We start from the raw sequence: 72,089 nt of genomic DNA on the forward strand, positions 1-72,089 counted from the left end.
AACATTTGGAAACTGTACTATAGCGGGGCTTGCACATTTTTTGCTAATGTAGACATTTTCCAGTTTGAAGTTGGCAAAATTCACAACAACATTCATAGGAGTTGGAATGTTGAGTGGGAAAGTTGTTCGCTTCTCATCAACCCTGACCTCAAATTCCAACATGGCCCCCTTGCACATAAAACTTGTGATAGCTGGAGTGACAGTTTTGTTTATTCTTCAAATCTGTATCTTTGTGAGTGTTTAATACAAGCCACTACACTGGGCAAGGCAAGTTTATTTGTACAGCACACTTCAGTGACAAGACAATGCAAAGTGCTGCACATGAAGAGAACGTTAGAAAAGAGGAAAATACATTGCAGTGAAATAGTAGCAGCAGGTCAAGAGAAGATGGAATACAAACTTAATATAATTATGTTTCAGTTAACTACAACAGTGTGAACTGAACATTAACAATTAAAGCCAACTCTAAACAAATAGAATTTTAACCTTGATTTAATAGAATTTAGGTTTTCATCACTTTGACGGTCTGTTTAAACCCCGTTGCAGTAATCAATTCAACTAAAGATAAACGTGTGGATTCGTTTTTCAAAATCCTGCTGAGGCATTAGTCCTTTATTCCTGGAAATGTTCTTCAGGTGATAGAAGAACGACCTTTTAAATGTCTTTATGTGACTCTGAAGGTTTAGGTCTGAATCTATCACTACACCTGTACTATACTACTTCCTTCAGTGAACATGTTGCTCTTGTTCTTAGTTATAATCAGCATGTAAAACTGACGGTAGGCAGGAGTGGCCGGCATCCGAAAATGAGAACAAATCTGCATTGATGACTTATCCTACAAGTCATTAAAAACCTAGAAAATTATCTCCAATTTATACAGGATGGATTTTATAAAGTCACAAAAGTTACATACAGAGCCGCAGTGCAAGTACATATTAAAATGCAGAGTCAAAATGTTTTAGATTATAAATACAAAGCCATGGTTGAGAACAAAAGCAAGAGTCGACTGTGTTTTTAGCCACTTATTGAATATTCCCAGAAAAAATCAGATCAGAGTCTCAGTTCGTTTTGGAGATGATTCCATTACTCTTCAATAATGTTGAAGAGTAAGAGAAGTCTGACTTCCCTAATTCTCTACAGTCAGAGGAAACACAGAGGCAAGGCAAGTTTATTTAGAAAGCACTTTCAAGTAGCAAGATGATTCAATGGGCTGGACATGAGAAAACAAACAAGAAAAGAAAACCTTACAAAGGAAAGAATGAAATACAGAGACAGAGCGAAAACAGACAGAGGAAAGCACATTGCAGTGGAATTGTTACATATACTAACAAATATCCAAAAGTTAACAGATATCAGCAGAAATCCTTCAAGCTGCATAGCATCCAATACCTGAGAGAATAATCACCCCAAAAAGCAAAAAAAAGTTATGTTCCTGTTTTATCCTGGTTATTTTAAAGCGTATGAGCTGACAAAATCTTTCACCATGTGAATTAAATTCATCTCTGTAACTTTTTCTGTTGCTGGCCTGCAGGACGGTCGTAGACAGTTTAAACCCACGAGTCTTCAGTCTGTGTCCGTTTATAGAGAGCAAACCCAAAGACGGCCTTTGATGTGTTCTGCACAACGTTGGTTACACTGGTTAACACAGTAGCTGGTGGAGTGGAATAAGAATGGAAACTTTCAAATGCCACGTAGGAGGATACCTGAAACGTCACTGTGGTTTATCACCTGAGAGTTGTAATACCAGAGTAAACTTAACTGACGTTTTACTTTTAGGCCACCCCTCCATGAGAAGTGACTGAACCAGAAAGGTATTTAATCTTCTCTAAAGATGGGATGTTTGTGTGTACGTGCTGTCTTTAACTCAAGGCTATTGATAACTTGAATGCTATAATTAACTTCCCTTTTACTCAGATGGGGATGTTCATGCTACAGAACAACACAGGGGTATCAAACTTATTTCTATATCTACTGATAGTTTGACACCTATGTTCCAAAGCATTGATGAAAACTGTACTGTTGTGCTTTGATGCCAAGACAATGGTTTTGACAAAACAAGCGTTGTGGAATGTAATCACACAATTAAGATCATAAAGCTTTAATTCCAATTTAAGTTAAACAAAACCACAGCTCTCTAACGGTTTAGCTTTCTTGGATGGAAAATAAAAATCTTTGAAGCTGACCTCTAGTTTCTGAAGAAGAAATAAAAGCAACAAACTCAATTAAACAAGTGAATGTTTTCTTATTTAGAGAGATTCATCTTCGAGAGGACTTCAGCTGGACCAGGTCAGTTCAGCAGAGGAGAAGAGCATCCTTGCACTGTGATGGACAGCCAGAAGAGAAGCCTGGTTCTGGTCCAAAGCAACTTGGAGCTCCTGGCAGTGATGCTGCAGGGAGGCAGCGACAACCGCAAAGGTAAACCAGGGCAAAGAAAACCTTACAAAGGAAAGAAAGAAATACAGAGACAGAGCGAAAACAGACAGAGGAAAGCACATTGCAGTGGAATAGTTACATATACTAACAAATATCCAAAAGTTAACAGATATCAGCAGAAATCCTTCAAGCTGCATAGCATCCAATACCTGAGAGAATAATCACCCCAAAAAGCAAAAAAAAGTTATGTTCCTGTTTTATCCTGGTTCTTTTAAAGCGTATGAGCTGACAAAATCTTTCACCATGTGAATTAAATTCATCTCTGTAACTTTTTCTGTTGCTGGCCTGCAGAACGGTCGTAGACAGTTTAAACCCACGAGTCTTCAGTCTGTGTCCGTTTATAGAGAGCAAACCCAAAGGCGGCATCTCAGGTTTAAAACAAAAGGGATTTGTGTAGACCTAAATGGTCAATTCAGGCCAATAAAAATGTGATTTTGTTCTCTGCTGCGCATGGGCACATAGACACTCAGCACGTACCTTGAGGAGGGAAAATGCTGTGGCCTTTTCTCCATGTAATATACAAAATCTGCCCTTTTAAACATTACGTGAATCTTTTGTTTACCTGCAAAAAATAAAATAAAATGGCAGAAGATCATGTCAAGATTTGTTGTATTCATTTGAGGTTCTACACTTAAAAATTCTTCCCTTCAAAGTTCTTAAAAATTTGAGGTCAATTGTGAACGTGTGCCTTTGAATGCCTTCTGCACAACATTGGTTACAGTTGCTAAAACAGTAGCTGGTGGAGTGGAAAGACAGGAAACTTACAAATGCCACGTAGGAGGATACCTGAAACATCACTGCGGTTTATCAGTTGGGAGTTTTAATGCCAGAGGCAACTTAATCAACGTTTTACTTTCAGGCCATCCCTCCATGAGAAGTGACTGAACCAGAAGGTTATGTAATCTTCTCTAAAGATGGGATGTTTGTGTGTACGTGCTGTCTTTAACTCAAGGCTATTGATAACTTGAATGCTACAGTTAAAGTACCTTTTACTCAGATGGAGATTTTCAGACAAAACAACATTCCAAAGCAGTGATGAAAACTGTTGTGCTTTGATACCAAGACAACGGTTTTGACAATACAATAGCTTAATAATCATTATCCAAATATAGCAGTCTCAAAGATGATTGGAATGAAGTACGTGCTGAAAGATAAATAACTTGTGTAGAACTTTTAAAGTAAATAAAGATCCACCTGACAAATTCGACACAGCAGTTGCAGGGCTGTTTCAACAGGACAAACTGGGATGTTTTTGAACATCAGGACCTGGGGGGGTTTACAGACAGTGTACTGTGCTACATCATGAACTGTATCGACACTGTAGCTGTGGATAAACGTATCCGGGTATTCCCAAACCAGAAGCCCTGGATGACTCAGAAGGTCCAGCGTCTGCTAAAGACCAGGAATACCGCCTTCAGGTCTGGGGACAGGACTGTCTACAGTACAGCCCGAGCTAACTTGAAGAAGTCTGACTACAGGAGGGGGATAGAGGGCTATCTTGACAGTAACAACAGCAGGCAGGTGTGGCAGGGAATCCAGCATCTCACCAACCACAGGACCAACCTCGCAGCTGCGGAAGGCGACGCCACGCTGGCAGAGGAGCTGAACCTCTTCTTTGCCCGCTTTGAGGTGAAGCCAACAGAAGCAGCCACACTACACCAAGCGACCCACAACACCAGACCCTTCGTTGTAGAGGAGGACGAGGTGAGGTGCACACTGCGGGCCGTCAACCCAAAGAAGGCTGCTGGACCTGATGGCGTCCCTGGACGTGTCCTGAAAGACTGCACCGATCAGCTGGCTGGAGTCTTTACCAGGATCTTCAACCTGTCCCTAGCCCTGTCTACAGTCCCATCCTGCCTGAAGTCTTCCACCATCGTCCCCATACCCAAGAAACCTCATATCTCTTCCCTCAACGACTACCGGCCAGTGGCACTAACCCCTGTGGTGATGAAGCGTTTTCAAAAACTGGTCCGGGGTCACATCACAGCACTTCTCCCTCCTGGCTTTGACCCTCACCAGTTTGCCTACAGAGCCAACAGATCCACAGAGGATGCTGTGATCACAGCCCTCCATGCTGCTCTGTCACATCTGGAGCAGAAGGGAAGCTATGTGCAGATGCTCTTTGTGGACTATAGCTCTGCTTTTAATACCATCCTCCTCACAGACTGGTGGACAAATTGGAGGACCTGGGTCTCCCTCACTCCACCTGCAAGTGGATTATGAGCTTCTTGACCAACCGACAGCACAGAGTTAGGGTGGGGAAACATTTATCCAGTGCCCTCAGCCTTAGCACTGGCTCTCCACAGGGCTGTGTGCTTAGTCCCCTGCTCTATTGTCTATACACACATGACTGCACCTCTACCCACCACAGCAACACCATCATCAAGTTTGCTGATGACACCACAAGGCAAGGCAAGGCAAGGCAAATTTATTTATATAGCACAATTCAGTACAAAGACAATGCAAAGTGCTTTACATGATTAAAACATAGCAAAATAAAACAGAATAAGAGCAAGTAGGAATAAAATATAGATAGAAAATAGAACAAAAAAGTGGTGATTCAGTTAACTAGGACAGTTGAAGGCAATTTTAAACAAATGTGTTTTTAATCTTGATTTAAAAGAACTCAGGCTTTCCGCACTTTTACAGTTTTCTGGAAGTTTGTTCCAGATAATTGGAGCATAGGAACTAAATGCTGCTTCTCCTTGTTTAGTTCTGGTTCTAGGTATGCAGAGTAGACTGGAGCCAGAAGACCTTAGTGGTCTGGATGGTTGATACACTGATAACAAGTCTGTAATGTATTTAGGTGCTAAGCCATTTAGGGATTTATAGACTAACAGAAGTATTTTAAAGTCTATTCTCTGAGATACAGGGAGCCAGTGTAAGGACTTTAGAACTGGGGTTATGTGCTCTACTTTCTTAGTCTTAGTGAGGACGCGGGCAGCAGCGTTCTGGATCAGCTGCAGCTGTCTGATCCACTTTTTAGGCAGACCTGTGAAAACACCGTTGCAGTAATCAATTCGACTAAAAATAAACGCATGGATTAGTTTTTCTAGATCCTGCTGAGACATCAGTCCTTTAATCCTAGAAATGTTCTTCAAGTGATAGAAAGCCGACCTTGTAATTGTCTTTAGATGCTTTTGAAGGTTCAGGTCTGAGTCCATCACTACACCCAGGTTGCGGGCCTGATTTGTGGTTTTTAGCTGAAGCGACTGAAGCTGTGTGCTAACTTTTGATCTCTCCTCTATTGGTCCAAATGTTATTACTTCAGTTTTGTTTTTATTCAATTGGAGAAAATTTTGGCACATCCACGTATTGATTTCTTCTAGGCATTTACTCAGTGCTTGAACTGGTTCATAGTCACCTGGTGACATGGTGATGTAGAGCTGTGTGTCGTCTGCATAGTTATGGTAGCTGATGTTGTTATTTTTTATTATCTGGGCTAGAGGGAGCATGTAGATATTGAAAAGGAGGGGACCCAGAATAGACCCTTGGGGAACCCCAAATGGGATTTTTGTCATCTCTGATGTAAAGTTACCTACTGATACAAAAAAGTCCTTTAAGTAGGATTTAAACCAGTGGAGAGCTGTACCAGAGAGGCCGACCCAGTTCTCCAGGCGTTCTAACAGGATGGAGTGATCAACAGTATCAAATGCTGCACTAAGGTCCATCAGAACCAGCACGGTGGTTCTTCCACAGTCTGTATTTATATGGATGTCATTGAACACCTTGATAAGGGCGGTCTCTGTACTGTGGTGAGCGCGGAAACCTGACTGGAAACCATCAAAGCGGCTGGTCGTTGTTAAGAAGGTGTTTAATTGTTGAAATACAGCTTTTTCAATAATCTTACTGATAAAGGGGAGGTTTGAGATGGGCCTGTAGTTCTGGAGTAGAAGTTTGTCTAAATTATTCTTTTTCAGCAGTGGTTTGATAATTGCTGTTTTTAGGGACTGGGGGAAAACACCTGACAGGAGGGACATGTTTATTATCTGAGTCAAATCAGACGCTATGACAGGTAAAACTTTTTTAAAGAACGCTGTGGGTAGAACATCAAGGCAGCAGGAGGAGGAACTTAGCTGCTGAATGATCTGCTCTAAGCTTTTGTGGTTTATTTCGCTGAAATGGGACATTTTGTCAGAAATAGTTCCAGCTGAATACGGCTTTGGTTCTAGAGTTGGTGTGGATGTACAAACTGATCCTCTAATTTTTAGGATTTTTTCAGTAAAGAAGTTTGCAAATTCATTGCAGGCCCTGGTGGAGTTCAGAAGCCACGGACACAGGAGGATTTGTTAACCTGTCGACTGTGGCAAATAAGACACGAGCATTATTAATGTTTTTCTTAATGATCTCAGAGAAGAAAGATTCTCTTGCATTTTTCAGTTGTAAGTTATATCTGTTAAGTCTCTCTTTATAGATGTCATAGTGAACCAGGAGTCTATTCTTTCTCCACCTGCGTTCAGCTTTCCGACATTCCCTTTTTTCACCTCTAACTGCTGGAGCATTTCTCCAAGGAGATTTTTTCTTCCCGTAAAAAACCTTCATTTTAACTGGAGCAATGCAGTCAATGATGTCTGAGACTTTAGAATGAAAGTTATCTACTAGCTCATCTACTGAGTTGCAGCCCAAGGTTGAAGTAGCAAAGTAAGCTTGAATAAAATTTTCTGTGGCATTGTCCTTAAAGGTGCGTTTTCTTACGATGTCCCTTTGGCTAAATGAGTCACTGGTAATTATGCTTTCAAAGGTAACAGAGAAGTGATCGGATAAGGCAACATCAGTTACATTGACCTGTGAAATCTTTAGACCTTTAGTGATGATTAAGTCTAAAATATGCCCCTGCTTGTGTGTTGGCTGTTTAACATTCTGAGTTAAACCAAAGTTTCTAAGTGTGTCACACAGTTCTTTTGCACTTCTGTCTTCAGGGTTGTCAACGTGAAAGTTGAAGTCTCCAACAATAATTAAAAAGTCATAATCAACACATATCACAGACAAGAGGTCACTGAAATCATTAAAAAAGTTTGATGTGGACTTAGGAGGCCTGTAAACATTCAGAAACATAGTTCGTACCGGGCTCTTTACCTGGAGAGCCAAATGTTCAAAAGAGTCAAATTTTCCCAAAAACACCTTTTTACACTTTAGTGAATCATTAAACAATGTTGCTACTCCTCCACCTTTCCTTTGCTGTCTGCTCTCACAAAGAAAATTGTAGTTTGGAGGTGTCGACTCCAGCAGAATGGCTGCTTCATTAGATTCATGTAACCATGTTTCTGTTAAAAACATAACATCAAGATTATTGTCAATAATGAAGTCATTAATTAAAAGGGATTTTCCTGACAGAGATCTAATGTTTAATAAACCCAGTTTATATGATCTGGTGGTTGATGGTGTCTTTGTGGCAGGTTGCATCTGACAGTTTATGACTTTTAAGTACGACTGATTATTCCTGTCTGTTTTCCTTTTGCTTTTCTTATTTCTGCCACGTATCATAACAGATATTCCATGTTCTCCGTCAGGAGGCCCAGGCTTATGCTGGAAGCGGTCTTGACTGATAAACGTACAGCCAGGGCCTGCTGAATATCACAAGGACGTTATGCGAAGGTCTTCAGGACAGGCATGTTCTGTGATATGTAGAGGAGGAGGAGGATCTGGACCTCTGCGTCCTTTGGAAGATGCTGATTTAGTCACAGAACTGTGGTTTTCAGAATTAATATGTGGAGAGGATGTCAACTGTAGACCAATCTTAAGGACTTTGTTCATGGTGTGAGAAAAATCCAGGAAAGGAACCTCTGGGCTTTGTGGAGAAGAAGGCGAGGCGGGTGTAGTCTGGATCGGTGTTCGTGACGATGGATTTTCTTGGTCCTCTCTTTGTCCTGCTGAGATCTGGGATGAATCGTCCTGTAGCTCTGATGTAGCCTCTTTCTGTGTCATCTTTCTGGCCATCTTTATCTTGGCTTGTTCGGGTTGCACTGGGCTTATCATTTGTTTAGGCACTGGATGTTCTTTGTTTTGGGACAAAGCTGATGCCGTATGGTTCACAGAATAGAAGATGTTTGAAATCAGTCGTTTTGCACCTGACCTATTTAGAGAGAAGCCATCTCTGTTGAACAGATGTCTTCTTTCCCAGAAGATGTTAAAGTTGTCTATGAAGGTTACAGTTGTTTCTTTGCATGTTTTTTCCAGCCATTTGTTTAGCATCAGAATTCGGGAAAAAATCTCGTCTCCACAAGCCACGGGCGGGAAAGGGCCGCTGAGAAGCACCTTGACATTTTTGCCATGAACTAAGTTCAACAGACGAATGTAATCCTCTTTCAATACTTCTGATTTTCTTATCCGGGTGACGTCGCCCAGGGCTTCAGCTTGTATTATGAGTTTTTCCAAGGTCGGGCGCTCTTTCAAGATCCTTGGAAGGATGTCTAATAAATCAGACACCAGGCCATAGTTCGAATTGTTATAAATTAACACCTCTGTGTTTTTCTTGTTACAGAAATGTTTAATCCCACATACAGACCCACTGCATAAAATCAGGGTCCCTGGCCCCGTGGCATGTCTTTTCTCTGATGTATTAGAGCGAAAGTCGTTGACGTACCTCTGAGTGTTGTCATGATTCTCCTGGGTCACATTTTGGAGCGGAGCGAATCTGTTTCGTAAAGGAATTCCAGCATTTCCAGCAGGTTTACTCCTATCATTTGTTGTGGGAGCAGCCCGCTGTTGTTTCACTTGTCCTGGGACATCTCTCTGTAGTCTCGGCCAGTTTTCTTTGTCTAGGCGTGGGGTTCGTTGATCCTTTGGTCTTGCACCCTGAGTGATCCAGGGATTCTCATTTTCCTCAGGGATCTGTTTGTTCAGAGAGTTGCTGGGCTGGTGGTCCCCGTTTGGAGTCGCAGGCAGGGTTGTTTCATTTCCATACGCGCCGTTTACATCATAATTCAGTTCGAGTCGGCATATCTTCTGTTCTATAACGGCGATCTTTTGTAGAAGCGTGTCAAGGTCCACTGTGGTGAAGGTAGGCATCTTTGCAAAATCAAAATCAAAAATAAATAAAAAGAAAATAAATAAAAATAACTAAATCCAACTTTCCGTGGTTTTGGCAAAGAGATAAAAAGGAGATAAAAAGTAAAACGCAGGAAAATGCAAGCAAGCAGGGAGCAGAGAAAAAAGCGTCCGAGCAGGCAGAGAGGCGGAGCAGAAGACCAAGCCCCACCACAATGGTGGGGCTTATCTCAGGAGGCGACGAGTCGGCCTACAGGAGTGAGGTGGAGCGGCTGTTGGTGTGGTGCAGGGAGAACAATCTGCTCCTCAACAACTCAAAGACAAAATAACTTATAATAGATTACAGGAGGAAAAAAACGGACATTACACAACTAACCATTGGGGGAAAATGTGTGGAGAGGGTAGCTGACTTCTGTTTCCTGGGGGTCCGCATTGAGCAGGGCCTCACATGGAACATCAACACCCTGGAGCTGACAAAAAAGGCCCAGCAAAGACTGTTCTTCCTGAGGGTTCTCAGGAAGAATAACATCAAGAAGAAACTGCTGGTGTCCTTCTACAGGTGCTGCATAGAGAGCATATTGACTTATTGTATCTGCTCATGGCATAACAGCAGCACTGCGGCTCGAAGGAAAGTTGTCCAAAGGGTTGTGAATACAGTCCAAAAAATCATTGGCTGCCCTCTCCCCTCACTGGAGGACTTGCACAGCGACCGCTGTCTAAAAAAGGCACAACCCATCACAAAGGACACTTCTCATCCCGGACATTCTCTGTTCATACTGTTGCCTTCAGGCAGACGATACAGAGAAATCAGAACAAGAACCAACCGTTTTAGAGACAGTTTTTACCCGACAGCAATAACAAAACTAAATGCAACCTAAAATAACCATTTATCATCATGGATGATGTGTGTGAGAATGTGCTATTCTTATTTATTAGTTGTTGTTTTTTTTATTAGTTATTTGTTATTTATTTCTTATATGTTGTGTAAATTGTGTGTGGAGGTTCCTCCATCTTCTCCTCAGTGTTAGTATTTATTTAAATGTTTTCACACAATATAGTTGTTTTCGCATTTGGTTGTTTACTATTATGGGTGTACACATTTAGTAAACACCTTTTTGTTTATTGCAACCATTAATTTCTGTTTTGCTGAGTTTGAAGGACTGGCTGGGGGAGAGGACTGGTTGAAAGGCAAACCAGGAAATGGAACAAACCATCAGGCTGCTGGAAGCAGGGGACTTGATGTTAAAGAATCTACCTCTCTCTCTACTAACAACATAACTGCTAAAACCTCTGTGGTGTTAGGTTGTCGTGTTTTGATAGTTGTGTTGTGGTCAAGATATGTTGGTTCAAATTAGTTATTTATGTTGATGCATTGTTGTCTTTGTCTCATCTCCCACCCCTCCTCGTTTGTGTAGGCTAGCCTTTGTGTATAAATTCCCCTGTGTGTTCATTGTAGTAGGTCAGTTTTTTCTTGAGATTTGATGTTAGAAGTCTTCTGTGAACAATTTTTGGAAAAATAAATAGAAAATACTTTTTATATATGCCTTTGTCCTTTTGCCTTACTGGGCGGACCACCACATTGTGGGACAGTGATTTTTTTTTTAAACATATGCATGGATTGATGGCTCTTTTTAAATTTTGTTGTTCTTGTGACAATGACAATAAAGATTCATTCAGATTCAGATGGCCGGGTTCAGAGGGTCAACTTTGGTATCTCAGCTCTGTCAGGATCCTCCAGAAGAAGAGAATTTATTGTCCCTCTTAAGTAAACACGATGAGTAGAAAAGTGAAAAGTACCCTAGCTGAAATTTGATGAGAAGCCTGTGCTTACAAGAACAAGAAGAGGCGTCAAAGAGGCCAGTAGTAAATCTGAATTGGCTGCACTTGAACTGTGGATCGCTGCAGAAAGCCATTTTTTTTTAAAGACAACAAAGATAAGCTTCCTCTGTTGTTAGCCAGGGATATAGGGGAGTCCCTGAACATATTTAAGAGGATGGTCTGGTCAGAAGAGACCAAAACTGAATATTTGACCTACATAAAATATGTTAACGTATTATTGCAGCAACTTTAGGAAACAAACAAAGCTCCTGAGAGGCTGAGGTCGGGCCGTTCCTCGTCTGACGCGCTCATTGAAAAACGTATCCGCTGAGATGCAATGGTGCTGATGTGTTTATTAACGGAAAAAAATAAACAATGTAGAATACGTATCCAAAATATAACTTGACAAACGTTAATCACCGCGATCTGTGTGGCGTGGTCAACAAAAAATACAGCGGCCCACTCTCTCCCCGTGACACTCCAACAAGTGGGTATTATGGCCAATTACCAATCTCCGCCCACATCTTGTTGACCCATACCTCCACAAAATAAACAACCAAACTTCTGTTCCTTGGAGCAGGCAGAGTTTGGTTATTGGACGATCCAATATGCTGTTCATTGTTTTAATACGCACTTGACGTACAAATGTTTACAGAACTCTTCCTATCAGCCAAGAATTGCGAGGTGCTGTCCCGTCCATAATAAGCCCGATGTCACCAGGGACAAGATTGCGCTTAGCCGCCAGCCATTTCTGACGCTCCTGTAGCTGAGGCAAGTATTCGTTAACCCACCTCTTCCAGAACAAGTCAGACATATACTGAGCTTGCCTCCATCGTCTTCATGCATAGATATCTGCTTGCTGGAAATTTCCAGGTGGTAAAGATGGTTGAGTCTTCAGCAGTAACAGATGATTTGGTGTCAAAGCTTCAAGATCATCAGGATCTGTGGATTGGACGGCTATTAAGTCACAAAGAACCGTGTGAAGGCCTTCCTCAGCTAGATGTTGCACATTTAAGGTGGAATTGAGGACCTTCCGTATGGATCTAATCAGTCGCTCCAGATCCTCCATGATGTGAACCAGCAGGAGGATTAATCTCTGAAAGATGAATGTGCTTCAGATGTGGCCAGCCTTGTAGATCCTGTTGTGTAGGGATATTTCCTCTGTATTGTTGTGCCATATTACAGCCATGATCATGAAAATAATTGAGGTCAGATAGAATTCTGACCACACAGCAATAAAGGGGAGAGAGTCAGCGGGGACGGCCCTTCTCCCAGCAGGGGTCCCCTGCTGCTATAAAACTTTCCTCCCACAGAAGCAGCCCCTCTCTCTTCAGAGACTTCACTTCAGACTCCAAGCTGCTCAGACCACCTCTCCCTGAAGCAGACCAGGAAAGAGCTACTTTGGACCATGGGCCCTGGCAGGGCCTGACCGACACACAAACTAACACCTGGGAGAAACATCTCGTCGCCCGGAGGACATGTCCGGGCAAATCAGAGTTAAAGTCTAACTGTTGGACTGAAAAAAAATCCTGAAAACCATTGAATAACTTCCAGAACAAGGTAAACTTTGAATATTCATGTATCAAAAGTGTTCAAAAAAGTTTAAATATGAAATATTGCGCATTTTTTACACCGATTATGGTATTCCGCGTTTGAGTGCTGCCTTCGTTTACGATCGTCCATTTCCGACGTGTGACGTCAGTTCAAGAACACCGAGAATGCACGCAGCGAACTTGCATAGAAACACACATTGTTTACATTGTACAACCGGTACGGCGAACAAGGATATATGGACGTTTTTCAGTATCTTCTTTCACACACCAAATCTGCTGATCCACGTCTACTTTGAGCAAGCGCTTTTAAAAAAAATCGACCGTCAACAAATCTGATTTGATTTTTGTTTCTCAAGACGCTCCGCTGACTCCGTGGAGCTTGAATGTCCAATGTCAAACTAACTTCACCGCGGTCTAGTGCAGGCCAGAAAGTAGCGCTACATACTTGGCCGAAGGATCAAAAGGTCCGAAAGAAATGTGATAAATTCGTAAAAGAAACGCGAAAGAGATGGATTGCCGGCAGTGACAAAAGTGTTTTATGCAATTCACACTTCACAAGCGAGAATTTTGAGGGGTACCTACAATGGAGCATGGGCTCTGTGTGTTGGGCAGCGTTAGCTATAGTCTCCTCAGGTTCACCTTGTTCAAACTCCGTTTCTTCGTATATATATTTGGTATCGGAGTCGCCGATGCTTGAGGTGGAGTTTGTAGATGTATAAGAAATGGTTTTATTAATTTTTTGTACGTAGAGTAAGCATTGTTAATTAAATTTAATAAATTGGTAGCGAAAGTTGTAGTGTTAGCAGCCGGATGCACGGTACTCGTTCTGTTTGTGACGTCACATTCCGGAGAAGCCCGACTGAAGAATGTTCGGGCTCTTTTGCTTATACAGCAAGTTTTATTGAAATTACTTCCAAACGGCGCACATAATTCACATATAATATACATTTCTTTACTCTGGTGACTATTTGAATGCATCTGTGTAAAAATAAATTCAGTCCAAGAGTTAGACTTTAAGTCCGCTGTCTTAACCTCATCATCAGTAGCAGGGGGAAGGAGTCCTGCCTGCCAAATACAGCTTAGTTTATTTTGTCAGCCTTTAGAGGGAAGCAAAACCCAGACGAAGCTGAAAAGCCGGCAGAAGGACCCGCTGGCGAATGCTGAGGAGAACCTGCTTAAATCGGACTGCAACCAGGTCAGGGAACGTGGCAGAGACCAGGCCTCCGATCCCGCCTCCACCTGCTGCTGCAGAGCTAAACGCTAGCCTGCCAAGAGCAAACCAACCATTCTCCCTGCTTTTCAGTGCTCCTTCCTCGGATGGACAGAACTCACACGAGGCAAAAGACAGGTTTGGCAAGGAAACCTGTGGGAGAAGTTAAGAGGTTTATTGGGAAATGTGTGTAAATCCTTGTGCACATAGTGCCTTTAAGGCAAAGGGCTAACGGCATAGCTCATTGCTAGCATTTGGTACCATGTCATTGTCGAGTGTGTTTTTTATGGTTATAACAAAGGTTATCTCCACAAGGGTTTCATACATTGATGGGACATTAATGTTTGCGTTATCCAGCCCACTCATTATGACTAAAATAAAACCGAAGCTTTATTTGTTAGCGCCGAAGGTCCGCTAGCCAAAATGCTATTAGCTCCTGTTAACATCCGTTTCCGGACATTCACAAGGAGCTTGTTTTAGAGCTTAAAGCTTAATCGTTCGGCTCCGCCGCAGGCTGATAGAGCTATGAGCCTTGTTCCCGCATTAAAGGTATACTATGCAACTGGGGTTGATTTTCCAGCGAGGCTCCCCCCAGAGGGCGAAAGTAAAAGTTCACTGTCGTAAAGATGCTCAGCTGTTCTGGTTTCTCCGTGAAGCCAGGCGCGGTTGTTTTGAGCTTAGCAGACAGGCGAACGCAACGAAAAGTGGAAAAAACGGCAGTACAAACAATGACTAACACAGTGAAGGTATGGACATCAAGCTTCCCGCAGCGCTAACGGCGGCCGCCTCGCCAGTTTTATTATTATTATATTATTATTATAATTTTTTTTTTTTTTTTTTTTTATGTTGGCGAGACGCTACCGCCACCGCCTCGCCAAGCCGCAGCCGCGTCTCGCCAACATAGAAAAAAAATAAAATAAAATAAAATAATAATAATAATAATACTCGATATGCTTGCATGTTTATTTGACGTTAACACGCGGTTCTTTGTTGTTGCTTTCACGCGTGCATATAGTGAATGGCAGGGCAAAAACACATGGAGTTCTCGCCGTAAAGCGAGACTTCTCTGTGTGCGGGCCGTGAGCTCTTGCAATTGCAAGTGCAGTATTTCCCCCACAGACCCCCAGGGCGGCCGAGAAAACCTTTGTTCGACCTGAAATTACTCATTTAATCATCCAAAACGGTATGGAACACATTAATTAACTGAAAAATGTTGCATAGTATGCCTTTAATATTGAAAATCAATGTCGGTTTAAAGGCAATTTTGATAACTTTAGACTTTACCCGCATGTTCTCCCTGTGCATGCGTGGGTTCTCTCCGGGTACTCCGGCTTCCTCCCACAGTCCAAAAACATGACTGTTAGGTTAATTGGGTTCTCTAAATTCTCCTTAGGTGTGAGTGTGTATGTGAAAGGTTGTTTGTCCTGTCTGTCTCTGTGTTGCCCTGCGACAAACTGGGTACATGTCCAGGTGAACCCCGCCTCTCGCCCAGTGAACGCTGGAGATAGAACCAGCACCCCCCGACCCCATGAGGGATTAAGCGGGTCAGAAAATGGATGGATGGATAGACTTTACCCGATTTAGCGACCGACAGCTACAGCGACCCCGGGTGCCCGTAGGGAGAATTGCATTAATAAGATCAGCCATACTGTTTAAATGATTTTACTGAGCAAATCAGTCTTTAGAATATTATTTACTCAAAATAATGTTCTGGTTAACTTGGGCTTTGCATTGGGAATGGATTGAAACACATACCATTTTTTTATCTCCATTCCAGTGAACAAGGATTCACTGAAGTATTCTGATCATGATCAACCACTTTTGTTTTGTCTTTTGGTTGTTTTTGCATGTAAATAGTTCCTTAGTTTAGCTTCTGTTTAATCTTCATTTTGCTTAGTAGTTTAGTTAAGTTTCACTAGTCTAGTAGAGAGGATTTACTGATTGAAATATAGTGTTATTTCAGATAAACAGCATTATATAGTGATGTTCTCTGGATATTCATTCTCTTTCTGTTATTAAATTCTTGAACTTGAAAAGAAGCTGTCACTCCTTTATTCTATGTGTGTGCAGGTTTTGCTGTTAAAAGATCGCTAGTGCTCGAATTCATCCCTTTCAACCATTGTCTTGATATCAGCTTAAGAGCTGATCATCACCAAACAATACTTAACAGACAGAGAGTTATTTATGAAACATTAAATAACTTTAAACAGTGTATAATTGCACAACAGTATACAGGCATGCATTCTTGAGTATATGTTTTTGGAAGCTCACAGAAGTTCTCCTCTGTAAGTCCAGCCACTTCCTAATCCACAACAACGTGGCTACTCATAATTTGTTCTTAAAAGTATCTGAGTTTTCATTCCAGTGGACCAAGTTTCTTAACCAAGTTCTCTGTGCAAGAAACTGCTGTACTCCCTTGATCCAAAAAATGCGTAAGTTGAAAGTATCTGACTGCCTTTCTTTGCTTTAACTTGCACTGGAACAATAGGAAGTTTGCATTTTAAACTTGACACAAGTGTGTTGTCCACTGCACCCTTTGGCTCTTTATCCATGATGTCAGAAGCGTCTTTGTTTTTCTTTGGATAAATGTGTAAAACAGTTGGATGCTTAAGCCCACACCTTTTACAGACAATCCGTATTTTATAATTCTTACTGATGTGTCCAATACACAAACAGCCAAAACAGACGCCATTTTCCTTTAAGAAGCCAATCTTCTCTCTGTGAGTCTTTCGTTCCAACTGTATGCATGATGCTAGAGCATGTCCACCTCCACAACAAAGACACTTTCTCTCTTCTGGCACACTAGGGTCATGTACTTTTACCTTTTCGATCTTTTCCAGTGGAGCAGCAGCTGTAGCAAAACTACTCCCCTTTAATTTGAAATGAGGCTGTTGATCGCTGTAGCTGTGTGTTTCTTTTAACTCCATTTTCAAAGGCCTTCACAAACGCATGATATTTCAGAGGGTCTCCATTGAAAACTGGAATTTCCCTATTAGGTAAAGAGGAAAAGCATTGCTGTTGAATCAATAAAGTTATTTCATTTTGTTTCCTCATTATGTCCAATATGTTATGGTCCCAATTTCCAGAACTGTAATTAACATTTGATTGCTTTCTTTTTGATGTCTGTCTGGATCACCAAATGGAAATAACAGCACACCAAGTTTTCTAGATGCAGGCACACCCTGTGAATGTTGAGATGATAAAAGTTCTTTGGGCCCTGTTGCTGGATCACAACATTTCGTTTCCATGTCTTGCAGCAGTATTGCCACTTTTGGAACAAAAGCCTTTACATCAATTATGAGAGACGATGCCTTGACTGTTCCTTTGCCTAGATAAGAGTTCTTTCCATCTAAAGTCTTCTTTGTCCGGGATTTATTTCCACTTTTGGAGCTTTGTAATTATAGTACCCTTAGTTTGAGCTGCAATCTCCTCATCCAGGCTTAGTTGTTCTTTCCGTTTCTTTAATTTTTGTTCCTCTTCTTCTAATAGATGTCTTTCCTTTAGAAGGTTTTGTCTCACCATTAAAGCTGCCAAATCAGCTTCAGCTTTAAGACGAGCAGAAGATGATGACGAAGCAGATGATTTGGCAAGTGAATTTCTCCAATGTGAGATCAATAAGATAAAGCCAATGTAATGTTTATTCAACATGTTCAAGTTATATGTGTGCTGTAAATTTGGTGGCACTACAATGATCTATAGCATAATTATTGGCTATTATATGTTTGTAATAACAATAAAAAAAATAGCAAAAATAAAGTTAAGCACATTTTCCTAAAGTCAGAGTTGTAAGAGTAAGAGAGTATGAACTAGATGAGGTTATCTATGTGTATGATGAGTTTGGTGGCATTACAATGATCTATGGTGTATTTATTGGTGATTATATGCTTGTAATAACGATGGAAAAATAAAAAAAAATAAAGTTTGGCCTATCATCCCAAAGTAAGAGTTGTAGTATGAACTACATAAAGTTATCTACACTACAAGTTTGGTGGCACTACAATGATCTATAGTGTAGTCATTGCTCATTTTATAGTTATTCTAATAATAAAATAGAGGTGTCATTTAGGCTTTGGAATATTTCTCAAAAAATGTATTCTTTTCAAATTCATTAAATGTGGTATGATATACATGAGATCAGATACACATTAAATAATAATCCACCTCTCCTTGGTGACGCTTTTGAATATATCTCTCTGATTATTTTTCTGGTGTAGCAACTTGCAGACGGTCCCTAAGCATTTGCGAAGGAGCGAGATCTGCATAGGGTCCAATATAATTCTCCCAGCGCGATAGGAGTAACGTTTTGAGGAAACTACGGTTGTAGCTCACTGTCTGCCTTGCTGTGGTCACAGAGAGGTGTCTGTTTTGTAGAATAAATCATCCGCAGATGAGTTATTGATCCAAAAAAGCTGAATCTGTGAATATCGTTCTAACTTGACTGAAGTTTAAAATCACAGGAGCAGTTTCACAGAAGACATCAAAAATAATAGCAGGATTTTCAGAATTCTTGCAAGCTCATTTTTCACGTCCATTCTCAGCAGATAATCAAACTTCACAGACAAGCAGCCAGCATTGCGCAATCCACCTCCTTTGTTATTACGACTTTCATTTCATTACAGGTGCGTGACGTGATAATTTTTTGATAATTATTGTTATGGATCAATATGATTACTATTTTATCGATATGCTTTTTTTTAATATATGAAATGAAATTTTTTTCATTAAAAAAAAATGAAAAATTTCATTTCATATATCGTCCAGCTGATACATATTTTGTATGAGCCCGGTCACACAACATATCCATGTGTTAGAAATGCAAATTCTACAAATGCAGATTCCCACCACACTTTTCAGACTATCAATTTAAGAAAATCGCTGAAAAATAATGTATAATTTTCCTTCCGCCTTGCAGTTATTTGCAACATTATTTTAGTCTATCAGCTTAAGGTTGAACTGTGACACAAATTGAAAATGTATAAAGTATGTAAGTACATTTTCATTGCACTGTATATTTAACAAATGCAAAATAAACAATAAAAAAACACAGTATATACATAAATGCATTTGAATATTAGAATCATCGTCAACCATTTTAAATGACCAGTGTTCCACATTATATTATACTGTATTGTATCATATTATGCTATATCATGTAAAATATTACACCTGCTATGAATAGCTTGGATCTCATTTTGGATGTGAAAAAACAGCGGGAAATGATTGTACATATCAGGAGAAACAGTAACAGGTCAAACACTTTTTTCATAATGAGAGATAAAGTTACAGTGGTGAAGGAATATAAATACCTCTGTGTTCTCCGGGACCACAGACTGGACTGGACATGCAACTGTGAAGCTATCAGCAACCATGGAAAGAACAGACAGTACTTCCTGAGGATACTTATGTCCTTCAGTGTTTGCAGCAAGATACTGCATATCTTGTGCATATTGTCTGTGGAGAGAGTGATCTCTTCTGCCTACATCTGTTGGCAGTCAGATGTATGCACTCAGCATTAGAGCCACTGACTTAAAAAGCTCAACAAGTCAAAAAGGAAGAGTGGTTCTGCTCTGGGAACTTCTTCCGATCCTCTTTAGATGACTGCGCAAACAGTCCTTATAACATGAAGAACAGTACTTGAGTCTTCAGTCAGAGGCTTCTTCAGAATTGCTGCAAAACAAACCGCTACAGAAGTTTCTTCTTGCCCACTACAATCTTCTCTTTGAAGAAACCTCTATAATATGAGTTCCAGCATTTAATTAGCTTTTGTCATCTGTTTTTACTCGAAGTCCTGCTACGAATGTTCGCTCAAATGTACATTGTCAACTTGCATTTGACTGACAATAAAGTTTGGCTAAGTCTATGTTTAAAAGTAATAAAGTATCTTTAAATTGAATTGCTGGGTGAAAATTGTAATTATAATATTTAAAATAGGCAACACATATTTAATTACATTTATTTGGCTGTATACTCTTGTTGAAATCTGTACACTATTCTTTAAATTTATTTAGAATCTTTTTTAAATCAGATACATAATTACAATCGCAACAAGGTAAATAAAGCCTTTATTTGTGATAAAACATGATATGGGATTACATATTTTTCCTTGTCACACATTAGCATGTTGCTGACAAAAATAAACAAACAAAATATTTCTAATAATAAATAATTTCAAAAGAAAGGGACACTGCTTTTTTCATGAGTTTGCGCTCATAGTTTGTTTACATTTTTCTTCCAATCAGCGTATGATTTGTGCGCAAGCGTATTGTTGTCAGCCTTTTTTTTAAATTCAAACTATCCAATCAGCGGGAAGCAGGGGAACGCTCGCGGTAGTTTCAAAAGCGGATGTGTGCGAGCTTGTTTACTCTGCTCTACTTCAGCGCTTCTTAAACTACATTCATTCATAACGTTTTGTTAAAGTTGAAAATAGAAAGTAAAGATCAATGAAATGGAGGAAGGTGCATCGGAACCATTGCTTTCCAGAAAAGGTTAGCAGGTTTAGTTTGTTTTAACGGCTAATCTGTTTGTCAGTTCTGGCTTGTTTTAGCTAGTAGGTGGCTAGCTAGTGGACGTAGCCGACACGTTACCTTATTGTTTTGGTTTGTGATCTTGTTTGGAAGCACTATAGGTTGAACAAAAATGTCTCTTTTGAGATTTAGCATTGAAATAACTCGTTTCTGTCATTAAAAAACTGTGATAAGCAGAGTTGGGCAGTTGAGTGTTCGCTTACGAGTGTGCACTTGATTAAAGGATGATTTAACGGTTTGTCGATCTATTCAGATCGTTTCCAGTTTAAAAAAACATATTGCTAAGACTTGACAAACCAGACCCAGATTATTTAGTAAGTAATACATTTCCACATAGCATGTTTATTTATTTACACATCTTCATTTGATACCCTGTACAATAAGCCTGTACTATAAGAGCCTTCACCTATTTCAGGTATCACTTATTTTATTTACTTATTTAACAAACCATATACCGCATTGTTTTTTCTTTTACCTGCCACCACTTGAATGTATATAAGTCACCTTAAATCTCTTCTTCATTTTATTTTGTTTCCCCATCCACTGTATATATCTGGATGCACTGTACATACTTAATGCACTTTTTCCTCCTACTTGAGCCGATGTCACAAGTAAATCTCTCCATTGTGAGATCAATAAAGTTCTATCTAATATCTTATCTTATCTTAACTATATTGTTGGTTTTGCGCCTAATCGCCGTCAGAATCAGTACCCTCTGAAATACACAGTAAAAAGAAGGTGAAACCCCGGTCTGGATTATTTTACACATTGTTTAACCACAGTTTGGTGACGTGTGGCAAAATTTATTCAGTTTGTGAAAGTTAAGAAAGCAAGAAAAACGTGTAATAATGCTTTTGACATTTAAATAATTCAGTTTTGGTCTGACCTAAATGTTAATTGAGTCCTGGACACATTCAGGTCCATCAGGTCAGGTCTGTCTCCAAAATGACAACATTGGGACTTATTTACTGTGATCGGACAAAAGAGCAGTGGAATATATCCGTCTTGAGACAAATGTAGTAAACCTTTAATACAGTCCATGTTTTAAAGAATTTTAAAAGACCAGTCTACACTTTGTAACAAATAGTTTTACCTGATCATTTTAATGAACAATGATCAGGTAAAATATTAATGTTTATAACATTCTTAAGAACCTTTGGATTATATTAGATCCAAACCAGTTACTTCTAAACAAGGTTCTGTGGGGACCTTTATCTGATCCACAGTTCTTTTCATTTACATTTTTACTTTCTCAGTTGCGAGTTAAGGTGTTTTTTTAACTTTGTGTTAAAGATTTACATTCTTATCAATTAATGTCCTAACAGTGGCCTAATTTAGATTGTTGTTTTCATTAGAACAACTGTACCTGTTGCTTCAACTTTTTTTCTCCTAATCTCTCTTGGCTCTTGAACAACTCCTTCAATTATTCTTTGGACTCTTGTGTCAGAAGCCTTTAAAGGGACACCTCGGTATGTAGAAGTTTAGAGATGCCGCTTTGTTGATAGATTGTTTTTAAATGTGAACTTCTCATGGTTTTTACCAGTTGAACCGTTAAATTTGGTTATGAGAAACCTATTTATATGACATCCATTAATGTTAAACAAGCTGATATTGATCTACATGAAGCAGCAGAAACGCTTTGTGAATCCTGACAGATGGCAGCTGGTTTCTTAGCTTGCAGTGACTTTTTGCAGATCCTTAATGTGTTCACTTCTCATCACGTGTAGGGCTGGGTGATATGGACCAAAACTACTATCTCTATTTTTAGGCTGAATGCATATATACAATGTTTATCCCAAATGTCTCACAGACATATTTTTTAGCAAACAGCTGTAGATAAATATGAAAAGTGACCTACTGGAATACATAATGCAATATAAACAACCTAAATATAAACAATATAATATTTTTATCTCTTTTTAAAAAAACTTTATATTTTTTCAATCATATTGCCCAGTTCTAGCCATCTTTCATTCTGTTTTTGTTACCCAAAACTTCCTTTGAGGAGCAAATCGTTCTAAGTTCCTTGTGGATTTATTACTTAAACTGTTACATATATCTGTTGTAAATGTTATGTCAATGGTCGCATTAGAAGAATTTTAACAGAGAAATGTTGTTTTTTTATAACGTATTTTACCTGCTGTGTTTATAAAAATTAAAGTCTAAAAATCTTTTTGTTTTGTCACTGGTTTCAGTAAAAAAAAAATCAAATTGTCAAAGTTGCATAAATGAGTAAGCCAGGCAGTCACCAAGTTTCTTCACAGCTTAAGACTGATGAGGAATGCCCCAAATTATGAGAAAATATTACCAGGCAGGAGGATTTACCAATTTGTGAGATAAATGTTAAATGTGCTGACCCAGCCCTTTAGGATCATTTGTTTATTTTGTTTCTGTCTGTCACAACTAGATGGTTCATCATGTGACTAGATGATGAGTCCAGTTATTTTAAGGCTGTCAGTAATGATGCATCAATATAAAGTTTACAGCTGTATTTTAGATTATGACGTAAACAATGAGGCTTTTTTTTACTTTGTGCTGCAGAGCTGCGTAAACAGAAACTGATGGAGTACTTGGCAGCCAAAGGAAAGCTGAAACCTCCAAATCCCACGTAAGAATAAAACTATATATAGCAGAAATGTTGCTGTTTTTTTGTTTTTTGCTTTTTTTAAATGCCAGAGGCAATTTAATGGACCTTTTACTCTTCAGACCATCGCTCCATGCTGACTGCCAGAATCAGAAGGCTACTAAAACGTCTCTGAAGGTAGGGCGTGTCTGTGCGTACGTGCTCTCACTTACTCAAGGCAATTTTTTTAGAATGATGAAATGAAAGTTACCCAGTCTATAAACAGCATTCTTAAGGACTGATGAATCTCAAGTGCTTTGTTGTAATATGTCATTACAAAACAAAGGTGCTTCGCCAAAGAATTGCATGTAGCAAGTGCTGAAACCTAATTTCTTAAGTGATTTCTTTCCCCAGGCTGTGACAGGGAAAGAAAACAAAGCTCCACCCGACAGATTCAGATGGCAGGCTTCAAAGAGTCGGACGGTGGTGCCTCAGTTCAGCCAGGATCCTCCCAGAAGAAGAGCGTTTGGTGTCTCTGACAAAGTAAATGTAAGAGACGGAAAGCAAAATGCTAAATGGTCATCATCAAGCAGAGTGTCGGCACAGACAAAAGTTAATCAAAAACCCCCGGTCAGAAGAACATACACTGCATTGTCTTCCAGGTCCAACTCGGCTCTAGTTAGCACCTTAAAAAAGCCGCCTAACACAGGAAGTCAAACTCTAAGCAAGGTGCAGTCCAATGGACGTTGTACAGACGGAGCCAAGTCAGATCCCAAATCAAGTTCAAATAGAGCTACATTATGCCCATTGGAAACGGGAAGTTCTCGGTTAAGTACTGGCCCACTTGTTAAAACCAAAACAGGGCTTGTGCCTGCAGTGATCCAACCAAGGAATGGGAACTCTATTAAGTCACATTTACCTGCTGCAAAACGTCAAACACTCACCACCACCTCTATTGCTAAGAAAGGGCAATCCAGCCGAGTGTCATCGGCCTCCGGTTCTCACAGGCCTGCTTTGGTGCTTCCATCAGATTCAAGAGCTGGGAGCAAAACGGAAGCTCAGATCAAGTCTAGACCTAACCCCCTTCCTGAAAAACGAACTCAGCCAACTGGTAGGAGCCAGGTATCAGGTGGTCTGCGGTTAACCGTGCCTTCCAGATCCAAAGCTGGAACTGTAAAGCCAGAGCAGAGAGTATTAACCAGCAGGACCGCTGCAGGACAGCCTGCCAGCAGGTCTGTGAAGATGAGATCTGAAGCTGAAGGAAGGAAAAACGCTCAGTCTCTAAAAGCTGGTGCTCCAACAGCCTCACAGACGTCAATCAAATGCACTTCAAGAACGGTCGAGACAAATAAGCGGACTGTCGCGTGTAAAGGTGTGGGAGCAACAAAGACCGGTAAAGAGACCCAAATCAACAAAGAGAAACCCACTAGGAATGTTCCTTCAGTTCATGCGGCTAGAAAATGTCCAGTCGCTCCAGCGGTTTCACAGACGGCACCACAGCCTTCCAGGTCCATCAGCATCATAGGTGGGGCCACGGCCATGAAGACACCAAAACCGACGGCCAAAGTTGTTCCCCAGACGGAGGGGAAGAAAATGACCACAGCCCAGGAGGAGAGAATGTAAGAATTTCCTTCTTTGCTTGGTATAAAATAACAGCGTTGGTTTGTTGCTTTGTGTGCATTTGTCTGGTGTTTGGGAAAAGGACAAAAAATGGAAGGAAGTAGTTATTTTGCTAGCGTTTGTTTTGCTGTGTGACACTCAGGAGAAAACTCCAAGAATGGCGAGACTCAAAGGGGATTTCCTACAAACGTCCTCCGATGCAAGTGGAAGCTGCAGCCCCACGTAGCGCGCCTGTTCCTCAGCCTTTCTGGGCTTCCATGCAGGTGGAAGATGAAGCCCATTCCCTCATCTTCGCAGTGGACAGGTCCCTTGCCGACTGCATTAAGTTGCTCGCCCAGGTAAACAGAGGAGTGTGGCGTGCACTTTGTTTATTCTGATATTCATTTTGGGCTGGTTTCCTATAAGTTACCTTAATTCTACCATTGAGCCATTTGATAAACCTTAAAAAAACAGTTGGAAATTTCTAATCACAGTTGTCTAGTGATGAACCCTAGTTCATAATATAAAGGGGCGGAAGTCTGCCCTTTGCAGCTCGCTTACATCTTTGTATTGGTTTGTTTAAAGGTACATAGCCACGATATTTGACTTTTTTTATTTATACGTCACTCTGGTTGCATAAAAAGTTTTTATGAAAGGTTATCTCGTCCTGCTGGTGTGTTAGTTGTTGTTATGGTGTTTTATGCTTTGTTTTTGCTCTGTTTGTTAGTGAATAAAGCCTTTTTTGTTTATTTACGATTTTTAACGGAAGTACGTACTTTGCATGCGCAGCAGGGGTTAAAACAAAGTAGCGGCTAACGGCTATTAGCATTTCCCAGCGAAACAATGAAGAATGGTCCAAGATTCAATGGAGAAAAAAACAAATAAATCTATGGCAAAAGACTGTAATGTCTCTGGGAATACAGTATGAATGTTGGTGTTGACTGAAGCGGACGCTAAACCTGCCGAAGCTCAGGTGTGACACAGAGTTGATTGACGTGAGTAAATGTTCTGACATCAGACTCTTCAAGTTGTTGTAGATCAGTTAATTTAATCAATAAAGGTTGGTCTTCGATCACGCCGAGCTGCCGCTTTACTGCGATGCATTGCAGAGGGTCAGGCTCTGCCCTGCAGTATTTACCATTGATTTAGAAATTAAGCAAACCTGCATTATGATAGTTCTGCGATGCTGCTGGTATCGGTATATAGTCACAATATAATGTGACTATATACCGATAAAGCCCCAATGTGTAAGATTTAGAATAAATAATAAATTAATAAGCATTATGAGATCTAGTAAAAGAAATTATTATAGCAAAATTCTGGAAGAAAATAAATCAAATATTTAAAAAAGGGTAGCAGTTTTATTTTTCCTAATTACTTTTTAACAAAAGAGAAGTGTAAAATCAGCCAATCTAATGACATTGCAAATTAATTCAATCAATTCTTTGCTGACATTGGGCCACACTTGGCAGAGGGGATGAATTCTAATTGTGATGACAATGATATTGTAGGTAATATAACAAATTTAGATAAAACTATATTTTTACAGGGTACAACTGAAAATGATATTGTTACAATTGTTAAAAAAATTAAAAGTAAAAAATCAGAAGACTGGAATGGATTAGATATGTCGGTGTTAAAATAAATCATTGAGTATATTGCCAAACCACTTGCACACATTAAACCAGTCCTTGCAGTCAGGCAGGTTTCCAAAAAATATGAAGATTGCTAAGGTTATTCCTATTTATAAGGCTGGGGACACGCACGATTTTTCTAATTACTGACCGATATCCCTTTGATCCCAATTTTCAAAAATATTGGGAAAAATATTTCATAAAAGATTATATAATTTTACTGTAAAACATAACATTCTCTGTGAACAGCAATATGGGTTTAGACCTGATAGGTCCACTGCTCTGGCGCTTGTTGATCTTGTAGAAAGAATATCTGATGCCATTGATAATAAACAATACACTGTAGGAGTGTTCCTAGACCTAACTAAAGCTTTTGATACTGTTAATCATGAATTATTGCTTAAAAAACTTTGTAGATATGGAATTAGGGGTGTGGCTCTTTCTTGGATTATAATATATTTGGAGAATAGATCACAATATGTTCACATTAAAAATACTGATTCACAGTTACTGACAATGACCACTGGTCTAACGCAGGGGTCAGTGTTGGGTCCTTTACTATTTATCCTTTATATTATTAATATACGTTTCGTCTCAAAAATATTAAATTTTATATTATTTGCAGATTATACTAATATCCTTAGTTCTGGTAAAGATTTAAAAACCTTATTGGAGACAATAGAAAAAGAATTAAATATATTAAAGTGTTGGTTTGATTCAAACAAATTAACCTTAAATCTAAAGAAAACTAAATTTATAATATTCACAAATCGTGCTATTAATGTGCACACAAAATTGAAAATAAATGACACAGATATCGAAAGAGTAAGTGAATTTCTTGGGGTAACAATACAAAATAGTTTAAGTTGGAAACCACATATTGACTATATCAGATCAAAGTTATCTAAAACATTGGCAGTGTTATATACATTTAAAGGCCTTTTAAATCAAAAAACATTATATCTCTTGTACTGTTCATTAGTTTTGCCTTACCAGATGTACTGTGTGGGGAAACACCAATAAAACTAATTTAAACCCATTGTTCATAATTCAAAAGAAAGCTATTCGAATTGTAAATAAAGCAGATTATAGAGAGTATACAAACCAATTTTTTGTACATTTAAAAACATTAAAATTTAAAAAATAATTTGTTGCCAGCACACATTCAGGGTCTGTTTTCGATCAGGGACAGTGCTTATGATCTCAGAGGGTATAAAATGTTCAGAAAACCAAAAGCAAGAACAAATGTAAAACAACATTGTATTTCTTTTGTTAGGGTTGATGTATGGAACAAACTTTTCCTAAAATCATACATTGGTATGTATTATAAACGGTAGCCATCTTTTATCTTTTTTCTTTTGCTTTCTAGTCCAATGTAAATGTTCTTTGCAGGGTGGGCATTATAAGCTTATTGCTTCTGCCAATACACCTTTTTTTGTTTTAATTCATGTTATATGAACATATACTGTCTGTATTATATACTTGTGTATCTGAAATTTACACAGCGGTGCGTTAAATGTATTACAACTGACCTCGCAGTTAAGCGCTTTAAGAACTACTACAGAAGCCATGGAGTGGTAAATGTGACAAAACTTAGACTTAAACAACTTTATTCGTTCTTCACTGTAGAAGCAAGTCGTACTAGAAACCGCTGAAAAAGTCTCCTGTCTGTGGATCTATGGACTCATTTTACTCAGACCCTAAAACACCTGCAGACAGACTGCAGCCAAAATTACCTTCAACAATATTTAACTTTACGAAATACATTAATAACATTTTGCTAATTAAACATTTTTTAATTACCAAATTATGTTTTTTTCTGATAAACTTTGAGCAATTTTATTAAACTTTTTAAAAATTGAACATCCCTTCATCGATTTTCTATACCGGCTTTTCCCTACAGGTGTGACGTCAAGCTGTATCTGATGGGGAAACGTAGCTCGACGTCACACGGGGGGGGGGGGGGGGGGGCCTTTCATCCTGGACTGGTCTCCGGTCACTGGGCTAGGATTTAACAGTTTTATTAAACTTCAAAAAAGTTAAATAAAGTCTTTTTATAAACTCATGAGTTGTGATAATTAATTGTTGAGCAATAACGGGCAAAGCAGAGAGTGATTATTGTAATGTGCGATCTGTGTTAAACTGAAATATATGACGTGATAGTGTTGGTTGTCTGTCCTGAATTGTCCAGGTTGTGGTTGGCCTTGTATGTTCACAGGATTAATTTATCCTGAATGTGACGGAGCCAGTGGAGTTAATGTTCAGATGTGAAGTAGATGATGTGATGATGAAGCTGCTGTCTTTGTACTAGCTGCAGTTTATGGAGGTTTTCTGGAGGACAGGGAGGGAAGGGAGCTCAAACTGTAAAGTGGACTGTGAACCAGTTTGGCTAAAGTGTGAAGAAAGAACTTGATGCTGCAGAGATGAAGGTTGACCAGGTGATGATGTGGAAAGTGAAGGAGAGGCTGTCCAGGATGACACTAAGGCTCTGAAGCTGAAAGGTGGGACAGATACAGGAACGGTCGTTGCATATTGTAAAACTACCAGATTTGGTTAAAGTTGACTTTGCACAATAAGCAAGTGAGGGAACTAATGTGGCATTATTTCCACGGTCCCCAAAACGGAGTTCTGTTTAGTGCCTCAAACCTCCCAAAGAAGTTATTTAGTCCATTGAGGAAGTCAGCATTCACCCACCGGGGGGGAGGGCGTTTTGTATTCAGTGATCGCCCGGATGCCTTTCCACATGCTCCTGGTGTTGCTGGCGTCATGGAAAAGCTCCTGGATTTTCTCAGTGGGGTTCCGCTTTGCTAACTTGATGGCACGGTTCAGGTTGACTCTCGCTGTCCTCAGTGCCTCCTTGTCTCCAGACTTGAAGGCTGAGTTCCGCTTTTAGCGCTTGACGGACCTCCTCAGTGATCCAGGGTCGTAGGTTGGCTCGGGTGATGATGGTCTTGGTGGTGCTGACGTCCTCAATGCATTTGTTGATGTAGGCTGACACAGTCATGGCGTACTCATCAATGTTGATCTTGTCCTCATAAGTTGCTGCAGCTTTGAACATGTTCCAGTCAGAGCACTCAAAACAGTCCTGGAGCGCCTCCATTGCTCCCTCAGTCCACACCCTCACCTGCCTCGCTGTAGGTTTTGCTCTGATCAGCAGGGGCCTGTATGCAGGAATTAGCATCACAGTGAGATGATCTGACGAGCCCAGGTGGGGGGGGGGGGGGGGGGGGGGGCTGCCCTGAATGCTCCTTTTATATTTGTGTTAACTAAGTCTAGAGTGTTTTCTCCCCGAGTTGCAAAAACCACATGTTGGTAGAAATGAGGGAGAACAGTTTTCATATTTGCCTGGTTAAAATCCCCAGCAATGATGAAAACCCTCTGTGTGCAGATTGCAGCTCAGAGATAGTCCGATAGAGAACACTCATGGCATCTTTTGTATTAGCGCTGGGAGGAACATAATCCGCTGTGATGATAACAACAGTGAACTCTCTGGGCAGATAAAACGGTCTGCAGCTAACCGTTAGCATCTCGATGTCCGGAGAGTAAAAACTTGTTATTATTCTAGCATTTTTACACCAGGAATTATTGATGTAAGCGCATAGTCTGCCTCCTCGGGTCTTCCGCTGAGTTCTGGATAAGGCAATAAACAAATTTTCTGGGAGAACAGTCCACCCTGTTTGAAGTTAAAAGCAGCAGAACATTCCTGCAAGACAACTGTTAAAACAGACCAAATGCCTGTAACTTAATGAAAATAAAAGTATGAAAAAGGACCTTTTAAAAAGCAGCGTTACAGTTTTTACTTCCGACTTTTTACCTCACTGCTGTTAATTTTGTGTTTTTGAAAAGGTTTGAAAATGAAGTTAAGAAGGACGGTTTTGTTAATCACGTTAAAAGATGGAGTTTACCACCTTCTGGGCAACATGACTAAATCATCTCTGAGTATGTTTTTGTATGTTTGATCCCTTTCCTAAGGGCTGCCCTGCAGACAAGGTGAAGAATATCCTCTCATCACTGCCAGCGATTTCTCGGAAGTTTGCCAAATACTGGATTTGTCAAGCTCGCCTGATGGAGCAAGAGGGAAACTTGGACGTATTGCCAATGTTTGAGGAGGCCGTCCGAGTTACACTGGAGGTACACTGTGAGAGTTTTAAAAGCTTTTCACGCTTTTTTACATTTGGTTTCACTAAGACGAAACGCTAACAATGTAGAGCTAATTTCATATGTTTTAACAGATAAGAGAGCGCAGCATACGGTATAATCAGACATTCCTATAGATGGTGATTTTGAAAGAGACGGTCGTTGTTACACTCCCATGTTTCAACCGTGCGTGGAGCCCGTCACCGCACACATCTCTGCCGGATGCACGGTGTTGTTTTAGTAATAAAAGAATCCATAACGTTTGCAACTAGCGATAGTTACTAAATAGTTTTTAATGGATCATCAAAATGGTACAAGGCGTTACATTGATCTGGGTGTTGAAGCACTAGTTCATCTTTATTTGTGCTTTTTGTTTTTTCCACTTTTTACTTTCTCAGCCAGTGGACGAGCTGCGATCTGTGGTGTTTGACATTCTGAAGAAGAAGAAAGATGCAATCCGAGGTAATGGAGTCTCCGTGAATACAACGGTGAAACTGACAGAAAAAGTCCTTTCCCCTGAGAAGACTTGACCGTTCACAACAGCGCACACAGCAAATCAAGCTCTCACCAGCACAGACTGAACTGAGCAGTTCTTCAACAGTACCACAGATTTACACGGGTAAAAGACGATGCGTCATCTTCAACAAAGCAAATCGAGGGTTTGACTGACTCAGGTTTCAAAAACACCCTTTTGCAGAGAAACATGACAGCATCCCAGAGGGTTAATAAACCTGTCATGCAAACTTTGTAGTTCTTAACTCTTGCCAATTAATTTCAAAGTATAGTTGGCAGAGTGCAAAGTTTTAGTGACAGGAGCCCATCTTCTGCTGTAAGGTTTTGTCCATACAAGAATTACTTTGGTTAAACAGTGAGTCGTGGCAAAACGAAGAAGAAACATGCTAACATTTGCCCAACATGTTATCAGCAGAAGAAAAGGTGAGTTTATAAGGCAGCCCTGGACTGCAGCTCCATGTGCAATGTAAGATTAATCATTTTTTTAAACAAATAATTTAGCAATTCAGTATCTTTCTCTTATTTACTTCTTCACAAAAGTAGACCATCACTGCTTCCACATCTAGACGGCTGGAAATGAGGCGACCACAACTGGATTGGCTCTTCCTGCTGAATGGGCGTGTCCGACACGGGGGGGGGGGGTCCAAGTTCTGTTGGAATTAGCTGTTAGATCGGCTCTAATGCGCGACAATCTATGTTGACCCGACAGAACAGACTCCACCGACGTCACAGCAGTGCTCAGTACTCTTGACTGACTTGGAGCTTTTATTGCTGCCATCTGAAAAAATTGGATGCGTTTTAAAAAAACGTGGATATTATTGCGTGCTTAGCAAAGGGGAAGAAAACTTTTCGCATTTTAAAGACGGCTTGCCGTTTTAATTGTGCCACCAATTATAACGGCATAAAAGAATGACAACGCTAAGGCACAAATAGCTCAGGGTGTGATCTGCCGCCGGTTAGAAAGTAATTAATTTGAATACAATTATTCACATACATACAGACTATTAAAAATTTACTACATGCCATGACTGCCTTGGGGGGGGGGGGGGCAATACCCAGCTTGGTAAATGGTACGGAGGACTCTGATCCTAATTGGAGAGTTTTTTTTAAAGAAAAATTGAGGTTTTCATGGTAATAGTGGCTTGTTTTTTGTACAGTGGGCTGACAGGAGGGGGGGGGGGGGGGGGGGGGGGGGGACATGCAGCAAAGGACCACAGGCGGAGTTGAACCTGCGTCGGCCACATGGAGGACTTAAGGTCCATTCATACCCTACGTGTGGCCTACACATCCGTAGTTCTGTCCGTACCTTCTATCCGTTGACTCCTTCATACCTCCGTCCGTCTTTTATGTTGAGGTGCGCAGTAACCAATATTTCCTCTAGGTGGCAGTGCTAAAATTGGAGGGCCTGCTGCAGACATCCCGTTTGCTCTATTGCCGCTTTTTTTATTATTTATTTTGCTATGAGCGCGCACATAGCGCTCCCTAATTGCAGTCCACTTGGATTTTATGACATTAAATTATTATCAAAGTATTGATCCGTTTCGTCCGTAATCGTAAGATCCCAATTTTCGTGTCAAAATACGGACCAAATCGACGGTTAGAACGTATGAAACACTCCACAGGTATCCGTCTTTTACGGGAGGTGTGAATGGGCCTTTAGGCCTCCAGTCATGGGTTGAGCTGCTAACCACTGCGCCACCAAAGCACGCCCAGTTGGAGCTTTTCTAACTTGTTCTTTTGTAACTTGTGTTCTTGTTACTTCCTCCAGCAAATGAAACACAGAAAGATGACCTTCCACCAACGGAAACGTCTCCAGACAAGGGCGACAACCCACTGATGACACCTAAACCCGTCAAAGTTCTTATTAATGGAGAGAGGGGGAACTCATCCGTAGTCAAGTACAAGATCACTGCCACTCCCGGGTATGTTTACGGGTTCATTACTTTTACTTATGACTGCTTACGGAAGTTGAGGGACAGAGGAGGGTGAGAGCAGGACCAAAACTGGCCAATCACTGCCCTTCGGACCGAGCGGCAGGGATTGGTCAGTTTTTACAGGCGTGCAGCTCTTACAGAGATCCCAAAAAAAAAAAGTACTTACTTTTTCTGAATACATAATGTATTTACTAGTTTCAGGATGGAAGGATGATTTTACCCAGTATAACAAAGTGATTACCAGCTATAGCTTTAATCAGAATTAGCCAAAAGGCAAACAAGTTTTAGTTTTCCTGCCTTTGTTGTAGCGATGCTCGCCAGCAAATCTTTTCCCGTTATTTCTAGTGAGATTATACGCAAATTGATTTGTGTCTTCAGCAGCACTTAATTATGTGGGTGGCCTTAATGAAAACTTGCCAAAGCTAAATGATTTAACGTCAGCGCTGAAAACATTTAATCTAATGAGGTGGAGGCATTTAAATATTTGTGATTTCTTTTTATCAAATAGCAATATTTCAATCAATTATTTACTTGTATAGCCATTTTCACACCCACAATAATGGTGACCAAAATGCTTAACATAATCAATATGACAACAAAAACGGAGAGAAAAAAAACATAAACTGGATAAAAAAAGGTAGATGAAACCAGAAAGTGTCACTACAGTTTTTAGGCACTAGAAGCCTGCCTGACTAGAAAAGTCTTCAGCTTTGATTTAAACGGGCTACGTTCAGTGATAGGTGGAAGATCGAGTGGGAGCTGATTCCAGAGTCGAGGTGTGTCCACAGAAAAAGCTTGTTTGTATTTTTGTCCATGGAACTGTGAGTAAATGTTGCCTGTCTGACCTCAAGGACCTGGTGCAAATAGAACTGCTCAATAGCTCGGATAAATCAGTGCGCAAGAACGTTAAGGGCCGTATTTTAAAAGGTTAAAATCTATTCTAAAACAGCCGGGAAGCAATGATGGTGAAAATAAAACGCATGTTTTCCTCTGAGTGAGTTAAAAGATGAGCTGCAGCAGTTCTGAACAAGTTCGAGGCGACATGATGAGCAACATTTTTAGATTGACTGAACTGCTTTTATCACTTTCCACCTCTGGATAAGCGCAGGAAAAAGAAAGTTCAGGATGGAAGACTCGTTTCATCTTGCATTTTATAAAAGACAATTTTCTAATAAGGCTTAAGAGATGCAATAGTATTAAGATGACATGCTTTAACTTTAATTATCCACATTACATGTTGACTTTTCAAACTTTAGGTTTAGGTTAAAGAAGACTTGTGATTATTAAACTGTCTAAATGGCACTAAAATTGCTAGTTTTAGAAAATAAATAATAATAAATAATATAAATAATAATCCCCATTTAGACCAACATACTTTATTCCTTATTTGTTAAGTCTAAAAGTTTCAAATTCAGAAATCGAGCTGATCTAACTTCTTAAATGGCTTCATATCATCATAGCCGGGTCCTCATCTTCGAAAGATTTGGAGAGTCACTAGAAAAGAGAGATTGTGAATAACAGCTAGGGTGCAGTACATGCATTTATTAATATCAGAACAGTATTATCCCAATATTCCTTAACAACAATGTTCTAGGGCTGGGTGACAAGGCTTAAAAATTAAATCTCAGAATTTATTATACCAAATCCGATTAATCAATTTCCGTTCAATGTGCGTTTGCTAACAGCTAGCGTTTAGCCAGGCTAATTACGTAGCAGGATAATGTTGAGATATGTAGCAGGATTCAGTCAGACTTAGAAAATATGCTTGCCGGTTAATTTTTACGTCTACCAGCCAAGTTGGCCGGTGAATCAGGAAGTTGGCTGCAGCACAAGTCTGACCAGGATTCCCGTCCTCCTTCCAGAACCATGACGTCTGGATCAACTCAATGATGTGATGTCCGAAAAGGGCAAATAAACCAACAACACAGCTCTTACTTTGGTCCCCTGTCATACCAGAAGCTTTTAACTACGGCTGCACCAGAAATCGCTAAAATATCATCATCACAATATCAGGGAAAGCAATAAGTGTTAGCTAAGCATCCTACATTCAGGCTCTTTGTGCCCTTAATGTTTGGTGACATTTGTTGTTTAATGCAACATTAAAAGTTTAAGAAGATAAAAAGGTGGAAATGTTGATAAGAAACTACAGCTAAATTGTTACAAGTCGGATAGATGCATCTTTTTTGTTTTTTTTGTAGCTGTACAGACTACTCATTATCTGGGGTCTATGTTTGCTATGATCCTAAAGTATAGCAATTGATTTAGAAAATAACGCTTGAATTTTTTTCTGTTCGTATCGCAAGCTATATCATTATCGCCACATTTACTAATATTAGCACATATTGCAACTTTCGTTAATATGTTTGCCGCCCAACTTTTTTAACACGATAATTTCTACCGCGTCACCACTGGGAATAAGATTTTGTTTGTTAAAACGAAGAGATAATCAACCAAACACACATTTTCTTGTATTTTCTGCTATTTATTTGATATTTATGGCTGTAATGAACAATTAACAATAAAAAATAGTGTTTTATGTCCATCCTGCTCGTAGTGAGCCATGATTTAACGTTTGCTGTCTTAAAGGTTTGCTTCAGACATGTACGTAAAATTGGCTAATCTCTCGTTTCTTAAGTGAAGATTCAGGAATTAACCTAATGTGACCCAAATGAACTCCTAAAGGTATGAAGAAACCAAAGTATAGAAAATCTGATAAAGGGAGACAGGCTGCTCATGTTTTTGTGAAGAACACACATTTCATCCAATAAAATGGTTTAAATTACATTTTGTTTTTTTTCTCAGCGGTCCACCAAGTCAGCCGAGCAAACCAGTCAGGGTGAACGGGCGGGAGGTCCGCTTCTTCACCCCGGTTCGGCGGTCGGTGCGAATCGAGAGAGCCTCGCTCCGATACCCGCTGTCCCTGCAGGACCACGACGTCTGCGTCAACTCCTACAGCGAGCTGATGCCAGAGGAGGGCAGAGAAAAGCAGGAAAATGAGTCAAGTGGGCCCGCCAGCTGCTCTGGCAACGACACCATGTACATTTACAGGGAGAACGAAGCACTTGGAGACAAAGTCTCCATCAAACTGCTCCTTGATGACACTTTTTAAACTCAACTGCTCAATTTTGTCACATTTTATCATTTAAAGGTTGCCTACAAATTGTACTCTCTGCTTGTAAGGACAGAACTTTGCATTTAAAAAACATGTTTCATTTAAATAAAGATTTATCCCTGTTTTTATTAAGAAGCAATTACATGTTTTATTTTTTCACTTTTACATGTTAGCAGGATGGTGCATAAAAAAGTAACGAGCCAATCTCAGCGTTGAGCCTCTAAATGAGCTTTTTCTAAGAAATGTTCTTGAAGTGGGTGGACAACAGCGCCGGGGGGGGGGGGGGGGGGGGGGCGTCCGTCCGTCCGTCCGTTGGATTGTCAAACAGGAGATGAAGCTGAGAACAAAAGTGTAAAGTGAAACCAAACGCGTGACGCAAGTGAGATTGTTAAAAATACTTTTTGACACACCTGAGCTCAGGAATGGCTGTTGTAATAACTGATAGCTTCAAACGCTTTGTATCACACACCTTATGACTTTCGCTTATTTATGATCGACTGACGGAAAATGTATTTTGCTTTTTATTTGTTAACACCACCGTTGGATTTAAAGGCATGTGGACCGATGAGGTTTTCTGCTGGTGCGTAATCAAAAGTCAGACGTGTGACAGCAGCTGTAATAAGCGGAGGATGGTGCCAGGTGGGTTGGGTGACGAGTGTCAGCAAGAACGAATGGAAAAGAGGAGAGCTGGGGACCCGAGTCAGCAGTTCTCCAATCATTGATCTGATGACTTTAGACTTGACTTGAAAGAGTGTTCACAGATTTGTGACTTGAACTTTAACAGCAATGACTCACGACTTAAACTGGACTTGAACATGTTGCTTGAAAAAACTTGATATTTTACCCTAAAGATAAAGACATCTATAATTTAAAAAGTGTGCACCATTAATTAATTTGACTCAATCTGTATCAACAAACGCAGACCGTCTCTCTTTCCCCGCTCTGTAAGTATTTCTGCATGAGCTGCTGCACAGCCAATCAAATTAACCAGATTTTTTGTTTTTAATGCAAAAGAAAAGCTAAGGACAAAAATCCTCCAAGAGTAATTTCCTTTAGGTAGGAATATGAATATTGAACTGAATAAATACAGTTCAAAGGAATATTCTTTAATTTTATAGTTTAATTTTACTGTTTTGTAAGGTCAGTTGCATTGCTTTCATCACATTTTGAGATAAATACTACTTTAAAAATGCTCAGTCATCCAGGTCATTCCAAAAAAGTTGAACAAAACTGGACGACATTACTGGCCTGCAAACTAACTGGACCAGTTTTGGTTTAATTTGCAGGTCAGCAATGACCTTAACGACTCCCCATTACTAAGGAGTGGACCAGTTTCTGTTTAATCTGCATGTTATCTAACCATTACAGGCCTTTGTTAGGGCAGTAGTATAAAGCTTGGTACTCATCATTACTGCAGACTTTTTGAATTGAGAAAGCTTCCTGGAGAGGAAGAGAAACGTCCTCAACGACGGAAAAAAGTCAACTTTTTTGAAATGAGAAGTTTCAGTGTTGGGACGTGACTTGAGAAATAGCCGTTTTGACTGGACCTGACTCAGACTTGGTAGTTCATACGTGAGACCTGACTCAGGACTTGAGGATGAAGAATTGGGACTTGCAAAACAGCGACTCGGTCCCACCGCTGCAGGACTTGTTGGTGAAACCAACGATGTTTTCTGGTTTAGAGACAATGGCGCTGAGGAGACAGCAGGTTGAGGTAGCAGAGATAAAGACGAGGATCAAGCATGAGTTCTTTAGAGGGACGGCTGATGTTAGAAGTTCTGGAGTTAGAAGCCAGACTGAGATGGTTTTGGAGGGATGGTGAAGGACACTGAGGCTGGAACTGCCAGGCGGGAGGCCTGGAGGAAGACCAGAGAGGAGGTTTATTTATGGAGGGGAAAAGGACAGAAATCAAGAATCTTTACTGTCACTATGTTAACCATCATGAAATATTGATGAGACACCGTCTCAGAAATTACCTAAAACAAGACATAATATTCAAGGCGAGTACACTGACATCGTTTCCTGAGAACCGAAAGTGCACAAATATTATAATAACCTAAATGAGTCAAAAATGACAGACGGCAGCCTGTTTACGGATGATTTGAATTAATTGTGCAATTGCATGAATGTATCAAAACAAGACACTCCCTGAGAGGTGGGAAAAGGATCTAGTCTGACAAAAATGCAAATGTTTAAAAAACAAACTAAATGCTGAGGTTAGTTGGTGCTCAGGTCAAAAGGACAGGTAGCAGTGAGTTTACAGGATGTAAAGATGAGTTTAGATGGAGACGCATGAAGAAAAGTGTCATAATTCAAACAAGTCCCACAGTCTTGATCTTTTTAAATTCACAATTGTTCAGATTTATATAAAAAAAAAATTAGCTGTAGGCGAGATTTTAGTTTTTCTTTTCCAGCCGTTAAAAAAAGAAACATTTAATTGCTGAATCCAACACCTGGCTGCCTGGTTGTCTTTATATGCAGAACCTGCTAAACCAGTTACTATCCTGTGCCTTCCACTAAGATTTTCTGCTGTAAGAAAAAAAAACACATGGCCCAAAAGTAACTTATTATCCATTTGTAACAGAAAAACTGTTTAAACATAACTTGAATCCGGAACAAGAGGCTTATCTTGAGCTGCGCTCTCTGCATCCACAATTTCCTCCTGCTTTTAAAATAGCTGAAGGAAGTCTCAACTGGATAAAACTTTATCATACAAACATCCCCTTGTTTGGTTTGAAATTAGTGTTGTGACAATGCTTTTCCATAGTTTTTATTCAAAAGTAACAATAACTGCATCATTTAGGTCCCTCTTTGCTCATTTTTTTAAATCTACAAATGTGGTTCAGGGATTCAAGTCTTGGTGAAAGACCACATCTTGCAGGATTTCTATGTATTTTTTTTTAAAATATCTGCACCCTTTTAAGATTTCAAAGCTTGTTTGTTTTTGCCTGAATTTGTGGAAGTGAAGGAGCCGCCTGCATTTGATGGCTCCGTGGGAGCACAGCTGTGTTCATGCAAAGCCTTCATCAGCAGGGAAGAAATATTAAAGCAGAAATGAAACTTCCAAGAGTTTCAGAAATATGTTTATTATTTATCAATTATTATTAATTGTTATTATTTTGTTCCAAAGTAAAAATCTGTTGTGAGTTCGAGTTTTCAAATTTTCCCTTTAACAGTTTTTGAGATCTGATCTATGAGATTATTTTGATTTGAATACTTGTTCAACGTTTCCTTTTTGGCAGTGTTGCACTGAGAATTGCTTTTATTGAACAACGCTCAAAGTTGTTGACAGGGGAGTTTCCTCCAAACCGATATCCAACCAAACAACATATTCAGCAGGATGCATCATTAGACCTTCCCAGTAGATATGCTGGAACAGGTCCAGCACCGGGCTGCTTAAATACCGCCGCTGTGAGACAGACTTCATTCCCTCAGAGCAACGAGCGCCGGCACTTTCTCCTAAACGCTCCGACTTCTCTGCTTCTCAAAATGTCTGAGGTGAGAGTGATGGCATTTCATATTATGACATTCAGATTTAGATAATAACATCCTGGTGTTACTGCTTTCATTATGACCAAAACTGCTGTTTTTGAAGTAAATTAATATTGTAATATCCTGAAATGTTTTTTGTGCAAAGAATACAACAGTGTGTACCTAAAATGTAGCTTTTAATTGGAGATAACTACCATTATTTCTGCAAGAGAAGAACACCAGAAAACTAAAGGGTGGTAAGAACATAGACATTATATAATGTCTATGAATGGGAAGGATATCAAAATGCAGGAAACCCAATCAGTACATTCCTGACTAATTGGGTTTGTGGCCTATTATAACTGGAATGACCTGAAATATGTCGCATACTAAACTCCTAGATGGAGTCCTCACATCCTCTCTGTGAGGCCCTGAACTGCTTCGTTAAGAGGACACTGGTTATTATTGTGTGAAAATTAAAATGCAGATTTTACTTGCTGCAAATTTAGCAAAAAACAAAATCCTCTAACTATCAGCAACTAAAATGATGCCATAATGGCAACATTACACGCCCATGGGGCTCCAAACTAATTATTGAAAAGGAACCAAGGCCCCTTAAATGCTGCCTGATTCTAATCTGTCTGAAAATCTGGATTGAAAGAAATTCAAATGTTTTTGTAAAAAGAGTTTTTCAGTTATTTAGGCTAACTCAAGTAAACAAATGAAATTAGGATATTACTGTGTGCTTTTTATGGTTTTCTCTTTATTGACCAAATATTATGTGTTAAGGTTAGATTCTGCCAGATTCCGCCACCTGGGTTCAGCCCGGTCCGTTAATAATCTTGCTAAAGATGTTCTTCCTGTGCTTAGTGAACATAACTAATTGCATTCCTTTCTCTGACGTTAGTGCTGCAATAATATACACTGCATCAGTGAAGTACGGATTACGACCAACGGATCTTACGTTAAAACCAAAAGTACAGCACAAAACAGTGGTGAGATCAAGCTGTTGGTCGAGAACAGTCAGGATGGAGGTAAGAAAAATGTCAAATTTTACACAATGTCATGTGTAAATGAAGCTGGACCAGTACCAAGGACACACACACATCTAAAGGAACACTTTATGCTGCTGTGTAATATTATATTATAGAGCCTGAAAACGAAGTGAAACATGGTGCCGTGGCAAGAAAGAAAAATTAGGGCAACTTGTGCAAAGTTACTGTGATAGTCGGGGAAACGGTGTGGGTGGAAGAGTCTCAACGCTGACTTTTTATTTCCTTGTTTTTAGGAAACCCTGTGTCCTTACTGACTTGTATTAGGAGTTCAAAAATATACATAGCTTTCACCTTTGAGCATGATAAGGCATGGTATCGTCTGAAAAAGGACGGGGAAAATCTGAAGGTAAGCATCCACTAATAGGAAGTCATACACAAACAACTAAGAACCATGTTTCTCGGTGGATTTTCAGTCTTGTAATTTAAAAAAAGGTCAATAATATGGGAACCTTTGTCAGATCTGGCGTGGCCAGGAACCATTTTATAAAGGCCTAGTTTTCCCAGCCGAACTGATTCTATCAACCCTCAGTCCTGCACAATGTGGCAAATCCAAATAGGGTTAATGAAAAACAAAACAATGGTTGATTTTTTTATACTTTTGGGGATTATTAACTGTTTAATAATCCCCAAAAGGATAAAAAAAAAATCTGTGTTACGGGAATATGTAAATCATTTTTAAAGTGCCTCAAGGCGTCATTGTTGTGGATTAACAAATGAATTCAACGTCTGGTTTAAGTTTACTGTTGATCCATTTAATCTATTTATATATTGTGGTTTCCTGAGGAGCTTATCATTACGCAGTTAAAAACAGTGACACAACCTCCTTTAGTTTTTTTCACTGGTTGCACGTAATAATTAGACCTATGTAACAATGGCACCACCCTATAAAGAGTCCATGTTGAATTTCCAGCCGCCTTATCGGCAACAGTTGCCCTACCTTTGTCAGAAAAATGTCCCGTTGCTGTGAGTTTGTTTGCATGTTGAAGGACACCTAACAAATCCTCCGTTTTAAATAGTCTGAACTATCCAGTTAAGTTTGGGTGTTTTTAGACTGATGTCAAATAAACAATCATTTCGACCACCAGGTTAATTCCAGTTTATTATCTTTGAAATTGCTTCAGCTCAGTAAAGGTGGCATGAAGCCTTTGGAACCAAACAAAAAAAAAAACTGATCAGAGAAGTAAAACTTTTCACTCACATTTGGATCAACCTCTAAGTGCAGGAGCTGTGAAACCATGGATTAAGAGCCAGTAGATTAAAAGGCATATGCTTGAAGTTTTTAAATGTGTTTCTTTTGTGTTTTCCCAGTTGGTGGAATCAGAAGAAAATCTTAAATCCTGTTCAGACAATCTTTTGTTTGAGAAGGAAACCGTTGATGGTGAAGAAGGACACCGTTTGAAAGCAGGGGACAAGCATCTATGCCTTGAATCAGGAAAATTTCTCAAACTGTCCACGGCTGACAATGTCCCTCTGGAATTCAGAACTGAGGTATTATTATTTTCTAAAGCCCTGCAGGTGCCGCCGTCCTCTTTCCTAATAATTAAAACAGGAAGAGTTTATTGAGGCGACCTGTCCGTGGCAACAAGGGTTATAAAAAAAAACATTGATAAAAATAGAAATCATATTGATCGATATTGATAATTATCAAGAAATTCAAAACATATATTTTAGGTGCAGCCCTGGTCATTTTATGCTTTTGCTTAACGACCTATTTTTTTAGATACAGACACAAACGCAGAATTTAAACTCAAACCTTTATCCAACCAATTTTTTTTTACCAAAACTGCAAGTTTAAAAAAGGAAAAGATCGCGCTCTCTGAACCCTTTGAAGGGGGCGGAGCTTGGTGACGGAGCGTTCCTGGGTCTGCGTTGTGATTGGTTGTGAGGATGTAATGACTGTAATATTCATAGACATAATATAAGGCCGTTTCTCAATATGCGTTCTTGAGCGTTCTCGTGTGCTCGTGTACTCGTGACACGTCATCAGCCTCAGCCCGAGCACTGTTCCAATGCTGAGAACGCCAAATCGAGAACGCGCCGAATTCCCCGGATGTTGTTCTCGCCCGCCCTCTTTATCGAGCATGCATCAGAGCAGACTTGTGCGTTCTTCAGACTGACCGCTTGCCCAGAATGCACCGCGGCCGCAGCTTGATTCAAGACAGCGCAAACAGAGCTCACAGCGGTAAATTAAAAAATCCCTTTTCTGCTGCTGTTGTTCTTCAAAAGTACCTTTTCAGATCGTTTGAGGCGAGAACATTATACTTTTAAGTTTTCTCTATGTGGCCTGTTTACAGAGTTAGTGCGTAATTAAAAAAAGTAGTGTGCATAATATCGCTGGTTATGATTTATTTGTTTTGTGTTTATCTGACTGACGTGTGTTGCTTTATTAACTCAATACTTGCTGGAATAAATTGTAATTGTCTCCCTAGGACGGCAGCAGCATATAAAATAAATAAATAAATACATTCTACAAATGTTTTTCCTATCTAAGTGAGTTTATTCTGAGTCAGGACACGAATAATTGAGAGGAGAAAGAGGGAAAGAAAATAATAGTAATAATAGTATATGAAAAAACAGACATTTATTTTATACAAATGTTTAATCTTTGGAAAAGAATGAAGGTGTAATATATTCAACAAATTATTAACAGTTACTAACATGGTTTAAAACAAAGAAATAACTCATTAAGATCTTATACAAATAGACAATGCCTATAAACTTACAATTAAAAATAGTTGGAATAGAAATTAATTTATGCATTATTTTATGTATTTTTCCAGGTGGTGAAAAAAAAAGAAATGAAGCAGCATGTGAACAGGACTCCAACTGATCTACATTAGGTCAGGTGTAGTCATGTTTACTTAAAACATGCAGCCAGCTGGAGCCGCTGGATGGTCATCCTCCTCTGGATCAACCTCCTCATCCTCCACGTCCAGCTGGTCCCCTGCCTCTATACTAATATTGTGAAGGATGCAGCAGGCGGCGATTACTTTTGGGGCAAACGTCGGCCAGCCAGCAGAGGGTCAGCAGCACCTCTATCTCCTGTGGCCATCCATGGACCTTCTGGATGGGCAGCAGCTGAAGGAGGAGGACGATGGTGGACCTGTTCAGCCTGAAGGCTGGTCTCAGGTCTCCTTCATTAAAAAATAGTTGGAGGATTGGTACCGAGGTGTTTATCCTCACATATTTTGTTGCTTTTTCTTCCTGTAAATAAAAAAGTCCAAATGTTACCAAATTTGTTTGTTTTTTTTAGTTCTCACCTTTTCACACCATAAAACTATACCTGCTTAACATGCAGATTAATATAGTTCTCAAGAAATAAAAAGTAAAATGTACAGTGCTGTAAAACTAGTCATATATAGTAAATGTAACAACTGGCTTCCCTTCTCTGGTATTTTTAACATTTCACTTAAAGAATGAGCTGAACTTACTGCACATAATTTAAAGATTAATCACTGTAAGGGTGGGCAGACATAGAAATGACTCGTCCTTTCTAAATATTCAATGCTGGAATGGTCAATAAGTGCAAATGAAATGGCTTAACACTACTGACATACTGTTACTAATGTTAAAATTGTCTTTTTCTTCATTGAGCAATAGTCACAATTACAACCTGCTCACGTGTTTAATACCATCCTCAATGTTTTTGTTTTGTTTTTGTAAAGATAAAAGTTGAAAACAGGCTGTCAATCTTAAAATGCCTACCAGTTGGAACAGGTGGGCGAGCAAAGCCTGCCTTCTGAGCCTCCTCTGCCGCATCACCTCCTCCTGGTTCGTATTTGCCTCCTCAACTGCGCCGCCCGTTGTGCAGCCTGCTGGTAAAGGTGACTAACGGCCAAAGCAACAGCAATAGCGCGCCTATTGCTCATTTTATTTCCACAAAGGAATGATTTATTTGCAAGTCTTAATCGACGCTCCAACTACGAGCAGCACAACTCCCAACAAAGAAATTCCCGCGACTGCTGCTTTTATACCCACAGTTCTGTTAAAAAAAAATAGATTTTTTAGGCGTTTTAAAAATTAGAAATGTTTTTGAAAAAAAATCAATAAGATTTATTGTGGTGTAGTGTATAAATGGTTTGGAATGCAAATGAAATGCTAAAGAATTGTGCGTCTCACAACGTCACGAGTACGCTTCTGTTCCAATACACAGTGCGTGCTGCGTGCTCGCGTTCTCGTCAAGTCCGATCTTCCTGTGTTCTTACCGAGAACAGACTTGACGAGAACGCGAGTACGGACTCGCGTTCTCGTGAATTGAGAAACGGCCTATGAGTAGACGCGTCGTTGGGCGGGTTCTGCCTATGCTGCGATGCGTCAGAGCGTCCGCCATCTTAAATGTGGCAAATCGGCAGTTACTCAGTCACTTAAACAGTATCAGAGGGACTTTAATCTCTGAATATACTTTGTATTCGTAGTATTTCTTTTTTGTAATATTACAAGTTTATTTTCGTATCCCTTTAGCTTCATTCTCCTGAATTTATTCTAAAGAATAAAATAATTAAAATAATCTAACCTGGCCCTATTACTCCAGGAGTGAAATAATTCTGCAAACTGTGATTATTCTGGAAATGTTCCCCCTTAATTCTCATAATATGATGTTTTTATCATAACATTATCACTTTTGTGTTTGTTAGTTTATTTTTACTTTAGGACTTTTTTTTCCTCATATTATTAATTTTACCTCTTTAATACTCACCCAAAAAGTCTGTTCCTAAAGGTTCACATGTGACACGGGTTTATGAAATAAGGAAGACCACAATGTTTAGATTTAACAAATTTATCCTTATATTCATAACACATAAACACACACACATACATATATATTATATATATATATATATATATATATATATATATATATATATATATATATATATATATATATATATATATATATATATATATATATATATATATATGCGTGTGTGTGTGTATTTATTGCAGCACAGTAATGAGGCATCTTTTCTGATTCACGTTCACAATAACAGAACTCGACTTTTTTCTGCCACATACAATATGGCGGGGACGTTGACGTGCGAACCTGCGCCCTATGACGCGTCTACGTATATGATGTCTATGGTAATATTAACCTACATGGCTAGAATGCAAATGGAAGGAAAACTGTTATTCTATTGAACTTTTTATTGACCCTTTTTTCTATCATCGATTTATCAATCAATCGATATATCGTTAATGAATTATCGCCCAGCTCTAACACGGAGAACATGCAATCTCCACAAAGAAAGACTCTAAGCTGGGATTTAAACCCAGGACCTTTTTGCAGTGCTACAAGCCTGTAGCACATTCCTAATTTATTCTAATAAATTTTAATATTGTTGAAAAGTTTATTTATGTTTTAGTAACTCAGTTCACTAAGTGAAACACATTATATAGATTATTACATTCACTGATGTTTTCAAGCCTTTATTTCTGTTAATTATGACTTTCCTCTTATATTTAATGAAAATATGACATTTAAGATTAGAACATTACATCAGACCATATTCTACTATAATGATTATGACAATATTTAGACTACTTGTAAGTATTTAGTTTTTTTCCCATCAGTAACAAAGTGAGAATTCAGTGTTTTATCCTAAAGTGGGTTTGTGTGCAGAACCTATGAGAAGTTTTCTAATGTCTTAAACAATCAATTAATTTGCTCTTACCTTTGTTTTCCTCTGCAGACATACACCAAAAGCTAAGCTTTCCACCGTATTACTGAAAACTCGGTGTAAACTCCTTCCTCTACAATCTACCGGGCATTATCCACAGTGTTGGGGACAGATTAACAAATACTTCCTTTGCCATTGATAGAAATGCTTATTTTTTATGCTGTTCTGAGTCTTCATTCTGTCAGCCTAATGTTACATTTTCTGTCATATGAAAATGGTTGAGGGAGGGTTTTGGTGAAGGAATAGTTCTGAAGACCTTTGTGAATATTGATATTCAGCTTTAATGTACAGGTTTATATGAACAATATTAATACAGTTCAATGTGTGAGGACTTAATATATTCACCAGGGAGTTCTTCTGAATCTCAAGAGGGTTCATGTTTATTGCCTCCTGTTCCCAGATAATATGAATGAACATGTTCTGTGTTTCTGCTGCAGGAAATCACAGCTGTTCTGTTAAGCGTTGTTCTGACTATTTAAGGTGTAATTGAAGATGTACTGTATAATAAAACATTGATATACACAGAATGGTGCCTGCAGTCTTTGCATGATTAGTTTTAACTTTTTTTTTTTTAAAGGCTTTTAATTCAAATATTCAGTTAATAGCAAACCACGGATGATGTACAGAGCCTGCATGAGGATTAAAGTTAAATTGAAGAGGACCTCAAATTTTCCAATGAATCAAAGTTTACATTTCAGCTGGCTTTAGATTTTTTCTAATACTTTACTTGTATTAACAAAAGAACACACAACCCCTGCATGCATGGGGAGAACATGCGGTTGCATCTTGATTCTGATAATTCTCCTTCCAGCCAGAAGTCTTAATAAACTCTCACATTGGCCACTAGAGGGTGCCACAAAAGCTGGACCTGAGGGGACTTGGTTTATTTCATCCTGGGGGGTTGGTTTCAGCTCTGAATGTAGTTAATTACCCTAATCGTAATTAAACTATCCCAGGAAAATGCTACAATAAATCCCTGCTGCTTATACTGTGCCACCAGATTTCCCTTTCTACCTGTTTCATGTAAACAAACTCAGGTGTAAACAAACTCAGGTGTAAACAAACTCAGGTGTGTACAAACATGCTACTGGTTCCACAGGTTCCTGATCTGATAACGATTTACTCAGTCGCTTGGAGGCTAATGGCCATTAGCACATGTTTTAACTTCTCTAAGAGTCTTTGTATTGTCCTGCATACTGCAGTTTTCTTGTATCTTGTCTGTCCTCCATTTTAACTTTGCATTTTCACCTGAATATACTGTAGTACACTTTATTAATAAATTGCAGTACCTCCCCCCTTTATGATCATTTCTTTCCCCTTCTGCTTTACAGTTTAACCTTAATCTGAGTATTTTAGTCATATGATTAAATCTATTGTACAAGTCTGGTGTCGTCTGTCTACATATTTTTATTGTTCCAAATTGTTCCCATTGTGGGACAATAAAGGTATTTATATCCAATATGGGAACAATTTCACAAAAGGTTAGCAGTCTAAGTAGAAACCTTATATTCTGGGTAGAACTACTCGACTCTGATCAGAGTTTTCGGTACCAGAACAGGTTTTAACAATTGAGTCACTTTACTCTGCAATTATTCCTGAGTTAAGCACGAGCATATAAGAAGCTCTCTTATATGGGTGTTGTCCAAGTTCACATCCATCATGGACAACACCTTCCACCCCCTGCACCAGACTGTAGAGGAGCTGAGCAGCTCCTTCAGTGCAAGACTTAGACATCCTGTCTGTAAAAAGGAGCGCTACCGCAGGTCATTCATTCCTGCTGCCATCAGATTTTACAATGCTGCACTGTAACTGTGACCATAACTGTAATAATTAATGTGCAATAACCAAGGTGCAATAATCTATTTAATACACTGTCCTACAACCCGTGCAATAATCCTGATGTAGTGACTTCTGCTGCTATCATCACCTGAACATAAGTCAGCCCACATGTATGTATGTATGTATGTATGTATGTACAAATGTATACAATGTATATGCACATACATACGCGTAGGTGCGTATGTAAGTAGGCGCATAGATATATGTATATATTTAAGTATATAGATATGTTTTTATATATATATATATATATATATATATATATAGACCACTGAGAATGTAAATAAGACATCATATGCCCATTCCTATTTCCTTTTTTGTATTTTTTTGGTATTCTTTCTGATCCATTGTATATATGAAGATTCACTGTATATAACTGAATGCACCTTCCCTACTCTGCACCTTCTTGTATGAGCCGATGTGACGAGTGAATTTCTCCATTGTGAGATCAATAAAGACTATCTTATCTTATCTTATCTTATCTTATCTTATCAGTGAAACACACACAATGCAATTTACCATGGCAATGACAAGAAATAAGGAGGCTCGAAGTGCATATTTCTCATCAAAGGAATAAGAAATCTTAAAAGCCAGCATATAGAGAATACAAAAAAGATAATAAAAAAGTGACAGTGTTGCTGCTGCAAAAGAGCACGAGTTAGTGGCAAAGAATTGGTGAACAAGTCAATGCATGTAATATAACAGAGAATTAATGTTGTCGACACAACAATTATAAAAATTGTGCATGCATTGAATATGTGTCTAGGCGCAACGCGACAGGCACAAAAAGGACGTGGTAGCAAATCTAAAGGAAATCTAAAAATATAGTTAAATCTGTTATCTGGGGAATGGTCTCCTGCAGGTCAGAGAATGGCGCTTACCTTCTGAGAAGGCTGCAAGAACCAAGTTCAAACCCTGCAGATTACCACCATTTATTTAACCAACCACAGCATTCATTGGCTATCTCCAATAGAGCTGGACGATATAGAAAAAAAGCTTATCGATAAAATGCATATTGATTGATATAGATAATTATTGAAAATATTTAAAACCATATTTTATGTGCAGCTCTGCCTGGACATTTTATGATATTGCTAAATGATTTAATTTTAATAAAGAACACAAACACAGAATTCCAATTAAATCTTTATTTAACCAACTTTTTTAACCATAACAGAATTTTGTTTAAGAAAAATAACTTAAGAGACCCGAGTAATGTTAATAAATACTGACAAAGAATAAACTAAAGTGACCAGTAAAATGACCAAAATATACCAAATAAATAAAATTAAGCCTAACTAAAGCCTATTTAGGTGGGAATAGTACACTAGTTACTTCTCAGGTTTCATGATTGAGAGGCTGATGCAGGGCTGAGGTCAGAGGTCATGGCGTGGGAACAGACTGCAGCTCATTTTGCACTGATTCCCTGCACTCGTTGCACCATTTAGGGAGCGCTGTTAGAGAAAAACTTGCGTCCCGGAACTTTATATCAGGATCAAGAGTGGCGAGTAATTGTTCGAAGCCAGGTTTTTCATCTGCAGACAACAGCAGCATATCCACGCAGCAGCGCGGGGCTAACACAGCTCGCGCTGCTGCGGGTGTGAACGGCTTACATGATGAAACAAGTTGGTTGCGTTAGCAGACTTTGTTTTTACCGGTTCCTTGCTAATTTTACAATCACTGGTTTATTTCTGTCAGACTGGAGAACTAGTAAAACCCGTTTTGGGACCGTTTCCTCCGCCGCTCCTTGCTGCGACATATTCACATGCTCTGTGTTGTAGTTTGAGAGGGCGGGGCTTTGTGACGGCGTGCCTGGGTCCGCCATTACGATTGGTCGAGAGGAAGTAGTGACTGTAGCATCAACTAATATGATAGGCTGAAAGGAAGGAAGGAAAACTCTATCGAAGTTTTATCGACCCTATTTTTTCCTATCGCGCCACACGTCTATCGATCGATATATATTGTTATTGAATTATCGTCCAGCCCTAATATCCAACATATGCAAGGGATGATGTGACTGACGTGTAAGTCAATGAAATAACTGATAAATTCATCTTTTTACCAGCGTTGGCTTTACAACACCCAGCCATCCTAAAGAGTAGTTGTCACTGATTGTTGTGTAGGTATACAATTTGTGCTAACCTCACTTTTATATGGGAGGAGGAATAAGTAATAATAATACTTAGTGGATCAAATTGGTGCAACACACAAAGCATTCTGACGTTTCTTCAATGGTCCATTGCTGCTGATAAACCCAACAGAATTTTCACTGAACACAGGACAGGTGTATAATATTGCATTCTGTTTTATTTCTGGTCCGTTTCTCTTACTGGCTGCCATGTTTGCAGGCTGCTGCTCTTTTGCCAAAATAAAATGCTAAATGCTGCGCTCTGTTTTGGGAACCCTGGGAACTCTCATATGATTGGCTGAGGAACCAGGAAGTAAACACAGACTACACTCTCAACCGAAGTCGTTCTGAACTGTACGTCTAATTTTTGATAGTAAATTAGCAAACTTTTAAATAGCAAATTAGAGTCATTTTTTGGTGACCATAATTTATTAATAAATGTCAATATGGGTTTAGGTCAGGAAGGTCATCATCAATGGCTGTACTAGAAGCAGTGGTAGACACCACAAATAATTTAGATTGCAGAAAATATGCATTTGGAATACTTGTTGACTTAAAAAAAAGCCTTTGATGCCCTGAATCATTCACTACTTTTTAACAAAATGGAAAGATATGGGATTAGGAGAGTTGCTTTGAACTGGATTCAGTTAGTTAATGGATAGGCAATGTACAGATGGGTGAATTGAAATCAAGGTTTTTGGGTGTTGCTGGTGGGGTCCCGCAGGGATCTGTATTTGGCCCCAAACTATTCAACCTATATATAAATGACATATTTAATGTATCAGATTTATTAAAACTTTCTTTGTTTGCAGATGACGCCAATATCTTTGATTCTAGTTATATTAATAATAACCGTATAAACATGACAAAAATAACTTATTAAATTGAAAATTTTGATGGATATTAACAAATTATGGCTAAATTTAGATAAAGCAAAAGCTAGTCTTTTCTGACATTATAAAGACAGTTCTGATTTAGTATTTAATATAAATGGTGTTGTAATAGATAAAGTGTCAGAAAATAAATTCCTAGTCATAACTACTGACAGCAAGTTGAGTTGGAAAGCTAATATCAGATACATACAAAACAAGGTCTCCAGAAATGTCTCAATTACCAACAAAACAAAACATTTTCTGGAATATAATGCACTATATTTAGTGTATTGGTCTCTGGTTTTTCCATATTTAACATTTTGTCTGGAGGTTTGGGGTAATAACTACAAAAGTTTGCTAAATCTCCTATTTATACTCCTGAAACGTGCAGTAAGAACGATACATAAAGTAAGTTTTAATCACACAAATAGTTTTTTTCTGCAATCCAATCTGTCCGATTTAGTGGATATCTATACTGCACAACTTATATTTAAAGCTACAAAAAAATACCGTCCATTAATATTTAGAAGCTCTTTTACCAGATAGTTGGTAGCTTTAATCTGAAAGGATGTTAACTTTCAAGTTGAAGCAGTGATAACCTCTAGAAAAAGTTTTTGTGTGTCTATGTGAAGTGAAACTCTGAATGGAGTGGAGTTAAATGTCAAAAAATGTTGAAATAGTTATCAATTTAAAGTAAAATAAAAAGAAATGGTTTTGGCTCAGTACAAGAATAAGAATGCAGATGTTTGATTGTTTCTTGGTGTTCTCATGTATGATTAATCTCAATAATATTAAACAGATTTATAATGAAGATTATGCATTATTATAATAGCAGAGTCAAGCTATAAATAATGAAATAATACTAACATATTGCATTATATTAATTCATATTATAGTAGGTACACACTCTTGCAGTATACAATAAATAATTATGTATAATGAAGATGTGGTGATGATGAAATGAGCGACATCAGTGGTATTGACAAGGAAATGCATCAAGAATAAAAGGTAAAAAACATTTCTAAGTTGCATGATTTACCAGATCTCAAATTAAAGTGACAGCCCATGATTATGAAGAATAGGGAGTGGGGGAGTAAACAAGTTTGTCTTGATTGACGACAAGCTTTGAAAATTCATCAAAAAAAATGTTAAGTATTATTTTCCAATCCATAGAAATGTAGAATGAAAAAACGGGAGATCACATGCACATAATAAAATGATGCTGATGTCAACACACCTCGCTCCAGTGACGCTGTTAAATATTTCTCCATCATATTTTCCCGGTGTTGCAATTTGCACACGGTCCCTGCGGACTCTGCGTAGAGGCCAAGGCATGAGTTTTTGATCCAGAACAGCCGAAACCGTGAATATCTTTCTAACTTTACCGAATTCTTTGACGTGCAGTCTGTTGAAACGTGTGACGTCATCGTAGTGTTAGTTGTTTCTCACAAGCATCCTGTTGTCCCATATTTGGATATTTGAAATGTGGTCAGCCCAGGTGTTACAGGTGTTGCGTCCACCTGCCTTCCACCTGTGAAAAGCACACGCGTTTTTTTTTTTCTTTTTTCATCTCTACCTGTGGGGACAGCGGAACGCAGATGGACGTGACGTCTGTTACATGTTGCTATTTTTTTCCTTCGTGCCCTGGCGACTTGTTTGTTGTTTTATTTTTATTTATTTATTTTGCACCTTTGACGGTTCACTGGTGGAGGGGGCGGGGCATTGCCAATCAAGCATTTAGCTGGACTGGTGTCACACCTGTGGGTGATTGTGGTTCTTGTGACAAGCGAGGCAGTGAAGGAGGCGGCAGCGGACTTTTTGAAAAATACGATTAATTGAAAGGACGGTGCGGGAAGGCTCTGCAAAAAAGAAGAGTACCTTCACCTCGGGAAGGATCTACCCAGAGGGGAGCGTCGGATGTTTTGGCCGGAATTAAGTTTGTTTCGTTTTGTTTGATTTGTTTGGGAAACCGGCTGGACGCTAATAAGGAAAAGCACCGGGAGAGTTACACGCCAGCTAGGAATAACCATTGATGAACCACGAGTGGTGTATTTTTAAGGAAAAGAAGAAAACTACCTGCATATTAAGGACCAAAGAGAAAAAAAGAAAATAAACTATTGAACGGAGCGTCTGATGGACGAGGATCGCTAGGGCTCGCCCTTCCTCAGGATCAGTTGGTTGGGGAACTCTGATCAGAAATCTAAGGTAAGCCCCCACCACACTGTGTGTTCCGTCAGGTGCCCGTTTTTTTTGTTTTGTTATTTTTTTGTTCACCGTTTCCTCTTATTCACCGTACCATGTTTATTACGACCCCTATCTTCTCTCAATGAGAAGACAGATAAAACGAGCCAGAGTGAGAGGTAGCGGGACGTAACAAGTGGGGGCTCGACGTCCGGGAGCGCGGAACTTTCTTTTGACTTTATAAAAAGTGGCATTTAAATAGCGGGGTTTCATTGTTTCCTGTAACGGTGGTTGGAAGTAGCAAGAAATTATGGAGGAATTTAAAGTCGAAGAATTCTTAAAGGAGGGTCAGAATTTGAGAATGAGAGACTGGTACCAACTTAAAAAAGAACAACTGTTAAAAATAGCTGAGTACTTGAAGGTTCAATGTCCACCTGGTACAAAAAAAGTTGACTTAATTGAAGCCTTAATAAGTAAGTTTTCCCCTGAAAGTCTTCCGGAAACACATCCAAATGTTATAGAGTTACAGTTTGCAAAATTGGAGGTGGAAAAAGAACGCATCAGGCAGAAAGCAGCACAGGAAGCTGCCACGCTTGAGTTGGGTAGAGAACGAATGAGATGGGAGTTTGAGTACAAACAGAAAGAACTGGAGAATGAACAACAAAAGCTGGCATTAGAAGAACGGAAAATTGCAGCTATGGAAGCAGAAAGAGTTTTTGATTTAAGTAAAAACATCCGATTAGTTCCCCAGTTTTGCGAAACGGAAGTTGACGTTTTCTTTCTTTCGTTTGAAAAGATAGCAAAATCTTTAAAGTGGCCCGAGAATAAATGGTCTCTGCTTGTACAGAGTGTGTTTACTGGCAGAGCTCTGGAGGTTTATGCTGCGCTTGATGCAGAGAAGTCGTCATCTTATGAAGATGTAAAAACTGCTGTTCTTGCCGCATACCAGCTGTCTCCAGAAGTTTATCGACAGCGTTTCCGAAACATGAGAAAAAGCGCGACTCATACTTACATTGAATATGCTAGGGAGAAGGAGATAGCATTTGACAAATGGGTGCGTTCAAAGAATATTGGTCAGGACTATGACAAATTAAAACAGCTTATTCTCTTGGAAGATTTTAAAGGTAGTGTTTCTTTTGAGGTAAAAAATTACTTAGAGGATCAAAAGGTTGACGAGATTCAAAAAGCTGCAGTTATGGCTGATGATTTTGAACTCACTCATCAATGTTCAGTGAGAGGAGGGAGTAAGATCATTAGTTATCAAACACAGCATGGGACTGGAGGTGAAGGTGGTTTCCAGAGACCATCTAGAGGAATCAAGACCTCACCGATGAATGTGCGGCGACAGGGAGGCATACGTTCAGAAGCATTGGTATGCTACTATTGTGGTAAAAAGGGACACAAGAAAACTGAGTGCTGGGCTTTAGCAAATAAGAAAAAGATGAAGGAAACTACTCCTAGACCTGGTTTATTAGTGTCAGAAAGATCAAAGCATGTTAGTCAGGGCTCAGTTAGTACTGTGCTGGATCTGTATAAACATTTTCTTTCTTCTGGGGTTGTGTCCGTTACTGGAAATGATTATCCTGTAGTTATTTTGCGAGATACTGGTGCTGCTCAGTCACTCTGGGTAGTGAAGGATGTGATTCTTCCTCCTTCTAGCTCAATGAAAATGTGTGCACTTATTCAAGGAGTGAACAATGATGTTTCTGAATTTAAGTCTGTCCCTCTTCATGAAGTCTATTTAAAGTCATCTTTAGTGACAGGGGTCGTTAAAGTTGGGGTGGTGTCCAGTTTACCTATTCAGGGTGTCACCTTTGTACTGGGGAATGATTTAGCAGGTAAAAAGGTACATGTTGCCCCTCTGGTTGTGAATACCCCTGCATGTACTTCTGAGACGGAGGCTATTCAAAGGGAATTTCCTGGAGTTTTTCCTACCTGTGTTGTCACTCGCTCTCAGTCTAAAGTCAGTCAGGAGGAACCCAAAGAAACAGTGAGAAATCAAGAAGAACCAGAGGTTATTCTTGCTGAAACTTTCTTTGCTGAGGGTGCAGCAGATGAACAAAAGTACAGTAAGGAGGATTTGATTAGGGAACAGAGTAACGATCCTTTTATTAGGGATGCCTTGTCGAAAGCTGGTTTTTTAGAAGATGTGGCAGGCGAGCCTGTAAGTTTGTATGTGAAAGACGGTGTTTTGATGAGAAAATGGAGAGATCCTCAATGTCCTGCTGCTGAAGAATGGAGAGTGTATCATCAGATTGTCCTTCCCTTTTGTTATAGGGAGGAGATTATGAGATTAGCTCATGAAGTCCCTACTTCAGGGCATTTGGGCATTAATAAGACCAAGGCTAGGATCATGAGGCACTTTTATTGGCCCACAATCCAGAAGGATGTTGTGCAATTTTGTAAGACCTGCCATGCATGTCAAATGGGTGGAAAGCCCAACCAAAACATTCCCCCTGCTCCACTGATTCCTATTCCAGTGGTTGGAGAACCGTTCAGTCGTGTTTTAATAGATTGTGTGGGCCCCTTACCAAGAACTAAGCGTGGACACCAATATCTGTTAACCGTTATGGATGTTGCTACACGTTATGTGGAAGCTTTTGCTTTGCGTAACATTTGCTCAAAAACCATCTTGGATTGCCTTCTCAAGTTTTTTACTCAGTTCGGGCTTCCTAGAGAGATACAGTCCGATCAGGGTTCTAACTTTATGGCTGGAGTTTTTCAAGCAGTGATGAAAGAGCTAGGGATTAAACACTTCAAGTCATCTGTGTACCATCCACAGTCACAGGGGGCGCTGGAACGATACCATCAGACTCTTAAGTCTATGATCAGGACCTACTGTGTGGATCAGCCTGGGGAGTGGGACAAAAGTGTTCCATTTCTCTTGTTCGCTATCCGTGACTCTATCTGTGAGTCTACAGGCTTTAGTCCGTTTGAGTTGGTCTATGGACATGAAGTGAGGGGTCCGCTAAAGTTGGTCAAAGAGAAGTTTTTGGCCAAGGAACCTGACAGAAACGTTTTAGATTACATTTCTGAGTTTAAGGAGCGCTTGAAAGTAGCTTGCACTCTGGCCAGAAGCCAATTGCAACAAGCCCAAAGAAAGATGAAGGACCGTTTTGATCAGAAAGCCGTTTCTAGAAAATTTGCAGTTGGGGATAGAGTGTTGGTACTTTTGCCCATTCGAGGTGACCCCCTGCAAGCAAAATTCTCTGGACCATATATAATCAAGGAAAAAGTGGGGGAAGTCAACTATGTTGTATCCACACCGGATAGGAGAAAGTCGACACGTTTGTGCCATGTGAATCTAATTAAGCCATATTATGACCGGAATACACTACCACCTGTAACTGTGTGTGTTATTCACTCTGATAAGGAGGAAGCAATGGATTCAGCTGGACTGGATTGTATGGGTCCTAAGGATCTTAAGTTGGAAAATAGTGTAGTGTTGGCTGATCAAGAGAAGTTCCTGAGTCATTTAACTGCACAGCAAAAAAGTGATGTGACAGCTCTTCTGAAACAATTTCCTATGTTGTTTGGTGACTCACCAGGTTTAACATCTTTAACAGAGCATGACATAGATGTTGGAGTTTCTTCACCAGTTAAACAACACCCATATAGGGTAAATCCTGATAAAATGGATAAAATAAGACAGGAGGTGAAATACATGTTACAACATGATATTATTGAGCCAAGTATGAGTGAGTGGAGTTCTCCTGTAGTGGTAGTGCCAAAACCTGATGGTTCCATTCGTCTTTGTGTTGACTACAGAAAAGTTAACACCTTAACTAAATCTGACTCTTTCCCAATCCCTAGAATTGAGGATTGTATTGATCGAATTGGTGCAGCCCAGTTTGTTTCAAAGTTTGACCTTCTGAAGGGATACTGGCAAGTTCCTTTGTCAGAACGGGCAAAGGAAATATCTGCCTTTTGTACAAGTGATGGCTTATACCAGTTTAAGGTGCTACCTTTTGGGGTTAAAAATGCTCCTGCTTCTTTCCAGAGGTTAATGACTCGAGTTACAGAAGGCTTGTTGAACTGTACAGTGTACATTGATGATGTAGTATTATATGCTGATACTTGGGAACAGCACATGGAGGATATGACATGCTTCTTTGAGAGATTAAAAGAGGCTGGACTTGTTATAAACTTGCCAAAGAGTGAGATAGGAAAGGCTTCCATAACCTACCTTGGACATGTGGTGGGACAAGGCCAAGTTCGACCTCGTGGTGCTAAAGTGCAAGCTATAGCTCAGATGCCAGCTCCAAAAACTAAGAGGGAACTTATGAGATTTCTTGGAATGGCGGGGTTCTATCGAAAGTTCGTCCCAAATTTTTCTACAGTGGCTTCGCCTTTAACCGATCTTCTACGGAAATCTGCAAAGTTTGTTTGGACAGATTCTTGTACAAAGGCATTTGAACAACTTAAGGCCATTTTGTCCTGCGAACCTATTCTGACAGCTCCCAGTTTTTCTATGCCATTTAAGCTAGTTATTGATGCCTGTGATGTAGGGGTAGGAGCTGTACTCATGCAAGAAGATCATTTGGGAGTAGACAGACCTGTTGCCTACTTTTCCAAGAAGTTAAATCCGCATCAGCGTAGATATTCCACAATAGAAAAGGAGGCTGTAGCTCTGGTACTTGCGATTCAGCACTTTGAGATCTATGTCTCAAGTGGGGAACACCCTGTTACAGTGTATACTGATCATAACCCACTTACGTTTTTAGAAAAGTTTAAAATGAAAAATCAGCGAATTTTTCGGTGGGGTTTGGTCTTGCAGCCCTATAATCTTATGATAGAGCACATTGCAGGGAAAGACAATGTAATCGCTGATGCTCTGTCAAGAATGTAAGAGATAGGTTAGAGATGTAGGAAGTTTGAGATTATTAAAAAAAAAAAAAAAAAAAAAAAAAATTTTTTTTTGTTTAGGGGGGGAAGTGTTACATGTTGCTATTTTTTTCCTTCGTGCCCTGGCGACTTGTTTGTTGTTTTATTTTTATTTATTTATTTTGCACCTTTGACGGTTCACTGGTGGAGGGGGCGGGGCATTGCCAATCAAGCATTTAGCTGGACTGGTGTCACACCTGTGGGTGATTGTGGTTCTTGTGACAAGCGAGGCAGTGAAGGAGGCGGCAGCGGACTTTTTGAAAAATACGATTAATTGAAAGGACGGTGCGGGAAGGCTCTGCAAAAAAGAAGAGTACCTTCACCTCGGGAAGGATCTACCCAGAGGGGAGCGTCGGATGTTTTGGCCGGAATTAAGTTTGTTTCGTTTTGTTTGATTTGTTTGGGAAACCGGCTGGACGCTAATAAGGAAAAGCACCGGGAGAGTTACACGCCAGCTAGGAATAACCATTGATGAACCACGAGTGGTGTATTTTTAAGGAAAAGAAGAAAACTACCTGCATATTAAGGACCAAAGAGAAAAAAAGAAAATAAACTATTGAACGGAGCGTCTGATGGACGAGGATCGCTAGGGCTCGCCCTTCCTCAGGATCAGTTGGTTGGGGAACTCTGATCAGAAATCTAAGGTAAGCCCCCACCACACTGTGTGTTCCGTCAGGTGCCCGTTTTTTTTGTTTTGTTATTTTTTTGTTCACCGTTTCCTCTTATTCACCGTACCATGTTTATTACGACCCCTATCTTCTCTCAATGAGAAGACAGATAAAACGAGCCAGAGTGAGAGGTAGCGGGACGTAACACGTCTCATCTCGGTATGCAGGTATTTACCCCACTTCTTATCTTTCACTAACGCCGCTTTGTGAAACAGATCCATGATGATGTACAGCGTTGTGTTTACGTGTTGCTTCCTGGATTTTTTTTTTACATGTTTTACGGACTGAAAGGACCCACTGCGCATGTTTTTGCTGCCTTTGGAGCGGCAGAAAGATCTCGGCGTGGGTCTGCATGAAGTCATGAGTGGGAGGATGCACGTCTCATATCCAAGGCGCACATTTGAGGCAGCATTTTCATCCAGAGCTCAGATATCTGCGCAGCTCCACAAACCTTTGTGTCTGAAGGTGAGAGACTTATTCCACTTTTTACGTGCATAGGTTTTTTTACTCTTTATGTCTTGGAAAATTAAGTGCTTATTACCGACATGTAGTGATGGTCTAAAGATAGGGTTTGATAAGGAAACTTCTTTATTAACAGTTTATATAACAGGTGTTGACTTTCTGAGAGGCAATAACTGAACAACATAGTGCCAAGATAAGCATTGCTTTTAAGTTGTATCAGATTTGAGAAAGAAATTGCCTAATAATAGTACACAAAAAACCCTAATTGTGTAAGTGAGTTTTATGCATGAAAAATGTTTTACACAGTCATATTCAACAAACTAGAATATGCATTCCGATGAGACTTGTTTGAAAGATACGTTTCTGAAAATAACAACCTATATGTTGGTATTAAACATGCTTTTCATTAATCCCACCTTTCTATATTAAAGGTGCTATAAGTAATATATTTACTGTGAAATCAACATCAACCTAAATTATTCTCATTTGTCAATCGGGATTGAAGTAACATTCCCTAAAAGCAATCGGTCCTCTCCATCAACAATGTCTTATTCCTTTCAAACCTAGAGGTACAGAACTACTTCAGAGAGTTGCATGTGTTTACTCCCTGGTTCTTCAGCCAATCATATGAGATTTCCCAGGGTTCCCAGCACAGAGCGCAGCATTTGGCATTTTATCTTGGCAAAAAAGCAGCAGCCTGCTAACATGGAAGCCAATAAGAGAAGCAGACCATAGAACGTAATACAGCATCATACACCTGTCTTGTGTCAGTAAAAATTCACAACAACACACCGTTGAAAAACGGCATATTAGATTGTTGTGATTGGCCAGCTGTTGTACTGATTTGAGCCACAAAGTGTCAGTATTACTTATAGCTGCTTTAAAATGTTTTTTTTTTTTGGCCTAATATAGTATTCTAATGGTGTGTTTTCATCAGCTGTTAGTGGGAAATTATCATATTTAACAACAATATGTGTTGGAAACATCAGCCTTTTCAATAACACTAATTTAGTGAATGGATATGGATGTATATTTTTGTAATTGTATGTTGCTTTACACCTGTGTTAAAATGATGATTTTGGTTAGTGGATATGTATTGCAGTTAAATGTAAACAAACTATTGATTAATTGCCCTTTAGGATTACAATTTTCTAGAAGAGAACACATACATATATCTATAGTTATGGCCAAAAGTGGTGGCACCTTGTAAATTTGACCAGAAAATTAAGAATTTCTCATAGAAAACTATTGAAATTACAAATGTTTTACTACAACAAACTCCAAAAATAAATGGAAACATAAAATAATTCTTTGCGCCTTCTCAAATTGTAGTGCTGTGTCAGCAGTAGGGTCCTCCAGCAGGGACCTTACGTAGGGACAATGCTGCGGATCGCATGATATTGACACCATGCTCTTCTTGAAGGTGGTATTGGGAAAGCTGCAGCTGATCAGTGTTATGAAGGAACACAACACAACACTAGTTAGCCAGCCAGACTGACTAACACCAAGCAAAGCGTAAAGTCTGGTGAGAGTTTGCTTGTTTCACGGACTACAAATTAAAAAACAGGCCATGTTGTTTAGAGTTTTGTGCGTGACATCCATAGTTATCTGATTGGTGCCAACCTGATGACACTTGCCTTTAAAATGGAGTTCTAGCAGCTCCTTAGCAGACCGATAGGCCGTGTAAATTAGTCTGGCTGGTCAGGCTAATGCAACACACCTGTCAGAAGCGGCAGGACATGCTGAATCAATCTGTATGTGGCTGAAAGTTTTGGACACAGTTTGTGTCATTGTTTGTCCATCGGGGACTTTAGTTTGGCTTGTATTGTGTGCGTAGATATGCTTGATTTGGTGAGCTGGAAGCTGCTCTAAGTTTGCTTGTGATGTTGTGGACATGTTGTGGACAGATAGAGGGGGTTAACATAGAAAGAGTACATGAAAATAAATTTCTTGGAGTGATCATAGATGACAAGATTTGCTGGAAGCCTCACATAAAACACATCAAAACCAAACTGTCCAGAAGTATTTCAGTCCTAGCAAGAGCTAAGCACATTCTGGATTTCAAATCACTTCACATCCTATACTGCTCATTACTGTTACCTTATTTTAATTACTGTGTAGAGGTTTGGGGAAACACATATCAACACTCACTGCAGCCACTAGTAATAATGCAAAAAAGAGCAATAAGAATCATTCACAACGCCAGATTTCGGGATCATACAAACTCATTATTTCTAAAATCTAAATTACTAAAATATTATGATTTAATTGAATACCAAACTGTAGTATTCGTGTTCAAAGTAAGACATAGCCTATTGCCTGGGAATATACAAAAGATGTTCTCTGAAAGGGAGGGAGGGTACGATTTAAGGGGTTGGGTAAATTTTAAGACTAATAGATGTAGAACTACAAGGAAAAGATTATGTTTATCAATTTGCGGAGTTAAATTGTGGAACAAACTAAACGAGAACCTAAAGCAATGCCCAAACATATTCCTTTTTAAAAAAAATGTACAAAGAAATTATTTTCAGAATGTATAGATAAGTACGGTTGAAAGTTTTGTTTGCGTTTTTGTTTTGTTATTTGTATATATGTATGAGGGTATAGATTCAGATTCAGATTCAGATTCACTTTATTAGCCATTTGCAGTTTTACCTGCATTGGAAAAAAATGTGCAAGTAGCTCAGAGTGCAAAGTCAACGTAAACACATCAGAGGACACAACATAGAAAACAGACAGACAAAGCCACATGAAGCCTCAATATTAAAAAAATGCCCATATAAAAGTAAAAATACTGTACAATAAAATCCATACATGTATACAAGTGGCTAGTTTAAGATGCTTTGTTCAAAGCAATCACAGCTTGTGGGAAGAAGCTGTGTAAATGGCGATCAGTAGCACATTTTGCAGAACGATACCTTCTCCCTGAGGGAAGCATCTCAAAGAAAGGAGGCATCATTAGCCAGCTGTAAAGCTCGATTCAATACTCTCGCTTTATATGTGAACTCCAGGAGCGGAAGAGTGCAGCCAATAATTCTGCTGGCTGAGCAAACCACTTTATTCAAAGCCTTCTTCTCTTTTTGAGTGAGATTACCAAACCACACAGTAATACAACTGGTTAAGACACTCTCAATTACACAATAGTAAAAATTCAATAAAATCTTAGTATTCTGAGTAAACTCTCGAAGCCTACGTAAAAAGAAAAGGCGCTGTCTCGCTTTCTTAGCAATATTAGTCATATTAGAGCTCCAATTCAAGTCATGAGAAAGAGTCACACCCAAAAATTTACATTTCTCAATAATCTGCACATCAGAATCATGAATAGTAATAGATAAACTGAATCCTATTGTGACACAAATCAATAACAAGTTCACATGTTTTTGAAGTGTTCAAAAGCAAGTTATTTTCATTACTCCATTGAACAACATTCTCCACCTCCTCGCCATAATGAGATTCATCGTTAGAGCTGATCAGCCCAATGATAGTTGTGTCATCAGCGTATTTGATTATGACATTATTATCATGAGATGCTGCGAGGTCGTGATCAACAATGTAAACAGCAGGGGGCTCAGAATACACCCCTGCGGTGAACCAGTGCTAACATTCAGCTCATCTGAGATACAACCATTGATTTTGACCCTTTGTGGTCGACAAGTCAAAAAATTTAAAATCCATTTACAAATGGCATCATCAAGTCCAAGACATTTCAATTTCTGAATGAGCTTTTTTGGGACCATTGAATTAAAAGCTGAACTGTAGTCTATAAATAGCATTCTAGCATATGATTTATGTGCCTCTAGATGCTTATAGACAGAGTTTAAAGCAAAAGAAATGGCGTCCTCAACACTTCTGTTTTTCCTGTATGCAAATTGTAGTGGGTCCACAGACACATCGATTTGATCCCTAATAAAATCCAACACCAACCGCTCAAAGGTTTTCCTCAGGACAGATGTGAGGGCCACTGGCCGATAGTCATTCAGACACGTCACAGGTGTCTTCTTTGGCACTGGAATTATAAATGATCTTTTAAAGCTAGCTGGAACAGTGCACTTCTTCAGTGACATGTTAAAAAGATCTGTCAAAACAGGAGCAAGTTGCTCAGAGCACAGTTTAAGGACACGAGGAGGAATACCATCCGGTCCAGGTGCCTTCCTAACCTTCGTCTTGCCCAAAACCCTCTGGACATCCTCTTGAATGATGTTAAAACTCTGCTCATTACAGGCAGGAAAAACAACAGGTTCAACATTTCCGATTTCAAAACGGCAATAAAACTCATTTAGTTCGTTTGGCAAGGACGGCTCAACATTAGTGATAGATCCTCTTTTTGGTTTCCAAGCAGTGATAGAATTTAACCCTTGCCACATACGTCGTGGGTCCCCCTCCATGAAATGACCCTCTATCTTAATTCCATAAGCTCGTTTAGCAGCTTTTATGGACCTCTCCAAAGAATATCTGGACAGCTTATAAGCAGCGGCGTTACCAGATTTAAAAGCCACGGCCCGCTGTTGCATTTTCCTGTTCACATCTGCATTGTACCACGGGTTCTGACTAGCATGCCGTTTTATTATCTTTCTTGGAACACAGCAATCAATGCAAAAGTCAATGTACCCAGTCACTGCATCACAATACTCATCCAAGTTTTCTGAGCGGAACACAGACCAATCAGTAGCATCAAAGCATCCTTGTAGTTTCAATTCACTCTCCTTCGTCCAGCACTGAACAATACATGACGAAGGTTTTGATTGTTTACTCCTCTGTATATATGTAGGAAGAAGTAACACAGAGGAGTGATCGGATTTTCCAAAAGCTGGTCTGAGACTGGCTTTATAAGCAGATTTTACATTACTGTAACAGTGATCCAGGATGTGCGCTCCCCTAGTTGGATGTTTAACATGCTGATAGTAGTTGGGAAAGGCACTTTTTAAATTACATTTGTTAAAATCACCAGCAACTATAGACACAGCATTAACCTTGGAATTCTCAAATTTGTATACAATGTCGCTTAATTCACTCAAGGCAACAGAAATGTCCGCCCGAGGATGTATGTAAACTCCACACAGGAACATCACCGAAAACTCCCGTGGGAGAAAAAAGGGGCGGCATTTCAAAATAAGACATTCCAAGTTGACGTTGCAAGTTTTGTTCACGATGACACAATCAGTGCACCAAAGTTCATTAATTAAAAAACACACACCTCCACCCTTCGATTTTCCGGTACGCTCCTTCACCCTGTCCGAGCGATGGACAGAAAAGCCCGGCGGCTGGAAAGAAGAATCCAGCACGCCGCTGTGTAGCCATGTCTCTGTCAGGCAGTACACGGAGCAGTCCCGGGCCTCGCGCTGGGTCTTGATGCGGCTCAGCAGGTCGTCCGTCTTGTTCGGCAATGACTGGACATTCGCCAGGTAGATGGACGGCAGCGGGATCCTCGACTGGCGGCTGCGCAGCTTCACAAGCAGCCCTCCTCGCTTCCCACGGTGTCTGCGCTTCCGCCGCTGGTAGCCTGTAGCGTCCCCGCTCAGGGGCTCAGCTGTACGGCGTATGTGGCGATACCTCCGCCCAGTCCTTTCGCTCTGCTCCCGACTTCCGCGGCCCGACTCCTGGCCTTGTTTGCCTCGAGTGGGGCACGCATCGAAATCAGCACACCTCAGTCCAGTATTGGCAAAAGACAGACCACAAACTTCCTCACGGATCCTCAGAAGTGTCTCACGGCCATAATTTAAAGTGGCAAATACATCAAAGACAAAAACAAACATAAAACAGCCAGCACACAGGAGAGCTCTTGCTACGGCGCCCTGTCTCGGCGCCATGATCAACCATGTGTATATATAATTATGTATGTATATGTGTAGGTAGGTGTGTGTGTGTGTGTATATATATATATATATATATATATATATATATATATATATATATATATATATATATATATATATATATATATATATATATATATATATATATATATATAGCTAGCAACATAATTATAAATATTGTAAATTGAAGAAATAAAAGAATTAAAGGGGTAGGAGTACATAAGTTTTACTTCTTCCTACTCCTTTTCGCACATGGAATAGAGGTATATTAACTCAGGAAAGAAGGGTACCTTGTTTATTGTTTTCTCTCCAATGTTTTTAAACATTGTTTTATTGGTTTTTTTGTTTTTGTTTTTATTTGTATATACTTTCTCCTGCATGTTCAAAATAAAGATATCATTTCAATTCAATTCAATTGGTTGCAAGAAAGTAGCGAGCAGAATGGGTGGAATGTTGAAGCGGGAGCTCCAGATGGAACTGAAGGACTCAGTATTTTGGACAAGGTTCCGAACACCAAGTTAAATCCCTTGTAAGTCAGAATCAGACGTACTTTAATATTCCCAGAGGGAAATTGCCGTTTCAGTACCATCACCATAACATAACATCACAAACATTTCAGGGGGAGACGGTTCACTGAGGCCGTGCTGCCAAGGACAAATACTGTCCACAAGGCGCTGCCCTTATCTGTTGAAGGAAGATTACAACAACATGGGAGGGAGAAAAAAAAGACAGATGATTGACAATTTATGCTCTCACAAATAAAGAGTCAAACAACCGAAAAAAAACCCCTCATAGAACGAAAAGCACACAAGACACATATATGCAGAAGGTAAACATTTGAGACCCGTCGCGTGTTCATCAGTTTTATGAGTATCAGTAATGTGTGACTGTTTGGGTGAAAGTGTTTATATCTCTGTGAACGCTCTCCAGAGGCTGTTGTCCTTGATGTTATCAGCCGGCCAACAGTTCAGAGAAGCATCCTCAGGTATCAGTGGGGGAGGGGGGGGGGCTTTTCTGAGCACTCTCCACCATAACAATCCGGGAGTAGAGATAGGGAGGGCATAATCCAACACAGAGAGACAAACAGGACAAACAACCATTCACACACACACTCACACCTAAGGACAATTTGGAGAAGCCAATTAACCTAACAGTCATGTTTTTGGACTGAAGGAGGAAGCCGGAGTACCCAGAGAGAACCCACGCATGCACAGGGAGAACATGCAAACTCCATGCAGAAAGACCCAGGGGTGTACTCGAACCCAGGACCTTCTTGCTGCAAGGCAACAGCGCTACCCACTGCGCCACTGTGCAGCCCTTGGTATGGTATATATATATAAATGGTAAATGGACTGAACTTATATAGCGCTTTTCCAGTCATGCTGACCACCCAAAGCGCTGTACACTATAGCCACATTCACCCAGTCGCTCTCACTAACGCACACACATTCTTACACCGTGACGCAGCTCGGTAGGCAACTTGGGGTTAAGTGCCTTGCCCAAGGGCACATCGACATGTGGCAAGGGGAAGCTGGAATCAAACCCACAACCTTCTGGTTGCCAGACGACTACTCAACCCATCAAGCCACAGTCGCCCTATATATATATATATATATATATATATATATATATATATATATATATATATATATATATATATATATATATATATTGTATGTATGTATGTATGTGTGTCTTTGTGTATAAAAAATTTTATCAGTAGTTGTGTTTTGCAACATACATTTATCAGAATATTATTTTACCTTTAACCCCACTAAGACTATTTAAATGCACTGAACCCTTTGTTTTTATAGCTATAGTTTTAAAGTTCCCAGCAAAAAAAACCAAAAAAACATGAAAATTAGTTTAATATTCAGTGAGTTATAGTTAATTCAAATTGATTCTGTGCCTCCTCAACACATTACACTGAGCAGAGCTGTTGACCTCCCGAAGATGGCGCCCCTAAATCTCATCAGCGCCCATAGGCGACAGCGGTCGATGTGGGGTCTGCTCTTATTTTGTGTCTATGGTTGCACCGGCAGGCCAGGTTGGCTGGATGTTGGCCCTTCCAGCCAACATCCAGTTTCAAATGCTGGATTCTCAAATTGGCGTAAAGCCACTGAAAAATTTAACGAGCAAGAGAGATCAGAGTTGCACAGCGAGTCAATACAAGCTGGCTGCTTTGGATGACATCCCTATTAGACCCTGGTTGCGTGCACTGAAGTGTACATGACAATAACGTAGTAAATATTAATCCATTTATTTATTGTATTTTAATTAGGCCTGTAGGCTCATAGGTCTTTTGTCCAAAAAAATAACAAATTTCACAGCACCCCCTGTTCAAAATTAGTTCCAGCGGCCCTGGTGCCTCGGGTGAGTCCGGTCCACTTTGGCCATCCAAGGAAGGACAATGGCTTGTCTGAAAAGTCGTCCCAGCCTGAAACTCTCCTTCTCACAACCCAATTTTAATCCTTCCCATGTCACATAGTGTTCAACATTGACACAATTTAGCCATGGTGTGATGGCATAACCCCGGACAACAGTGGAGGTGGGTCATGGAGGTGGTAATCATATGTTATCTAAACTGCGTCACAAATACTGGATTCCTGGAGTCACAGTACCAGTCAGAAGAATTGTGGCTTAATGTATTTTGTGTTAGCGCACAGATGCTTCACCAGGAAAACAGCAAATGGCAGACTTACCCCTACGCAGAGTAACGCCCAATGAAGCAACATTTACATACTTTGGCTTTGACTGCTTTGGACCATTTCCAGTGAAATGTGGAAGGACTCCTGTAAAGTGCTATGGTGTGATATTCACACGTTTAGCCTCAAGAACCATTCATATTTAAATGGCATCATCACTGGACACAGACTGTTTTATTTATTCCGTTTGTCCCTTTATTGCCAGACATGGTCAAGTAAAGGAACTGCGATCTGACAACAGCACCAATTTTGTGGGAGCCCAACCTGAGCTAAAAGAGATGATAGAAGATTGAAACCAAGGTCTCATACACAATACACTTCTCCAAAAGTGTATTAAATGGACTTTCTATCCACCTGCAGGTTAACATCATGGAGGCGTATGGGAAAGACTTATAAGATCTGTGAGAAAAGTTCTTATTCAACTTTGAATGTACAAAGTCTGGATGAAGAGTCTCAGAACAGTTTTATGTGAAGCTGAAGCAATTCTGAACTCTAGACCCATCACAAAAGATCCAAATGACCTTGAAGGACTTACCTTCTTAAAACTGCACCATTACGTCTATGTTTTCAGAAGGATGTTCGCAGCAGTTGGAGACAAGTCCAATATGCGTCGGATCTTTTCTGGAAAATATGGATTAAGGAATATCTGCAACAAAGACTGCACCCCGAGAAAAAACTTCATGTCAGGAGACATCTTAACCATCATGGTTGAATCAGCGCCAAGGAATCATTCAGGACAAAACAGGATTTGTTTGTCATCTGCGAATCAAGACGTAGACTGGATTCCTGACTAGACCCATAAACAAAGTCTGTCTTTTGCAGAGATCATGTGACCAACTGGACCGACTTAACCATCTTCAAGTGACTTTACACCTATGGACTATTAACTTCATGGATTCACCTTGGCATTATGGGTAATGGTTTTGGTGAAAATGGCACTAAAGGGTAAATGAAATGCTTTATAAACCCACGAAGGTTTTAAGGCTTCATTATTTTGTAATTATTATTTGTAGAATAATAATTGCGGGCCGGTATTGTAAGAGCCAGAGTGAATGTTTCATATTTTGTTTATTTGTTTTGGTTGCACAGATTTTCCCACACCTCAGGCATTCGCTTAGGGGATGTGGTCCCATGTTATTTAGTGGATACGTTGCGTGAGGTTTTTTATTTTTTTATCATTCCTAATCCTCGTCATAATCAGTGTCAGTCTTAGTCACTGTTTTTCTTTATCATCGACATTTAGAAAATTACTTTGGATGTAATTTCGCTTTATTTTTCAGTGTTGATCATATGTGTGTTGATTAAGTCACAGTTTACTGTCATAACTTTGGAACATAAATACGAAAACGCAAGTGGGGCTCATTATGGCTTCTTGAAGACGCGTGACAGTACATATCTTATCTTATCTTATCTTATCTTATAAAAACCCACTCAGCCAGCAGCGGCTATGTTGTTGGATCAAAGTCGCTCCACAGAGACATAAAAGAAGCTAGACCTCATTTTGCCAAAGTATACGCGAGTAAACCGAAATCCTTCCGGGAAAAACATCTTGTGGACAGATGAGACCGAGACAGATCTTTTTGGTAAAGCACTTTATTCTGCTAATTACCGACAACAGGCTGAGGCCTACAAAGAAAATAACACAGTGCCTACAGTCAAGTATTGTGGAGGTTCAAAGATATTTTGGGGTTGCGTGCTGGCACTGCTTGCCTTTACGCTGTGAAAGGGAGCATAAAATCTGAAGATTACCAAAAGATTTTGTGTCAGAGGTAGAGCCTGACATCAGAAAGCTTGGTTTGCATCCTTGATCGTGTATCTTACAGCAGGAAAAATGGCCACAAACACTTCAAAAAGCGCCCAGAAGAGGATGGAAACAAAAAAATTTCAGAAATGAGCCTCGATCTGAATCCCATCCAACAGCTGTAGAGAGATCTAAAATTTTTGTTGGGAGAAGACACCCTTCAAATACAGGTACATCACAGAAAATTTGGAATATTACATTAAGGTCCATTTTTTTATCAGTCACCTCAGAAAGAATGTATGAAATGCATACATTATAGACAATCATTACACATAAAGGGATATATTTCAATTCTTTGTTTCTTGTAATTGTGATGATCATCGCTTACAGATAATAAATCCCCCAAAAATAAGTGTCTCAGACAATTTGAAACCCGTGATGTCACATCCTAATTCCATATTTAACTCAAAGCAACAGTAAAAGTTTCCTGAGCCGTTAAACGGTTTCACACTCTGGCTCAGTGGATCCAAGCACCTGTAGGTGTTTGTGTGAGTGCGCTTGTGTCTGTAAGATTCATCCATAAGAAAAATGCTCAATAGTGGTTGTGAAGAACCAAAGACCCCCCCCCCCCCCCTCAGTGGGTTACACAATCCAAGGGGAAGACTGATGAATTGACAGTCATTGACAAAATTCACAAGGAGGGTAAACCACAAAAGGTCTTTGCTGAAGAAGCTGGATGGTCAAAGAGTTCTGTACCCAACCATATTAGCAGGAAATTTAGTGGAAGGAAGAAGTAGAAAAAAGTGCACCAGCAACGGGGAGAACCGCAGCCTGGAGCCTGGATAGTTTCATTGTCAAATGAAACTATTTAAGGATTTTAGTGGACTGAGGCTGGAGCCAGGACTTCAAGAGCTACTGTACGCACAGACGAATACTAGACATGGCATTTATGGCAAGGCATGTTTATTTGTGAAGCACATTCCAGCAACAAGACAATTCAAAGTGTTGAAGGTGAGCAGAACAGAAGAAATGAAAAGATACAAAGGAAAATATGTGGAATAGTAGCAGCAGGTCAGGATGCAGTTTCAGTTAACTACAACAGTTTGAATTGAACATTAACATTTAAAGGCAACTCCAAAGAAATAGGTTTCTAACCTTGAGTTAAAGGATCTCAAGGCTTTCAGCATTTCTAAAGTCTCCTGGGAGTTTGTCCAGATAAGTGGAGCAAAGGAACTAAATGCTGCTTTTCTGTGTTTGGTTAGTGAGGACGCAGGCAGCAGCGTTCTGGATCAGCGTTCTGATCCACTTTCTTGGCAGACCTGTGAAAACGCTGTTGCAGTAAACGATCTGACTAAAGATAAACGCATGCACTAGTTCTTCCAGATCCTGCTCAGACATTGGTCCTTTAAACCTGGAAATGTTCATCAGATGATAGAAAGACAACGTTTAACTGTGCCTCCAAGATGAAGTCTCACAGTTTTTATGCGTTTACAAACACACAGGAATCCATCTTGTTCCGCTGCGGCTTCAATGGTTTGAGTGCGAACCAAAAACGGTTCGGGTCAGTCACGTTGCAGTATGGAGGTTTATGGAGGGACACACCGCTGCGATGAAAGCAAAAGCTGACGAGCCCACAGCTCAACCAACATAAACCTGGCAGCGCAGGACGACGGGTGCATAGCTGCTGCTATCACGTCTCTTTTGACGATTTCATCTTTGAAAGAAGAACAGCAAGAAGGACCTTGAATGGGTTACCTTCTTACAGATTTTTTTGTGCCCTGTTTGGCAATGTGGCAATAGGAATTGTTGTCTTATTGAAAAGGGAGAGAACAATATAACATCCTGAGTCTGCTTCTACACCTGCAAAGAGTGATATAAAAAGAACAGGAAGACCGGCCGATAAAGTATTACAGCTACAAACAAGCAACGCCTTCATACCATCACTGAAGAATATACAGTATTATTTTATACAAAATGTATAAAGTGACAGCTGAAGATAATAATGGTTTTAATAAATCTGTAAGCAAATGGATCTAAGCACCTGTGGGTGTTTGTGTGAGTGAACTTGTGTCTGTAAGATTCACCCATAAGAAAAATGCTCAATAGTGGTTGTGAAGAACCAAAGACCCCCCCCCCCCCCCCCCCCAAAGCACCGAGGCAGACCCAGGGGAACCAGAACCTCAGATGCCCAAAGGGAACCTCAGAGGGGGGTTCTCCACATTTAGTGGAGAACTGAAATGTCCCAGGAGGGGGGCAACACAAACCCAACCTGACAAATAATATATTTCTTCTTATGCTTTCTAATGACACCTGATGCTTATTTTAACTTGACACCGTGATTGGCTAAAACCAGCCTTTGGTAGGCAGCCACTAGGCGTCGCATCGCCCAATCAGAGCGAAGCATTCTGCTGAATCTCCCTGATTTTTGGGTGAATCCCTTCCAGTGGAAAAGGGGGCCTGGCAGAAAGCGCACCTCTTCCGCATTCAGTGGAACCCCCGGGGTCAGACTTTCTAATATGAAACCTTCTGATTTAGGAAAAACTACCAAAACAGAATAATTTATTCAGTAACTGGAACT

The 72,089-nt window shown here is 39.7% G+C and overlaps 1 protein-coding gene across 1 annotated transcript; it reads left to right on the top strand.

The window, feature by feature from the left end:
• Positions 1-20,313: 20,313 nt before the first annotated feature.
• Positions 20,314-36,149, top strand: ckap2l (cytoskeleton associated protein 2-like). The gene is made up of 9 exons (XM_012879823.3): positions 20,314-20,486; positions 23,067-23,133; positions 23,232-23,286; positions 23,503-24,707; positions 24,851-25,046; positions 30,294-30,452; positions 30,857-30,920; positions 32,740-32,893; positions 35,708-36,149. The coding sequence occupies exons 1-9, from the start codon at positions 20,447-20,449 to the stop codon at positions 36,012-36,014; spliced, it is 2,247 nt and encodes a 748-aa protein (XP_012735277.2). The 5' UTR covers positions 20,314-20,446; the 3' UTR covers positions 36,015-36,149.
• The last annotated feature ends 35,940 nt before the right edge of the window (positions 36,150-72,089 follow it).

The sequence above is a fragment of the Fundulus heteroclitus genome, chromosome 12 (assembly GCF_011125445.2).
Source record: "Fundulus heteroclitus isolate FHET01 chromosome 12, MU-UCD_Fhet_4.1, whole genome shotgun sequence".
NCBI lineage: Eukaryota > Metazoa > Chordata > Actinopteri > Cyprinodontiformes > Fundulidae > Fundulus > Fundulus heteroclitus.

Coding starts and splice junctions, on each gene's coding strand:
- ckap2l (XM_012879823.3), top strand. CDS start 20,447: ATGGAGGAAGGTGCATCGGAACCATTGCTTTCCAGAAAAG. Junction 23,134..23,231: donor CTGAAACCTCCAAATCCCAC/GTAAGAATAAAA, acceptor TTTACTCTTCAG/ACCATCGCTCCATGCTGACT. Junction 32,894..35,707: donor AAGATCACTGCCACTCCCGG/GTATGTTTACGG, acceptor TTTTTTTCTCAG/CGGTCCACCAAGTCAGCCGA.